Here is a 69743-nt window from a genome sequence, read left to right on the forward strand (position 1 = left end):
AATGGGTTTATAAAATTAAGAAAAAATATGATGGAGTCTAGATAGATATAAGGCTCGGTTAGTGGCAAAAGGTTTTAAACAAAGATGTGGGATTGACTATGAAGATACTTTTAGTCCTGTTGTTAAACCTGCTACTATCAGAATTATTTTGGCCCTTGCTATCTCTAGAGGATGGAGTCTTCGCCAACTAGATGTGCAGAATGCGTTTCTCCATGGCATTCTGAAAGAGCAGGTATACATGAAGCAACCCCCTGGGTATGAAGATAAGAACGTTTCAGGTTATGTGTGAGCTAGATAGGGCATTATATGGGCTGAAACAAGCACCGCGTGCGTGGTATTCTCGTTTAAGTGCAAAATTGTGCAGCATTGGGTTCACGGCGTCCAAGGCAAATGCGTCATTGTTCTTTTACAAGAAAGGGGGTGTCACGAACTTTGTTCTGATTTACGTAGATGACATTATTGTTGCAAGCTCATCTCAAGAAGCCACAACGGCCCTGATGCAAGATTTGAGGAAAGAGTTTGCACTGAAAGATTTAGGAGAGTTGCATTATTTTTGTTGGCATAGAGGTTCACAAACTGCGAGATGGAATTCTATTGACACAAGAAAAGTATGCTACCGACGTATTGAAGAGGATAGGTATGTTGAAGTGCAAACCTGTGAATACTCCCTTATCTGTTAGTGAGAAATTATCTTTGCATGATGGGTCATTGCTAGGACCTGACGTATAGAAGCATATATTGTTGGGGCTTTGCAATACTTGACATTAACTAGGCTGGATATTTCTGTTGCTGTTAATAAAGTTTGTCAGTTTCTACGTGCCCCAACTACTATACATTGGACAGCTATGAAAAGAATTTTAAGGTATTTAACATACACTCAAACTAGGACTAAGGATAACAAAGTCTCCTAGTACTCTTGTCAGTGCATATTCAGATGCTGATTGGACTGGGTGTCTAGATGATAGAAAATCAACTGGAGGCTTTGCTGTATATCTGGGTTCTAATCTTGTGTCTTGGAATGCAAGAAAACAAGCTATGGTATCTAGATCAAGTACCGAAGCTGAATACAAAGCAATTGCCAAAGCCGCGGCTGCTAAGGTAATGTGGATACAAACCCTGCTATCTGAGATTGGTATATCATGTCCAAAGGAAGCTAAATTATGGTGTGACAATATTGGAGCAAAGTATCTCTCGGCAAATCCTATGTTTCATGCAAGGACAAAACACATAGAAGTTGACTTTGATTTTGTTAGAGACAGAGTTCTACAAAAGCTGCTGGAGATTGATTACATTCCTTCAAGAGATCAAATTGCGGATGGCTTTACAAAAGCTTTGACTGGAAGACAACTTGAGATGTTCAAATACAATCTTAACCTAGACGGCTATGATTGAGAGGGTGTGTCGGAGATATCAGGTGCATCCCAACAATTGTAATCTCCTTCTGTTGTCTATCCTCACCAACTAGGATTGGCTTGGGATATCTTGGCGTAGAAGCATAGGTTTGTTGTAACAAGATTCCTAGCTGATCCAGGGTTTGTAAACAACTTTGTGTATATCCCTTCGCCAGGTATTGGTGCCTATATAACACGGAACCCGCAACCCTAAGGGGCAACGATGGTTAACCTAAATTCATCTACCGTTCTTTCAGTTTGTTTGGCTGTGGGTTTAGCTCCATTCATTGGCTGTCTCAGTGGCTCCTATTTGACTGTACCATCCCTTTTGCTAGAGGATCGGTAAAAAGGACTCTACTGACACCAAAAAGTTCCCGTGCAAATTATATATCGAGAATGTAAATTGGTATCGTACTTAAGCTATGGCTCACATAGGCTATATTTCTATTTTGTTTTAATTGCCAAAATGCTTCTAAATATGTTTTATTTTGCTTTTATGCCTTTCCTGTCATTGTTGAAAAGGACATGACCTCACTAAAAGGGAACCAATGCACCTCCATGCATGATTGGTTCTTTTTGCTCACGTTATGTATTTTGTTTGGCCACTGGACCCTAGTTGCTAAAGCTTGTCTTGGGTATGGGTACCCAACAACTACGCTATACAGATCAACCAGTGCAAGTGCACCCTGCAGATCTCTTCATATCTTACCGCTCTACCTGCATTGTATTGATTGCAGCCCCATGATCTCATTCCACCAAATAAGAGAGAGGGAGGGAGGGAGGGAGAGAGATGCATCCCCTTGCTACCTAATATTAATATCATGTAGGGAAGTTGTTGTTTTTTTGAAATGGAGAGGAAGTTATTCTTTAAACCATGGTGCATGTCATTCCATAAAGGCTTCGCACAACCTGTAAGTTTCCACATCCCTTCATTATCTATTTGCATCCAAATTCCAATTCCGTTTATCGTAAAGGAATAATCTTACCCACTACTAGCTTCCACTTCTATTATCCCATCACAGGCCTCATTGTATGACTGCAACTTAACTACGGATTTCAAATAAACCAGCATGTATTTTTGGCGGCTTCTATTACGAAGCCTTCACTGAATTTATTTTTGCTCCTTGCTAAGGAACTTGCAGGCAAAATGAAAGACTTGAAAATCAAAATATGTGTATTCAAACTCAAAATTTGTACATTCAAATAAAATTTCAAACTTTCAACTTTGATGGTGAGCTTCCAATCCGATGCTTTACATGTTATGAAGAAATTCAAACTTATTTACATTCATTTTACAAAAGAAAATCGTGACTCGGGAGCAAGGACAATAAAGTTTCACACAACAAAGTTGAAGGGCATATATCATATTACCAAAGTTCCAAAAATAAAATGTTTCTTTTGCTACATTTGTTTGAATTTTGAAACATTGAAAACTTACTGACGTAGTCAAATTGGTTGACCTTCCCTTCTGTCAACTCAATTGGTCGATCTAACCTGTGGACCTAATTGAGCAACAGAAAGAATAGATCCCAGCCTATATTATAGCTTGACATAACACATATCCTTTATGCTATTCCTTTTTATCTTAAAGCAGCTTGATCTCTTTTTCTAACCCCAAAAGAAAAAGACTGATGGAGACAGCATCATGGATCGAAAGAACTATTTTTTTTCTCACCATCATGAATTACATGTTCTTCTATCTATTCAGCTAGAGCTATTATTATATAAAAACAGAGTAGTTTTAATTACTTAAAGAAGCTACAGTTTGTGCATCTCTCGCTTCATAACCTCTGTTTTTTTAATATTCTTGCAGCTTACTGAAACATAGAACGTTTGGATCCGAAGATGCATGAGCAGAAGCATCAGCATCAAGCTAGAGATGAGCAGACCTTACAGTTAGGTGCAGTGTTTAGAGCCTTTCCGTTATTGATTCATCCGGAATTCACATCCTGTCAAGACAACCACGTAGTCAAAGCATTTTTTTTCACAGCGGCTGCAGAAAAAGCTCAGGTTTGGTTCGGGCTGCTCAGGTACCTAGGTTTTAGATGGCAAATTGGAAATGAAAAGAAATTAAATTCTAGGAATATAACTGGTTAGGATTCTCTAGCCTAGCTGTTCAATTCTCGGAGGTGCACCCCGGCCTTATTAATGAGTAAAATGCCACGTGGCAGAATTAAGGGATGGCACCAATCTGACGAAATGCACGTTTAGATGTTGTGCCAGTGAGTCTTTAGTCCAAAAATGGGAGGAAGTGGTTCAGTTAACCACTTTTACTGAGTTGGAGAACTCCATGATGTGACAATATAACTCAAATGATCTATTCCTCAATCATATACAAGAGTATCTCCAACAGCTTATGTAAAATGGATTGATATCTTGGATACCTTAAAAATAGCCAAAAAAACTGCTCCAACAGCTTTGCTAGATGGATTGCTATCCCTAAATTTTTTAGGTTATGACCTAAATTTTTCTCTCCTATATGCAAATATACCGATCCAACTCATGAATTGCTAAATTTCTTTGCTCTCCCAGGAAGCTCAACTGCCGCTTGGTGGAAACTTCCACCCACTATGCACCGCCCCCCGATCTCCATCTCCGGCGCCAGCGGTGCGCCATGTCGCCTCACCCAAACTTACCTCCCCCTCCTGGGCAGATGAAGTAAAAGCGAGGGTGAGCCCTACCGTGGAAGCCGGCTCCACCACTTGGGCGGTGCTGTCGCGCGCTAGACAACGAGCTTGAGGGATCGGCTTCTCGATTAGGCCACTGGACAACCTCGACTTTGTCTGTGACAACTCTAACTAAATTAACCTTGCTTAAGCTTGAATAGGATGGTTAGACACTAATTTAGCACTTGAAAGGTCAAAAATACCCTTTAGGAGCTTAATTTGGGGTCATTTCAAAACATGAAATTTTACATAGGAACTTGAATTTTTATCAATCTAAGAGTTGTAGGACTTTACAAACCAAACAACTTTTATTATTGGCACTTTGAGTGATTTGGAGAGGAAGAGGTTCAAAAACTAGATTTAAACTCAGTGGCAAATCAACCTCATTTCAAAAACACTAAGTGTTGAAAACAGTGCTGAGTAGGGTACTTTAGTTATGTTATTTCAAATTCTAGACCTGGACTTGAGTTGGAGCTTTTACAAAAGTTTTATAGTAAACCTTGAAGAACAAGTTTTGCAATATGAGTCTGGGCTAAATCGCACTAGAACATGCTCAACTCCTAGGCTAAAGTTAGCAGGAACTTCAGAAACAGCACAAATTGCTCTAAGTCTGAACCAGTAAAAAAAATATGCAACTTGGCATAAGGTTTTCTCACAAAACTTAAAATGAACTCGAGCCAAACCCTTTACAAAAGTTTGAGTGCTACAAGTCTATTACAACTTCAATTAATTGATCTGGGCCCAAAACTCACTAGAACCTTTCCAAAACTTGAGTCAAAGTCAGCCAAAACAGTCAACTCAGCCCAAAACATTCCACCAAACTTTGAAGCCTTGTATCTTCAAATCTAGCATGATTTTGGACCCAACCGTTTTGTAGAAGTTGAAGCCTTTGAACAACAAATCATAGAAAGGCCAAATTTCAAGTTTAGTTGAAAATTTTCAAAAAAAACCCCGCCAAAACATTACCCCTTTCGCTAGAGCACGCACCGCATGCTCCAGCACGTCGCCGCCGCGTGGCCCAGTGCCACCGGTGAGCTCCGCTTGCCCTATCACTGGCGTGATGCGACCCATCAGCGCCCCTCTCGCCCAATGCACGCACCAGCGTACCTTATCCTCTGGCCGTGATCTCCTCTACCCAACCCGCCGCCTCGCTTGACCCTCCGCGCACGCCAGCTCTCCACCACGCCGTCGCCCTCCACCGGCCAAGCTCCCTCCGCCAATCCGCCGCTTGACAGCGACAACTCATGCACCAAGCTCCGTCAATCCGCTCGCCTGACAAAGCCGCTCCTGCGCGCTTGCAATCGCGCCGAGCCAATGGCCAGGAGATCTTCTCCCCACAGCCCCGCTTCTTTCGCCAATGCTCGCCGCCGGCCAATGGCACCGCCCGACCTTCCTCCCCTGCTCACCTCCAGCCACGTCCGACGCCAGCATTCACCCCATCTCGCCCCTCCGCACCTCCCCGGGCCTATAAAAGGTAGGACTGCGCCGCCCGAGAGCTCATCCACGCCATCACCCCCTGCCCACTCCTCTACTCCGCAAGCCACCGCGCTACCCTGCCATAAAGAGCCTCTACCCATGCAGCGCCGCCGCTCGCCACCACCCCCACTAGCTTCCCAGCAGCCCCACGAATCTTTCCCCACCACCTGTTGCCCTCCAGCGACGTCGTCGCTGCTGGAACACCCAAGCTCCGCCACCGCTGCCCGTGTTTCCTTCCCCAACACCGTTCGCCCTCTCCGAGCCCTCACCACCTCCGCCGCCTTCATCAACCCTGCTCGAGGTGAGCACGCGCACGACCCCGGCTACTTATCCCCCACGATTAGGCCGTAAGTTCGTCGGATTTTAGTCGAGATCGCCGCCGGCTGTCGCAAGCACCGGTCTGCATTGCCTTCATTTTATCCAGGGGCCTCAGCATAAGATGTAAGGGCCTTTTTGCGATTGTTTAAAAGATTCAAGGGGCCACCTTTAAAGTTGTCTCGGTTAAATTGAATTAAAATGGCAGATTAATAGTGGAACTTTGAAAACGCACAGAGACTTGTAGAAAACTCAGAAAAATGTCAAACTACTTTTGTTAGATTCATTGAGCGGTGAAGTTTCACAAAAAAATTATTGTTGCACATATCACTGCTAGATGTATTTCTCTAGGTTTTATTTCTTGCTTAAGCCTTTAAATGCATAGTAAATCAAAGAAATTTGGTAAAATAGCAAAACCACTTTTGTTAGCTTTTTTTCAGTAAGCTTGTGCCAAGAAAAATGATTTGGACCCTGGCCTAGATGTTTATGGCACTGTTTTAGTTTTATCCTTGAAAGCTAGTGAAGAACCTTACTTTCTGCATAATAAATGGTTTAAGGCAGAGAAAAATGCAAAACCACTTTTGTTAGATCACAAATGAAACATACTTGCTAGGAAAAATATCAGTCACTGAACGAAACTTGATGAAACAGGCTTAAATGTTTGTGCAAGTTTAAATCATAGAAAAATATGGAAAATAGGTGTCCTTCACCAACAATCATGGAAAATTCACCAAAGCCTGTGTTGCATCTATGTAACTCACTATTAAATTTCAGCAACAAAATCTCTGTGTAAGGCAAGATAAAAATAGTTAAGTGCATACTACCTTAGGGTAATGAAACTTTTTTTAGTTATTTGTGTACTAGTCCAATGGATCCCAAATTTTTACAGTAGCTTAGTGATGACATGGCTGAGTTACTGCTAAATTATCAGTGTCATATGTTGCTATTTGAAAATGGAAACAAAATTTGAAAGATGAACTGGTTTAAATGAATAAAAGAAAACATTAAGTAATAGTAAGGTTAAAATAGTAAATTGGAAGAGGTACAGAAAAACATTCAAAAATAGGATAAATTTTCAAATAAACCTTAAGCAACCCTAGAGTGAGCCCACCTTTCTTGTGAAGTCTAAGTTGTAAAACATTATATGTGTACACAATCACCATCAAATATACTCGAGGTTTAAAACATGAAATTACTCATCTAGTATATAAGGATTAATGTTTATCTAAGTGTAGTGGTAATTGCACTTAATATGTCTTTTCAACTTGAAATGCATCTTGATCGCAAACTTGTTAAACTTGAACATTGCATATGCATCTCGTATAGAAGCAAACCTCGCAGAAGGAACCTACGAGTTGATGCCTGCTACCGAGGAAGGATCTGCAGAGCTGCACCACGTCGAGATCGAGCAGGAGATCTCAGAAGCTGCCAGCGACTCTCCCACTAACATAGTTCATGAAGGCAAGCCCCGGAGCATAACCCTGATTTCTAAAATTATGCACTACTTATGCTAGTTATGTTTGTGCATTAAGTTTATAGGAGTTGCTTGAAACCTTAGTTGTATGATCCTAGGTACCTATGTGCTAAATACTAGTATGTTAGGACGAGTAGATGCAATGCTAAATAGGATTGGGTAAAAATCGAGTGATTTCCTGTCACTCGCGAGTTACAGGAGTTGCTTGCCTGCTCTTGCTACAACTATAAGGATGACGGACGGGGTCGGGATTGGTTCCAACTTGGTGGTGTTGCCTCGTCTGTCTAGGAAAAGATGCTAAGGTCGAAATATGTTTAGAGTTGTGGTCAATTGTTTGAAAATACTAATCTCATACCTAGTATGGGATAGGGAAGCCTAGTACCTGATTGAACTGGGACGTGAGCATACTCCCCGCTCTCTCTAAAATGGAGTTTCCCTTGGTGCACCATGTGGGTACAAGTGCAGTCATGGTACGACGACATTCCGAGACCTTGGGGCATTTTATCCAAGGGAAGTGGGCCCTGGCCACGTGCCTAGGAATTGATGGGGATGGCTGACATGTGTGGACCCATCGTGGTACGCAATATCATGGGATTAGGTTCACCTTGCAAGGTTAAGAAACTCAATTCGAATCGTCTGCCTCTCACAGTTTGAGACTGCTTTCACCCACTTCTGGACTGAGTAAGAAGAGAAACAAAGTACGATGGTTAATACTGATGCTTGATTAAATTGTTTGCTCACATGCTTGCTTAGAATAGGTGCTTACCTAGAATGGTTAATTGACTAGAACCTGATGCTAAAACTTGAAAGCAAGGATCTACTTTACGTGCTTTTGGCAAAACAAACCCCCAGCCAAAAAGCCTTGCATGTCTAGGAGTTGGTGGAGTAGTTACCACCCAACGGTTAAGTCTTGCCGAGTATTAGTATACTCAGCCTTGCTTATGGCTATGTTTTCAGGTAGTGCTGATTTTAAGGATATGGTTGCCAGTTTGACTTGGCCGACTCAACTCCCTCCGGTTTGGACGGTCGAGTGGAAACCATCCACACACAGCAAGGATCGTGGGAATTGATATCATGGTCGGCTTCGCCATGGTATTATGTATCGACATTTAGCTTCCGCATGTTTTACTTCTTCATCGTTTGAAACCGTGCAAACTTTGTCTCAAGTTCTAAACCCTGGTGTAATAAATTGTTGATCTATGTTAATGATGTGGGAAAGTTGTAATCTTTGTAACCACTCACCTTCGTGTGAGCAATGCTTCTCGATAATGTATATGTGGTTTATCGGATGAAATCCGATGGACGACTAAGTTGACTTGTTTAAGGTGCATGATCGCGTGTTAGGCAACGTAAGTGCACTTTAGCCAGGTTAATTTAGGCAGTTTTGCCACACCGTCTTTCCTCACCTCTCCATCCATCATGGCCCCATGCAGTGTCACCCGTCGTGCGAACCCCCCCCCCCCCCCCGAGCCGCTGGCTGTCGTGCTGCTCGTCCGGGCGCTGGCGAGGTGCCCAGCGGTAGTGGGAAGGAGGAGGCGATGAGGTGGCAACGCTTCAAGTTGCCGATTCGTTCTCCTCCGCTTCGATTCGAGGCCACCCACCTCTGATTCATCATTGCTCGCTCCGATTTGTGGCCACTTGCCTTTGATTCATCGGGGGGGGTGATGACGGTGGCCGACGCGAGGCGGGTGAGTGGCAATCTATGCGAGATTGGGGTGCGGCAGCCGATGCGGGGCGGGGGAGCCATGGCCAATGTGGGTTGGGGGTGGAGGCATGGATTCAGTTTGGAGACGGAGGCAAATCGTGGTGGGCTGACGTAGGCGGAGCATGGGGGGCGTGACGAGGGGAGAGCGGTGGAGTGGGGAGGGGAGCGGTGGTGACCTAGCGCGAGCTAAGCAGCGACGGGCCAACATGAGGAGAGCGGTGGGCTGCACAGTGAGAGCAGCTACGCATGGAGGATTAGAGGGCGGCAATGGCTGGGAAGAAAACGACAGTGGGGTAGGAGTACAATAGGCGGCCAGGGATGGAAGAGGATAAGGAGAGAAGAAATCAATTTTGCAAATTAGCCCTAAAGAAGGTTTCATTTCTGGATTAGTCCTTCAATGAAATATAAGTATCCAATTTTACCAAAACTGTTGGAGAAGAGCACAAGAGTTATCTAAAAATCTTCTCTCTCCTATACCTAAAATAGATTTTAGGTATTCAATTTTACCAAAGCTGTTGCAGATGCTCTAAGCCAATAAACTGTAGAGGAGTGTTGCCTATCCCCATGGGTGATTGTTTTCCTGTAATACCTGCCATTTCTAGTCATCAAAGTAGCTTTGAAGAAATGGAAGCAATTCATGAAGAAAGGGAGAAGAAATTGGCTAAAAATCAAATTCGGGTCAAGTTTGACCGAAATTTGAATTTTGAATTCGAAATTCAGAAAAATTCGGCAAAAATATGGAATAGAGGTGTAAGAGTGATTAGAACTTAAAGATCAACATTTGGGACAAGACTTGGTCCTAAATACCTCAAGAAAATCAAAGAAAGAAATTGAAAATCAAAGTTACTGTTCCCTGTCCGATCAAGATTTGGGACAAGACTTGGTCCTAAATACCTCAAGAAAATCAAAGAAAGAAATTGAAAATCAAAGTTACTGTTCCCTGTCCGACAACAGCAGTTTCAGAAAAACAGCACAGAGTTCATTTTTGGAAATTGAATTCTGTTGAATTTTTCAAATAAGTGGACCAAAACAACTATACCATATTAAAGTATGGACTTTGGACAAATAGATTTGGGTGTTGTTGATCAGGAACAGTAAGGGGAACAAATTCAAATCAAAGCTCAAAGTCAGCACTTTGTCACGGTAGGCAGCATTGCTGAAATTGACTAAGTCTGAAACAGCAGTATGTGGTCAAGTTTGGAGCCAATTTCAGAAAGATCTAGTGTAAAGGATATAGGTGTTTTTGGGCAAAATGGAATCCTTGGATGCTGTAGAACACAAATGGGAAGAAGTTGGACTGCAAGGAAAGGATTTGGATCACTGAAATCATTTGCAAAGTCGGGTAAATGAGTCGGCCAACTGACTGACGAACTGAACTTTGAAGTTCAGACAGAGGAGAGAAAGAATTCCAAATTCCCAACAAATGAATGAATATCTCGGGTAAGAGTTTAAATATGAAGTGTAGATCTCAAACTTATCTACAACTTTGGTTAAGACACTTGTGAACCGTCGGATGCGAAATCGGCCGTGGTGGAGCTCTGAAATTTTCGGGCGTCAGAGATAAAGAAGGGGAGGATGACAGAGCCGAGCTCGACGTGTTGCCGCCGCCGTTCTCGGTCGCCCGCCAGCGCGGCAGCTACGCCACCTCCTTGCCACGCGAGTCCATAGGTAGGCCACGGTGTCGTTCATGCACGCGGTGAAAACTTTGAATAACTACCGCTCCCGCGCCGCCCGTTTCTACCGCTGTTCTTTTTACCGCCGCCACCCTTCTGTCCAAGCCATCGCCGCCGGCCAAATTCCTCTGTCACACCGCAGCTCCCGTCGATTCCTCTCGCCCACTCCTCCACAGATACCCCAGCTACACCCCAGTCGAGTCGTCGTCCAACATCCTTGCCGGAATACCCTACGCCGCCGTTGTTTCTGTCCGCCGTCGCCGCACCTCCTGCTCACGGTGAGCACCTTCTCGCGCTTGTTCTTTTTCTTCTTGGGTAGTCGTAGGCGGGTCCTTGGGATGCTAGGAAGCCGTAGAGGGAGTCGTCGAGGTAAGCTAAGCCATTGTCATGCTTCGCCACGACCGGCCGTAGGCGTCGCCGCCCGCCGCCGTGGAGGAAGTAGCTCCGGCCGTCTCCCGGGAAGCTGTCGCCGCGCACAGGTGCGCTAGGGCATGGGAATGCTTCCCCGGCCTAGTCCCGTCGCCGGTGGGGCGCCGGCCGGTGAGCCGCGCCGCCCCCTGTTGCGCTCAGGATTTTGGTGGGAGGAAGAAGAAGGCGCTGGAGCCGCGCCCGCGCGTCAGTGGGGAGAAGGAGAGAAAAGGAGGCAGGCCGGCTGGGCGCGGGCGTCGAGTGGGCCGAGGACCTGAGGCCCAGAAATCCAGCAGGCCAGCGTTGCGGGATAAGGAGGAAAAGAAAGATGGGCCGTCGGGCCGTCGCCGGTCGGAAAAAGAAAAAAAAAGAAGAATCGGCCCACAGAGCCCGTTTTAAGTGCGTTTCGGATAATTGCTGCGTCGGCAGCAATTAGGCGCATTTAAGCCAGTTTAAGTTGGACGGTTCCGCCACAGCTGGTATCAGAGCCGTAGGTTGGGATAATCAACAGATATTACCATTTAAATATTGAGACTCTATTTTAAACAAAGAAAATATGAGTCACAGGTGGCAGTAGTGTTAACTGGTTGTTGTTTTGCAGATGCTAACTGTTTGCTGCGTGTTGCTAGTATTCGGTAGTATATTATTAGGGAGAGATTACGATGCCACCAATTTCTCTACGAGTGTGTATATGAGTCTGTGAGTATGTAGGAGCCGTTGCATCATGTTGCATAAGCATGTTTTAAAAACTTTTGGGTTTGGTGAGTGCCGTTAGACCTAACCTCGTTTCTTTTATAGGATGTTTCAAGAAGGCTACACCGACCAGGACGGATGGACTCGAGGGCATTATCTGGACAAGCCAGGGTTTGTGCAGCTACTATGGAAAACGATGCAGGAGTTAGGCTTCCATAACCCTCCAGAGTACTATTGGAGGAAGGAGGATACGTGTCACAAGCAGTGCTGCACTGTTTATGTGCATATTCCAGATGAAGACACCAACCCCAATTGGCGTCTAGAAGAAGTGATGGAGTTGGGTTTTGAGTTTAACGACACAATTGAAAGGGCGGCTATGACTGCTCTCACAGACCTATGTGAGAAGCACAAGGTAGAGATAGGGTCGAGCTCTGCTCGATTTTATCCTATAAAGCATCAAGATGATGGAATCTGGAAGAGAAGGATTAAAGCCCTGAAGAACTCTTCTCGTGTAGAGCACGACATCTTGGTTGCTGCTGCCTCCGACTACATGACGGTCATGTATAACTTGCACCGGTCTTGCATCAGAGAGTATTATAATCAGAGGAAGAAAAATGAAGATGCCAAGATGGAGTTAATGGGTGCCAGACACGATAAGGAGCTGTACAAGAAGGCGGCATTAGCAAGGGAACACAACATGGAGAAAATCATGAGAGAGCAGTCCAGAAGAATAGATGAATATGAAGAGAAGCTCAGGGTAATGCAAGGATTCATAGAGGCCAGTAGGAGTATGGCAGACAGGGCAAGAGAAGAAGCCGAATCCAATGTTAATAGGCTCGAGGCAGAAAGATTCCAGCAGCTGGATGAAATCTTATCTCTTCGTCTGGCTTTGGAGGAAATGCAGGCCCAGGTACCTGCTCAGAACATAGTCAATGTTCCACCACCTCCACCACCAGAAGAACCCCAGCCACCGAACCCAGAAGAAGCAGATCAGTTGGTGGATGTTGTAGGAGTGGAGGGTGATATTGCTCCACCTGCAGCTCCTGAGATTGACTTATACGCTCACGAGAACTTAGAAGGGTTTGATGTTGACATGGAAGATGATCAGGGTGAAGCTCCCATGGGAAACCAACAATTTGCCTGGGCAATTGCAAACGCCGATGGGTTAGATCCACAAGGCTACGGACCAATGCAGCAGTGGGGTGAAGCGGAGCAGGAAGACGGGGAAGAAGAAGAAGACCCCGAAGAAATGGAGGGAAATTCCGGAGTCAGTACCTCTGCATCCTACACTTCCTACACTTCAAGTGATCCCGGGCCAGAGTCAGAGAGTGAGAACTCAGTAAATCAGGCCCCACCTGTCGCTCCTCCGGGACAGACGCTGATGACAGTGGACCAGGATATTCTGCAGGCTACGATGGCCCGGCTAGGATTAAATGCCGAAGAGCTAGGCATCTACCCTTATGATGGTTAAAGCAAGACCTTAACCAAGAGATGTTGTGGTGTAGTTATGTAAGATAAATGCAGTGGATGAAGTAGTACGGTGGTTTTTGTAAAAAGTAACTTCAAGTCATGTAATATAAATAACTATGTATATAAGTGTGGTTTGTGTATGGTCATGTTGTGATGTGTGAAATACTAGTGTGCGCAGAGAACTGTTGGTGGAATGTAACTTAGATATTAATATTCTGTTTGCTTTTGACAGCATGACGGATCCAAGAGGTCCACGAGCTTCAGGGTCAGGGGGCCACGAGGAGAATTTACCTAGAGCTCCAACGCTGGCAGATGCCATAGCCAGCCTCATAATTCAGGAGCCGAACAGGCTCGACTGCTTCAAATGATCATGCAAAACACCGGCAATGGTGGAAACCGACGAGACCCAGAACGGGGTGTATCCTACACCCAGTTCTTGGAAACTCGTCCTCCAATATTCTTGAAAGCTGAGCACCCATTGGAAGCTAATGAATGGCTTCAGACGATGGAGCAGAAATTTCGGGTGATTCCTCAGTGCACCACCACCCAGAAGGCAGAGTTTGCAGGACTCCAGCTCCAAGGTCCCGCTGGGACCTGGTGGACTAGCTATCTGGCTAGGCAACCAGTTGGAAGAGAGGTTACATGGGAAAACTTCAAGGAAGCCTTCCGGACACAGTTTGTACCATAAGGTATCATGCGAATGAAGCTGGAGCAATTCTTAGGGCTACAACAAGGGAACCGCAGCATTCTTGAATACACCAATGAGTTTGATCACTTAGCCCAGTATGCACCAGAACATGTCAATACAGAGTCCAGAAAAAGAGATTGTTATCTTCGTGGGCTTAATGCGCGGATGCAAGAGAAGCTGTCTACCTGCACCTTTGCTGACTATAGCTCTGCGGTAAGCACAGCCATTACTGCAGAAGAAAAGATGAGGATCTTAGATGAGACTTTAAAAAAAGAAGAATCCTTGAAGAGGAAGAATATTCCTTTTGGAACCTTCGGGAGTGCCCCACAGAGAATGAAGGTGGTATACCGAGGTCCTCCTAGACCCGCGTATCGGCCTTCTTTTCAGTAGAGGCCCTTTCAGCCCTGGAATGTCAGAGCTCCTATTAATGTTCCTCGTTCAGGAAATGCACCACCTCTTGGGTTTCGTAACCCTACTCCTCCAGGGAATCCACAGGTTTGTTTTAACTGTGGGAAACTGGGACACTTTGGCCGGGACTGCCATTTTCCCAAAGTTGGGGGAAACGCGAATTTAAGGGCTCAAACCTCTGGTCAGGGCACCGGACAGAAGTTTGTTCGTCGCAAATTTCTGAACACCAAGACAGGACAGGCTCATTATATGAATGTGGAGGAGATTCCGGAAGGAGAGCCTATTCTGGCAGGTATGTACCTTGTTAATGATTATCCTGCCATGGTTCTATTTGATTCGGGTGCATCACATACTTTTATAAGTAGAAAGTTTCTTATGCAACACCAACTAGAGGTACACACCTTAAATGTCAAATATGTTATTCAAGCTACTGGGGCTACGCAGAATACAAATCAGGTAGCTTGCAATGTGATTTTGAATTTAGAAGGAAATAAGGTGGGTGCTTATCCTTTAATTCTGGAAGATCAAGAAATAGATATTATTTTGGGGGTGAATTGGATGAAGGAACATAAAGTTCAAATCGATATGGATAATCGGGTTGTTAGTATGAGAGATGACCAAGGCCACCCTTTTGAGCTCCAATTACCCGCTCATCTCTGTTTGGACCAGATGGTCAAAAAGACTAGACCAGTGACTCTAGAATCTATTCCGGTGGTTAATGAGTTTATAGATGTGTTCCCAGAAGATCTGCCTGGACTACCGCCTGATAGAGCGGTAGAGTTTACCATTGAGTTAGAACCGGGCACTGCTCCTATCTCGAGAAGACCGTATCGGATGCCACCTAAGGAATTAGCAGAATTAAAAGTACAACTCCAAGAATTGCTAGATAAAGGTTTTGTCCGACCTAGTACTTCACCATGGGGCAGCCCTGCTCTATTTGTTAAAAAGAAAGATGGAACATTAAGGTTATGTGTGGATTACCGTCCTTTGAATGCGGTAACCATTAAAAACAAGTATCCGTTGCCACGGATTGACTTGTTATTTGATCAACTAGCTGGAGCCAAGGTCTTTTCAAAAATCAACCTTGGGTCAGGATATCATCAGATTAAGATAAAACACGAAGACATACCTAAAATAGCCTTCTCAACCTGATATGGACTGTATGAGTACTTGGTTATGTCTTTTGGACTGACAAATGCCCCAGCGCATTTTATGTACCTCATGAATTCGGTATTCATGCCAGAATTAGATAAATTTGTGGTCGTCTTTATAGATGATATCCTTGTCTTTTCCAAAAATGAAGAAGAACATGCGCAACACCTGCGTATTGTTCTAAGTAGACTCCGGGAACACCAGTTGTATGCCAAGTTCAGTAAATGTGAATTTTGGTTAAAGAAAGTTTCATTCCTTGGGCACATATTGTCCGAAAAAGGAATTGAAGTAGATCCCGGAAAAGTCAAGGACATATTGGATTGGAAATCACCAACCTCTATACATGAAGTAAGAAGTTTCTTGGGAATGGCCGGGTATTATCGTAGGTTCATCCCCAATTTCTCAAAAATTTCCAAACCAATTACAGAGTTATTAAAGAAAGAAGTGAAATTTGGGTGGACCCCCGAATGTGAAGAATCGTTTCAGACCCTAAAGAAGTTACTGACTACAGCCCTAGTGCTAACTCAACCTGATATAGAGAAGCCCTTTGACGTGTACTGTGATGCCTCAGGAACAGGGATCGGGTGTGTGCTTATGCAAGAAGGCAGAGTTATTGCTTATGCTTCTCCTCAACTGAAGCGTCATGAAGAGCATTACCCTACCCATGATTTAGAACTTGCTGCTGTAGTCCATGCATTAAAGATATGGCGACACTATCTTCTAGGTAGTGAATGTCGTATCTTCACTGACCACAAAAGCTTGAAGTACATATTCACTCAAATGGATTTGAATATGAGGCAGAGACGATGGTTGGAGTTAATTAAAGATTATAAGCTAGAAATCCACTATCATCCTGGTAAAGCCAATGTAGTGGCCGATGCTTTGAGCAGAAAGGCCCAATGCCACTGTACTACTATCCAGTCTAATCTCAAGACCCTATGCGAAGAATTGGAAAATTTAAACCTGGAAATAGTAAAACAAGGCGCCCTCCAGAACATTGTTGTGCAAGACACTCTAAAGGGGAGAATCATAACCGCCCAAAAAGAAGACCCTTGGATCAAGGTGCTTCATCAACAGAAGGCAGAAGGGAAGATTTCTGAACTCATTCAAGAAGAAGATGGAGGACTGTATTTCAAGAAAAGGATAGTAGTTCCTAAGGAGGAAAGCCTAAAAAAATTGATCTTAGATGAAGCACATCTGTCTAAGTTCGCTATTCATCCCGGAAGTAATAAAATGTACCAAGATTTAAAGCAAAGATTCTGGTGGGCCAAGATGAAACCTGAAATTGCAAGATATGTAGCCGAGTGCGATACCTGCCGGAGAGTTAAACCAATACTACAAAAGTCGGCGGGTTTGCTTCAACCTTCATAAATCCCTGTCTGGAAATGGGAGGATATTTCCATGGACTTTATAGTTGGGTTGCCTACCACTTCAAAAGGATATGATTCCATATGGGTTATTGTCGACCGACTTACTAAGTCAGCCCACTTCATCCCAGTCCAGACTACCTATCCAGTGTCGACATATGCTAAACTCTATATAGCCCGGATCGTATCCTTGCACGGAGTACCAAAGACAATTATCTCCGATCGAGGCTCCCAGTTTGTTTCCAGATTTTGGGAACAACTACAAAAAGACATGGGCACTACTCTAATCAGAAGCTCTGCCTATCATCCCCAGACCGGAGGACAGACAGAAAGAGTCAACCAAATCTTGGAAGATATGTTAAGAGCATGTGTCCTTACCTTCTCTAAGCTATGGGACGAGTGTTTGCCCCTAGCCGAGTTCTCCTATAATAATAGTTATCAAGCTAGTATCAAGATGGCACCTTTCGAAGCTTTATATGGTTGAAGATGCCAAACCCCCTTGAATTGGTCAGAAATAGGGGAAAGGACACATTTGGGATCAGATTTGGTTCTGGAAACTGAGGAAAAGGTCCGGAAAATTCGTAAACATTTGGAAATAGCCCAGTCTCCACAAAAGAGTTATTCAGATAAAAGGAGACGGTCCTTGGAATTTCATACCGGAGATTTTGTATACTTGAAGGTATCCCCGATGAAAGGAGTACAACAATTTGGAATAAAGGGTAAATTAGCCCCGAGGTATATTGGTCCTTATGAAATTCTGGAACGAAAGGGTCCGGTGGCATACAAACTGTCGTTACCAGACCAACTTACTTCTATACATGACGTATTTCATGTATCCCAGCTTAAGAAATGCTTAAGAGTTCCAGAAGAGATTCTAGAAGATCCAGAAATTGAACTCGAACCAGATCTAACCTATGAAGAAAGGCCTATTAAAATTCTGGATCAAAAGACAAGAGATACCCGAACTCGGAGTATTACGTTTTACAAGGTACAATGGAAAAATCATACTCCAGATGAAGCTACTTGGGAACAGGCTGAAGACCTAGAGTCTAAATATCCTGAACTATTTGAAACCGTCAGGATCAGATGAACAGAAGCCACCACCCCACTATCCTTGTACAGAAAAGAGAAAAATAGTTGGCCTGACGCAGTTTCCTTTCCATTCTCAAAGCCGAGGATTTAACCCCGGGAATCTCGGGACGAGATTCTGTTAAGGGGGAGAGGCTGTAATACCAGCCATTTCTAGTCATCAAAGTAGCTTTGAAGAAATGGAAGCAATTCATGAATAAAGGGAGAAGAAATTGCCTAAAAATCAAATTCGGGTCAAGTTTGACCGAAATTTGAATTTTGAATTCGAAATTCAGAAAAAATCAGCAAAAATATGGAATGGAGGTGTAAGGGTGATTAGAACTTAAAGATCAAGATTTGGGACAAGACTTGGTCCTAAATACCTCAAGAAAATCAAAGAAAGAAATTGAAAATCAAAGTTACTGTTCCCTGTCCAACAACAGCAGTTTCAGAAAAACAGCACAGAGTTCATTTTTGGAAATTGAATTCTGTTGAATTTTTCAAATAAGTGGACCAAAAAAACTATACCATATTAAAGTATGGACTTTGGACAAATAGATTTGGGTGTTGTTGATCAGGAACAGTAAGGGGAAAAAATTCAAATCAAAGCTCAAATTCAGCACTTTGTCACGGTAGGCAGCATTGCTGAAATTGACGAAGTCTGAAACAGCAGTATGTGGTCAAGTTTGGAGCCAATTTCAGAAAGATCTAGTGTAAAGGATATAGGTGTTTTTGGGCAAAATGGAATCCTTGGATGCTGTAGAACACAAATGGGAAGAAGTTGGACTGCAAGGAAAGGATTTGGATCACTGAAATCATTTGCAAAGTCGGGTAAATGAGTCGGCCAACTGACTGACGAACTGAACTTTGAAGTTCAGAGAAGTTCAGACAGAGGAGAGAAAGAATTCAAAATTCCCAACAAATGAATGAATATCTCGGGTAAGAGTTTAAATATGAAGTGTAGATCTCAAACTTATCTACAACTTTGGTTAAGAACTTGTGAACCGTCGGATGCGAAATCGGCCGTGGTGGAGCTCTGAAATTTTCGGGCGTCAGAGATAAAGAGGGGGAGGATGACAGAGCCAAGCTCGACGTGTCGCCGCCGCCGTTCTCGGTCGTCCGCCAGCGCGGCAGCTACGCCACCTCCTTGCCACGCGAGTCCATAGGTAGGCCACGGTGTCGTTCATGCGTGCGGTGAAAACCTTGAATAACTACCGCTCCCGCGCCGCCCGTTTCTACCGCTTTTCTTTTTACCGCCGCCACCCTTCTGTCCAAGCCATCGCCGCCGGCCAAATTCCTCTGTCACACCGCAGCTCCCGTCGATTCCTCTTGCCCACTCCTCCACAGATACCCCAGCTACACCCCAGTCTAGTCGTCGTCCAACATCCTTGCCGGAATACCCTACGCCGCCGTTGTTTCTGTCCGCCGTCGCCGCACCTCCTGCTCACGGTGAGCACCTTCTCACGCTTGTTCTTTTTCTTCTTGGGTAGTCGTAGGCGGGTCCTTGGGATGCTAGGAAGCCGTAGAGGGAGTCGTCGGGGTAAGCTAAGCCGTTGCCGTGCTTCGCCACGACCGGCCGTAGGCGTCGCCGCCCGCCGCCGTGGAGGAAGTAGCTCCGGCCGTCTCCCGGGAAGCTGTCGCCGTGCATAGGTGCGCTAGGGCATGGGAATGCTTCCCCGGCCTAGTCCCGTCACCGGTGGGGCACCGGCCGGCGAGCCGCGCCGCCCCCTGTTGCGCTCGGGATTTTAGAGGGAGGAAGAAGAAGGCGCTGGAGCCGGCCCGCGCATCAATGGGGAGAAGGAGAGAAAAGGAGGCAGGCCGGCCGGGCGCGGGCGTCGAGTGGGCCGAGGACTGGAGGCCCAAAAATCCAGCAGGCCAGCGTTGCGGGAGAAGGAGGAAAAGAAAGATGGGCCGTCGGGCCGTCGCCAGTCGGAAAAAGAAAAAGAAAAGAAGAATCGGCCCAGAGAGCCCGTTAGAGGAGGGGGTAGGCCGGCGGGTAAGATGAATAGGAAAAGGGGGTAGGTCCGCGCCACGGGCCCAGCGCAAGAGAGAGGGGGTAGAGTAGGGTCGCGTGAGAAAAGTTGTCGGGGGTGTTTTTCGGAAAAATTTAGATTTCCTTTATAGAATAATTAGTTTAAATCCGAATCTCACCATTTAAATCACAGAAATTTCTAGAAGTGTCCAAAATTAGTGAAACCAATTTTGTTAGGCTTGTTTTATTTTCTTTTATGCATTAAAATTTTTATACCCTAGAAAAATAATAAAAAATTAGGTATTTATTTAATGCCTTTCTTTTAAGGTATTTAAATAAATACGTAATCTTTATTAAATGCATAAAATATGGAATAACATTTTCATAATCACAAATTATTATTAACTCATAGGAAATTAGGTTTTCAAGTTAGAAAATAATTGTAACATTTTCTAAAAATAAAAGAAAAGGCCCTAAGCAAGGTTAGTTAAGGAAATAAAATTGTGGGTTAATCTTTTCGGGTTTTTGTGTGTTGGCTTGCAACTTTATCATGATAAATTGTATAGTCCTTGTTGGCTTGCAACTTTATCATGAAGGAAAGTTGTACAGTCTTGTATTCAAAGAGTTGCATTCCTAACCCCTGCATGTGTTGTGTTATAGACGCCGAAGCACCAGAAGGGGATTTCTCGGAATATTCAGAAGGATCTCCGGAGTTCGAGGAAATCTTTGAATTGGTCCCTTGCGAGGCCAACTCTTCAGACAGTGCTAACTTTTTTAGTGAACAAGGCAAGCCCCGGTGCATTACACCTATTATTTTGGAGTCAATATTTCATGTGTCCAATTATTGGTTATTTGCTATATGTATGCACTAAGTCTAGGAGTTGTTTGAAACCCATTCTTATGCATTATCATACCTTATTTAAGGACATCTTTGCCACTTGTTCAAACCTTTAGTAGATAACCCAAATCTAGAATTGCTTATTTGCTTTAATGCTTGGTTTACCAACCTTAAGGTGAAAATTGTGAGTCATGCATGTTAACTATGGAAAGATAACTTGGAAATTAAGAGGCGGACAGAAGCTAAGGATGTAGTTCTGTCTGCTAGATTAATCTGGTTAAGGCCCGATTCGTTGTCTTAACCTTTGATCAAGTGATAATCATCTGATCACTTACTGGGTATGGGACCAGTAAAGCCCAGTAGGTTAGTAAACTTTCTGATCGGGAATACTTCGTACCCGCGCTTGACGTGCTGGAGATTGGCAGGGGCGTAGCCTAAAACTCACATGGTGATCGGGCCAGACGTGGGGTCCCATGTGGGGGTGCGTCCCTGGGTCCGGGTAGTCTTATTCCCAATCATTGATTTTGCTAATCGAAAAGTCGTTACGTACGACCTGGACAGTCGTATATAGCTGGTGATCAAGGTACTCTCCTGCAGGATGTAATATGATTCGGATCGCCGCAATTCTCGGTTATGAATGCACTTGATCACTGTTGAGCATCGTAGCATAAATTCATGAATGTCATAACTTTCTAATAATGTTTGGTGTATAACTTAATACCTTGTTGTTTGCAAATAATCTTTTATCATCACCTAGAATGGTTAGGTAAAAACTTAACCCAAGTAAAAAAAATAAAACTAAGGTCTCACTTGTAGTAAGCTTTCTGGCAAAAATGTATCAGCCAAGTACACTGAAAAAGCTATCATGTACTTCCAAGAAAAACTATTATAATGGTTAGTCGGGTAAGACTTGCTGAGTACCCCGTACTCAGGGTTATCCCTTGTGGCTATTTTTAGAAGCACCGTAGGAGTCCACCGAGGAGGAAGCCCCAAAACCCTAGGGTATTGTTATGAGTCTCACAATACCCTTAGAAGAAGTTTTATAATGCTCCTCTCCACCGAACCGTTTATGTTTTAAATCCTAGAACTCTGTCTAACACTGCACTGTTAAGTTTGCTTCAAACTACGTCTTGTATTAACTCGTACCTCATATATGTATGTAAAAATGTAATATTTGCTGATGCTATCCTATAACGGATACAATCCTGATGTATGGCTATGAGACACGACGTGGATCTTTCGAGGAGTCCTAGGGACACTCGACGGACGACCGGACTTATACTGTTTTAAGTGCGTTTCGGATAATTGCTGCGTCGGCAGCGATTAGGCGCATTTAAGCCAGTTTAAGTTGGACGGTTCCACCACATTTCCTTTGGTTATTGTCTAATTAATAACAAATTATTACTTACTAGAGATAGTAATAACCTAGGAAAAAGGAAGAAAACTGATGATAACATATGCCTGCTCTTTTGTGAAAATGCAAGTATTTACACCATCTGTTTTTTTATTTGTGTTGTTGCTTGAAGGGTATCGAGAACAAAAATAGCTTGAATCCATAGTCGGCATGTGTATGAGCAACAAGAAACACGCATTGTTTAACACATTTAGTAGTACGTGCTGCCCAGCCTGTGGGGTTTATGGATCAGAAACTAAGAAGTTCTTTATGTTTTCAATGTGAGAACTGGGAACTGTAAATACTTTTGTCATCCTCTAGGGCCAGGTGACATCGTGACAGCAATGATGAAAAACTCGTCGTTGCTTTATCCAACCCATTTGCCTAGATAGGTACAAGTACAACTTACTGGTCCCACCGGTGGGAGCATGACCGGAGAGGCTGCTGGCAGAGTTGTGGTGTACACTATGATGAACTTGCTCAACACGAGAAGAGGATTTGGTAGGATTAGAAGGGGATTTGGGGATTTGGAAGTAGCACGGGAGGGAGGAACCATGAGAAAGAAGAGGGTTCAGATATTCAGTTCAAAGCATTTGTTCATGGATGATGTTTCAGAGTTAGGCTTCTACCTTTATACAGGCAACGCTCGGCCACACGCACACATACAGGCCACTTGGGCCGGATGAAGACTTCTCACTGCCCCTCTCTTTACTCCTCATCAGCGTTCTTCAGAGCACAGTGTGCCTTCTTCTTGAGCTACCACCGGGTCATGACATTGCCGCCCCCTTGCAAAGCAGTTTGCCCCCAAGCTACTACTGTTGGGAAGCATATCTTCAAATCAGCTTCGTCTTCCCAAGTGGACATGTGCACGGGGAGGTCACCCCACTACACGCGAATGCGTGCTGTTGTTGCTCCAGCTTTGGGCACGAACTTGCGGTCTAAAATGGCCATCGGCAGCAAAGGTTGTTCAGGGTCAGTGCAAACAGAGGCTCACCTCTGTCATAGTTGGTACATGCTTCTTCAATTGTGCTACATGAATCACTGGATGGATTTGAGCTTGTGGTGGCAATTCAAGTTTGTAAGCAACAGCACCAACTCACTTGAGCACTTTTTAAGGAACAAAACCTGAAGGACAGCTTGTTGTTACCTCAAGGAGCTACTGATGATTGTAGGTGCGGTTGGAGCTTTAGATAAACCATGTCACCTTCTTGAAATTCCCTTTCAGATCTCTGAGAGTCAGCCAGAGCCTTCATCCTCTGTTGTGCTCTCAGAAGTTGTTGTTGAATTAATTGTGTTAACAGGTTCCTTTCTTTAAGCCAACTCTCCAAGTCTAGAACTGTACATTCTTGCAGATTGGTAATGCCAAAATGGTGTGGTGTCTGACCATAAAGGACTTCAAAATGAGTATGACCCATGGTAGTTTGGTAGGATGTGTTATACCAATATTCCGCAAGAGCAAGCCACTTACTCCATTGTCGTGGACAGGAATGCATTGTACAGCGAAGGAATGCTTCCAGGCATTGATTCAAGCGTTCAATTTGGCCGTCAGTCTGTGGGCGGTATGATGAGGTCATCAACAGTTGGGTATCAGTAAGCTTGAACAGTTCCTGCCAAACATTGCTTGTGAACACTCGATCTCTGTCAGAAATAATAGCTTGATGTAAGCCATGTAGTTTGTACACATGATCAAGATATAATTGGGCCACTTGCAATGCTGTATAAGGGTGTGACATGGGAATGAAATGTCCATATATTGAGAAATTGTCCACAACAACTAGAATCACATCAAATTTCCTAGATTTAGGCAGTCCTTCTATGAAATATAGACTCACTGTGGCCCAAGCTTGTTCTGGAATTGGCAGAGGCTGTAGAAGCCTTGGAAGCTTAACATACTCAACTTTAGCTTGTTGACAGACTTGGCAAGCTTGCACAAAGGAAGAAACTGCAGCTTTCAATTTGGGCCAAGCAAACATATATTTAATTTTGTGGTAGGTGGCATAAATCCCTGAGTGACCCCCAATACCACTACTATGAAGGGACTGCAGCATGTGAGTCTGTGCAACTTATTGTTGTCGATCCAGACTCTACCCTTGCATCTGATTAAGCCATTTTGAAGAGAAAACACTTTTTCATTGGGTGACATAATAGCAAGCTCAGTGAGCAACTGTTTGTCTTCAGGATAATCCAAATAGCCTTCCTGCAAATTATGCATCCAAGAAGGGTTACTCACAAATACAGCATGTAAGATAGAATGATTTGGGCACCTATAGAGAGCATCAGTTGCTGCATTGGAAGACCCCTTCTTGTACTGTATTTTGAAGTTCAAGTCCATAAGCTTGAGAAGTGTCTTTTTCTATAACTTAGTGGTGGCCCTTTGTTCAGTCAGAAATCGTAGACTTCTATAATCAGTTCCAATGAGAAATTTCTATCCAAGAAGGTATGATCCAAGAAGGTACGATCTCCATTTCTCAACAGCTAGTAGGACTGCCATGCATCTTTTTTTATAAGTGGAGAACCTTTGTTTTTATCACATAGTGTTTGGCTCAAATAAGAAATTGGGTGGCAATCTTGCATTACAACAGCTCCAATTCCTAATTGACTTGCACCTATTTCAACTATGAACTGCTTGTTGAAGTTTGGAATGGCCAACACCAGAGCTTGAACTAAGGCTTGCTTCAGAAGTTCAAAAGCATTTTGAGCCAAACTGGTCCACCGAAAATGAACCCCTTTCTTCAACATGTTGGTTAGAGGTTTACTTGACATGTTGTAGTGCTTAATGAATCATCTGTAATAACCTGTTAACCCCAAGAATCCTCTTTAGTTATTTGATTGATTTGGGAACTGGCCAATAGGTGACAGCTTGTATCTTTGATGGTTCAGTTGATACACCATCAGCAGAAATCAGATGGCCTAAATATTCAAGTTGTTGTTGAGTAAACACACACTTTGATTTCTTAATGCAAAATTGATGTTCTTGAATAATTTGCAGAACTTGGTCTAGGTGTTGGACATGCTCTTCTAGAGATGAACTATACACTAATATGTCATCCATGAAAACCAGAACATGTTTCCTGAGTAGAGGGGCAAAAATTTTATTCATATCACCTTGAAAAGTTGCAGGAGCATTGGTAAGCCCAAAAGGCATTACTCTGAATTCATATGCACCACTATGTGTTTTAAATGCCATTTTGAACTCTTCCCCTGGGGACACCCCGATTTGATGATAACCCGATCTGAAGTCAATTTTGTAAACCACTTGGCTCCAGATAGTTCATCTAGAAGCTCATCCAAAACTGGTAGGGGATGTTTATTCTTCACTGTGAGAGCATTGAGGTGTCTATAGTCAATACAGAATCTCCAAGAACCATCCTTCTTTTTCACCAAAAGCATAGGTGAGGCAAAAAGGCTACTACTATGAGATATTACTCCAGATTTCAACATTGAACTAATCTGTTGTTCAATTTCATTTTTCTGTTGAGGGGAGTATCTGTAAGGTCTAACATTTACTGGCTGAGCACCCGGCAGAAAAGGTATAGAATGATCACAATCTCTTGTTGGAGGTAGATCCGTAGGCTCCTTGAATAAGAACTCATATTTAATCAATAGATCTTGAACAGGAGGAGGAACCATTGTATTGTCAGAGAGAGTGAATAGGGGCTCCGCTGGTGCAATAGCAGATTGTTGGGCAACTGCAGTCGTTGTAACTTATGGAGTAGCTGATGGGCACATTGCATTCACTAGGACACAATTTGTTACTACTTTTCTTCTTAACAGTCCCTTAAGCTTTCTAGGGATAATGTTAGTGCAAGGCAGCTTTGTGTTCCTGATTCCCTTCAACTGAATTTGTCTGCTGAATGAGGAAACCTCATGATTTTCTTCTTCCAATGGGTCCAAGTGGGGTTGTGGTCCTTCAACCAATTTGCACCGATGATCATGTCAAAACACTTGAGTGGTAGTACTCTGGCATCATAAGAGAATGTATGCCCCTGAATGAACAACTGCATGTTTCGAATGAACTTGTCAGAGTTCATTGGACTACCATCGGCAGTGATGAACTGGAGTTGTTCACAAGATTTGCTTTGCAGTGCAAGAGAGGAGACCAGCTTGTCACTAACAAATGTTCCCACGCTTCCTGAATCGAGCAAAATAAGAATTTCTTGCTTGCCAATGAAGCCTTTAAATCAAATTTTTCTTCTCTTTTTTGCTTTGCCTGATCAGGTTGATCTTCTTTCACAGTCATGATAACTTCATCAGTTTGGTTAGAGCTATCCTCCTCACCATCCGAGCAGTCATCCAACTGAAACATTTCCATAAGCTCTTGAATCATATGAATGGGAACCTGATCAGGGCATTTGTGATTTCGCCCAGTCCATTTCTCTCCACAGGTATAGCACAAGTCATTAGCCTTTCTGGAAGCCTTGATCGCTGCCCACTTTTCTTGGGTTGGTGCTCTATCTCCTTTCTTCACATCTTCTTTCTTGTAAGGAGATTTGGCTTTGTCACTGGTAGTGAAACCCCTGCTACCAGATTTGCCAAACTCCTTATTCTTAGTTTTGAATTAGTGCTTCTGACGAGACATTTCCACTTCTTCTTCCTGCAATAATGCCAAGGCACTAGCAGTATCCAAGTTTTTGGGTCGATGTAAAGCAATCGGGGCTCTAATTTCTTCTTTAAGACCACCAAGGAAACGAGTAACAGAATAGACATCATCATAAGCACTATTGTATAGCAGAATGTTATGGGCTAACTACTCAAATTTTGCATGGTATTCTTCTACCGACCCAATTTGTTTCAGGTTATCTAAATGTTTCCTTTGAAGCTGGTACTGGTCGTGATCGAACCGATCACAAACCACAGTGTGGAGAGCCTCCTAACTCTGAACACGGCCTCTGACCTTGAATGTTTGAAGCCAAGCAGCTGTTGGCCCATCAAAATTGAGAGCAACAAAGTGGGGTTTCAAGGCATCACTAACACTGCACACATCAAAGTATAGCTCGCACCTATCCTTCCAGAACCTGGGATTCTCACCATTAAACTTGGGGAATTCTAGTTTGGGTACATGAGCAAAATGAATAGGACTCTGTCTAGCATCGCAAGAAGGATCGGGTGGTCGAGGAGGGAGAGTGTGTGACATACCCGTGACTGGACGTGGCGGGGGAGATCCAAGGATCCCACCGCCAACATCCCGGTGGCTGTTATCGATGCGGTGCCCGCTGGGCCGCTCCAAGGTCGCCGCAGGTGGGCGTGACGCCGATGGTGGAGCAAGGTTGAGGTCGATGGGATTCACCCACGATGGTGGCGGTAGCGGTGGTTGCAGTAGTGGCTGCTGTGGTGGTGGTGGTGCGGTCTCAAGTCGGTGCAGGCATGACGCCGTGTCGTCCGCCTTGGATAGCAACGTACCCATCGATTTGTCCGCCGTCGTCTTCCATGACTCAAGTCCAATGACCTTGTCAAGGATCTGCTGCATCACCAAATTGAACCCCTCGAACTTCTTCGCGAGATCCTTTAGCGAATTCGCCATCTGAATTTCAACCTTCATCGGCTTGCGCACGGGTGGTAGGATGAAGAACTCAAACTATTTGGGGAAAAAATTGGGGTTAAGTGGCTTTGGATACCAATTGTGATGAACTTGCTCAACGAGAAGAGGATTTGGTAGGATTAGCAAGGGGATTTGGGGATTTGGAAGCAGCATAGGAGGAACCATGGGGAAGAACACGGTTTAGATATTCAGTTCAGAGCATTAGTTCATCGTTGATGTTTCAGAGTTAGGCTTCTGCCTTTATACAGGCCACGCTCGACCACACGCACACATACATGCCACTTGGGCTGGACTCATCGTAGGCCAGTTGAGCCGGATGAAGACTTCTCGCTGCCCTCTCTTTACTCCTCATCAACGTTCTTCAGAGCACGGCGTGCCTTCTTCCTGAGCTGCCGCCAGGTCATGGCAAGTGTTCTTATGCACAAGTTGGTTCTGTCGCCAGGAAGTGCATTGCAGGAGCAGGAAGCTGAGGATAATCACGAATTGGTGCCTGGTGCAAGAAACTCTCTGAGCTGAGCTCCGGCAAACGGAAGAATGAGGTTGCTAGAGCGTTGTGCCCATTTTGGCGTTTTTGCAATGCAAATCTAGTGCAAATCTAGATTTTAGGGTGCCCTCTCTGTAGAAGCGGCGCATCTCACTGTGCTTGCCGTTTTACTAGCAGCTCATCGCTGTCGTTACTCTTGCCAGATGTCGAAGCAGCCGGCCACTATTATGTTGCTTCGTTTTTAGGCTTTGTTTCTTTAGTAGCTCATAAAATTCATATCATATCGAATGTTTAGATACAAATTAGAAGTATTAAATATAGACTAATTACAAAACCAATTGCACAGATGGAGACTAATTTGCGAGACGAATCTATTAGGCCTAATTAATTCATGATTTGATAATATGGTGCTACAATAAATATGTGCTAATGATGGATTAATTAGGCTTAATAGCTTCGTCTCGGGAATTAACTTCCATCTGTGTAATTAGTTTTATAATTAGCTCATGTTTAGTTCTCCTAATTAGCCTATACTCAATGTGACATGAATTTTAGTCTGAAGTAAAAATTCAAACACCCCCTTGCTCTTAAATCGAATGTAGAGATGACTGATGAAGCTGCACCATCATCATGTGCGAATGTGCCTAAACCTCAACCAATCAAATTCCGTATGCCTACCGATTAATTACTATCTGGTTGCGACCCTGGGCCAGGCAGATGACGCCAGGCGCTAAAAATCAACGGCTTGGTCAATGCAAGCTGCCGGTCGGTCCCAGGGTCTCTAGGCAGCCAAAAACCGGAGGTCATAACGATGAATGATGTGGACGGGGAAGCCTCAGGGCTCTGAATCGGGTTCTAGGATGTTCGTTTTGTAGGCTGTATGGACCTAGACAACTTGACAGGCTATAAGGCTTATGTTTGGTAGCCTCGTTCGAGTTTTGACTGCAAGTTTTTTATGTTGCATGGTTATCAGTATTTGAGATCCGTAGTACGGCGGATGAATAGCTAAAATAAGGTTAGGGAGCAATCTAACTATAAATAAATACATATTCCCTCAAGCCAACCATAAATAAATACCCGACCCTCATGTTGAATTAGCCTACTTGAAATGTTGAATCAGGTTCACGGATTGTTGAATCAGCTATAAGAAAATGTTGAAGCATATGTCACACATGGAAATATCTGTTGAAGCATGTGTCACACATGGAAATATCTGTGTAAGGTGGAGGGAGCAAGTCAAAAATAATATCGGATCTCGTGTTAAGTTAATCTATTTGAAATGTTAACATAGAGTTAATAGATTGTTAACTCAAGTGTAGAAAATGTTAAATAGTATTCGTGGAGGAAGATTGATGAGCTGCAATGATCGTGTTAAATGAGTTTAATAATTTTTAAAGTTATACTCCCTCCATCCCGAATTGTAGGTCATTTTGGTTTTTCTAAGTACATAGTAAAACTATGCACCTAGATATAGTGTAGGTCTAGATACATAATAATATCTATAAATCTACAAAAGTCAAAACGACCTACAATTTGAAATGGAAGGAGTAGGCCTTACAGCGCGTTTTCTTCATTTGCTCATTCCTGTGTCGCCTTGATGAGTGAGGCTACTGATGCAAGCGCCCCCGCCTGGTTTCCTTGCTTGAGTGCTCTGGGGTCTGTGTGGACAAGATTTGGCTTGCTCCCGTGGAGAGCCAAATGGGCTCGCCTGCCTAGCAAGCTTCTCGTTGCTTGTGCCTGCGAGGTAAAGCAAGGCTAAGCATGCACAAGAATCAAACGCGCCCTTAGTTAGCTCGGGCAAGCTACATAGAAGCTTCTTGGATCTAGCCTAAGGATGCAAAATGCATCGCATGGGACAAAAATTAAGTTAAATACATCATTAGTACATAAACGTGGGTGTGCTTAGGTACATTATCTCTCAAATTGTTCATTCGGGAACAATAACTTGGCAGGTGGGCGCGGATAGGTCACCGGGACAACACATGGGCAAAAAAAAATGCCACGTAAGCAACTTATGCGTACAATTGGCGCTTCGTGTAAATAAAACTGGGTAGTACTGTTGCAAATTAGCCCCTTGTTTATTTTTTAATTGGAATGTGTGTAGATCCACGTAGGTAACTTATATTGCTGAAGAAGTTTTGACGGAGCACAGGGGGAGGTGCCAGTAACAGCTAGGATGAGGGGCGGCAAGCAGCAATGGGCAGAGGCCGGAGCATAGCACCAGGGGCCGTTGGCCACCATTAGCAACAGAGTGAGAATAACGATGTGTGTCATGGATAAACAGAAAAAATGGAAGAGCTGAAGAGGGGTGGAATCATTCCCCTTCTAGTATGTTCTGTCAAGCGTCAGGAGAGAGGATTTCTGCTGACTATACTTTATGTAACTACAAGTGAGAAGTTAAACGGAATGGATTAGAGGAGCTGCTACAGTTCCGACCGTTTATTTGAGCAACGACTTAAAAGATCAATATTTTGCGCTTATGATGCCCGTGGTCAATAAGAAACATATTCCTTATTCTTTACAATACCCACCTCGCAAAAATTGACTATTTATCATAAAATATATGATTTTTGAAAGATTTTACAACATTTTGAGACTAAAAGAAAGCGTATGACAAAATCTGGAAAGGAACCTAACTCAAATAAATGATTAGTAAGGATATTTTTAAAAAATATTGGCTAACACGTAAGCTGCTTACAAGGACTTTTTTTTGCCCACGTGCCATCGGGTGACCCATCCGCACCCACTTGCCAAGTTATTATTCACAAATGAATAATTAGAGAGAAGCACACCCACTCGCTACTAATGACGCAATTAACTTAAAAAATATAAGATGTTCCGTGCAGTACCTTTCCTCTCAATTTGGAAAAACGGAATTCCTAAATGGCTGGTACTGTAAAATAGCAAAAAATTCGGCGCGATGCTAGCGGACTCCCGGCGGCCCGGCCCATTCCCATGCTGTGCTGCTCGCTATCCCAAAAAAAGTTCCATGCTGCTCGCTGCTTTCCTCTCCACAGAGAGTCGGAGACAGAGGAGAGGAGAGCAGAGGCCAAAATTTTCGAAACACGCCTGAATAACCACGCGGTGCCGCCACTCCCCACCACCGCCTCCCGAAATCCTCCAATTGCCTCTCCCTTTACGCCTCCTCGCCGTCGCCGCCCGCCCTACCCGACGCTGGAGACCTAGCTCCGGGGACCCCAGAGGCTCGCGGCGGCGTCCTCCCTCGACACCCACCCACCGCCGCCGACGCTCGATAGCCTGGCGCGCCTCTCCGTTTGGGACACGCACACGTCTCCTCCGCCGCGGGCGCACGCGCGCGCGCGCACCAGGTAACGCCCCTCACCCGATTGCTCTCGGCGGCGCCTCAACGAATGCGGGGTCTCGCGTGCTGTTGCGGCCGTATTGGTTACACCCTTTTTGTGTACACATTTCTGTGGATTTCGTTGCGATTATAGCCTTTTCTGAGGACGATTGGATAGTATATCAAGTGGTTAGGGTTTCGCGATTACATGACCTATGCTCACCAGGGCTTCCGTTTGATCATACCATAGGGAAATTGGCCTGGATTTAGCATGATTACTGCAGCTATTGCTGCCTATTTTGGTAGTTTTTTTTTCTTATGTCAATTTCTGGGTGGATATGCCATTTAGTGTAGAAATGCTCACTTCCTGAGGTTTTTTTATGTCAATTATTTGGAGAGGGGAAATGTCGAAAGTTTAATTGCAGGTTACTGATATTGCTTTGGTATTTTCCAAGACAAGCTTTGTAAGGTGGTGGGATATGTCTGTGTGTGGAGTTTTAATATTTTATCCTGCATCACTCTGCACTACCTTCAATTCCTGCATACATGTGGTATTTAGCAGTTGTTCCGAACAAGTAATTCATGCTAGTGAACGACTGCTTGGACCTGCGTTTTCTATTTTGTTGACAGATCGCATCGTGTTTTTCTTTTGACCAAAGCTGTGGCATTTTGTGTTTTTTGTCTTTGGTTCTTGGTAGTGTGAGAGGAAAAGGATATGTGATGTTTTCGGTTATCGCCTTGTCAGGCTAGTAGTCTTGTAACTCCAGGTGCCACAGGGCCAATGCTTGTGTATCCCCCAGCTAGAACTTATGCTAAGCTTCCAATAAAAATTGGACCATATGCACATTTTATCAGCTTTGCTATATGCATAACTCCCCCCCCCCCCCCCCCCCCCCCAAGCAAGTTTGCACCTATTCTTTTTGCTGCCATGGATGTTGGGGTTATACTGCGTGGTCCATCTGGCTAAATGGTTCATGTGATTTAAATCTGCTCATCAGTTCAGTTTGGCTCCAACATGACACCTTTTTCTTTTCTGATACTAACCAAGTGTCCTGCAACAGTTAATTACAAATTTATGTAATGCAACTTCCTATGGAGTTGCACTTAAGGATATTTATGAGTTTTCCAGCATCGTGGATATTTATGAGTTTTCCCAGCATCATCTCTATATTTTTTCCATAATGGTTGTTGCTATTCTAGCAGCTTCTAACATTTTGCCATAACAATCAGTTAGACAAATCAACTCAATTGTACAACTCAGATTGGTTTGAATAAAATTCAGCAAACAACTTATATTTGTGGCAGTAATTTAACTTTTAAGTAGCAAAAGCGATGATTGAGTCGCCATCCCTCCTTGTAGCTCAACTGTAATATGAATCCTTGAAAGTGGTTTGACAATAAGGCTATAGATGTTGTGAACTATTGTAGGTATTGATTGAATTTTGCAATGGAGAACATAACAAAGCAAATCTTGTAGTCCAACATGAAGTAGAAGCTATGCATATTAGTACTGAGATCATTTGATCTTGGATAATGACCAACATATGGGTGAAGAAACAAGAAAGTACAAACCAGCTACTCAACATTATATTTGCCATTTGACACCAGTAAAGTCGTCTAGTGACAAAATCTTTAGTGCACCATAAAAAAATTTGTTGAGTAATATATCAAATGGATTTCACCTAGCTTGCATTTGATTCCTTGCTTTTTGGATGCATAATATAATCATCAGTATGCCTTTTCAGCAAAACTGGTGATGTATGTGCAATTGTGAATGAACATGTGCTTTGCTGAACCTATAGTTTAATTACAGTTTGTATGCAGTGTTAGGTTTATAGATATACAGAGTACAATAGCTTGTGCAATGCCAAAGTGAGTTCTTTTTTCCCTTTTATTTTTAGTTAGTGTAGCTGATTTGGAGTGATGCTCGTCAGGATTACCATGGCAACTGTTTGGAGCAGAAACAGTCATAAGTTGTCTGTTGACTTCTCAAATGCCAAGTATCAATTACATGTTCCTAGAGGTTTTTTAGGATGTAAAATACAATTTTGATGGTTGTTATGAACTTCAGTTGAACTGGACTTTTTTCATGTGCAATTTGAGATTCTGTACCTTGTTTGGTTTACTGAAATACATATATGTTCATCTTTAGGTTTATACAATTCTGTGTTGCCATCTTAACTGAGTTAAATTACTGTGATCGTCATCCGTTGTAGCTGTTTTAGTTTCTGTTACGTATGCTTTTGTTTTCATGTGTGTATGACTTAAATGTGTTTCACTTTTAACATATGTAGGTTTGGATAAATCTGTATTGCGATCTTTAACTTACCAAAATGAAGTGCAATGCTTGCTGGCGGGAATTGGAAGGGCAAGCTATAACCACCACTTGCGGTCATCTTTTATGTATCCTTCAGCACCCTGCAATCTTATTTATGTTGAGCAAGAATGTGTCGTCTGCAGCTTTTCAGAGAATGAATACCGTCAATTTGATTGGTCACTGTCAACCTGTTGAACAGGTACTGAGGATGCCAAGAAAATATTGAGTAATGATGGTGCATGTCCAATATGTGATCAAGTTCTGTCGAAAAGGTCAGTACTGTGCACTTGGGTCAATATTTATCAATTTATACTTGATGTAGTGATTGTCCTTTTGACTTGTATCATACACCTCTTTGATATCCCTGTTTTACCATATCATGGAACTCCTAATGGCATAATGAAACAGGATTTGGTTCTGACTATGTTCTATATAGGCCTAGTCCTGTTTGTATCTCTACTGATTGATAAGATAATCTGAATATCGTTAACCTTTTTTTGCTCAGCCATATGAAACCAATGGATGTAGATCCCAGTGATGATTGGACAAATGTAAGTGGTTTTTTGACATACTAGATGCAAAATTAATTTGATTTTATCATGTGCTCCATGCTTCTGACTGTTGGGCCCATTTCAGATGGCAATGGCTGGGATTTCTCCACAAATACGTATCCTTAAAACTGAGACTACCACAGGTTTTAGTTTAGCATCTATCTTGTTTTGCCTTCTCTGCATAATAACACTCCAGGCAATCCACTAATTTGGGATTAACAAAATTATTGTCATTTAACATGTTATGGTGAGCAAAGTTCTACTAGCCTGAGAAAGTTACATAGCAGAAACACACTGAAGCACAAACACTGCTTATATGAAAAAGTGGCAGTCAAAAAGGTTGTATTTTGTGGATATTATGATAATCATCATAATTTTTCCTTAACATGATGTTGACCAGTCATGAAAAGTGCATACAGAAGTGTCATGTTTTACATTGGACAAAAGGAACTGGAGATGCAGTACAAGATGAACCATATTGTTGGTCAATGCAGACAGAAGATTGAACTTATGCAGGGAAAGTTTACGGAGAAGCTAGAAGAACTGCACGCTGCATACCAAAAGATGGGTAAAAAGTGCCAGTTGATGGAACAGGAAATTGAAAGCCTCACCAAGGATAAGCAAGAGCTTCAAGAGAAATTTGCAGAGAAATCCAGGTCAGTGTAATATAGCTGAAAGTGTTTTGGATCACATGAGTACAGTATCAGAATATTCCTTCTTTTCCAGGCAGAAGAGGAAGCTCGATGAGATGTATGATAAACTAAGGACTGAGTATGACTCTCTGAAACGTTCGGCCATCCAGCCTGCCAATAACCTCTTCCCAAGGGCTCAGCAAGACTTGTTTTCGGGCATGCCAAATATGATGGATAACAGTAATCCTCTCAGGCAAGGTAATCTAAGCAAACCATTGCGCAATCTGTCTTCATTTACTGTTTGGCTCTGTTATGCAGTCTGTAGCATATTAACTGCATGTCTCTCTTGCTGGAAGCTAATAGAAGCTTCACTAGTTCTCGACAAATACAGCTGATTTACTTATTGCAGGTTTGGTTTATACCCCTGACACTCCAGGGCAAAGAAAGGAGATGTGGGCTCCCGCACCACGGCAGCGACTCTCTAACCCTGATACATTTGAAATTTCTGGGGGATCTGCTCACTTGGGAGCTCCTCCTGTTGATGCTAGACCCCGCAGACCAGCTGGGCCTGTCTTTGGAGCTGGCACGAACAATCCTTCTGCAGCCTTGCGGAATATGCTAATCTCACCGGTGAAGCGTCCTCAGCAGTCTCGAAACCGTCAACACATGTTCACGTAATAATCTAATTTGCTAGTTCACTTAGTGGCATTGGTGATCGAATTGCTAGACTTTGCGTGCTGTATTTGACCTTATACTGTGCAAGCTGACTGATCAAACTGATGTTTTCAGGCTGTAGAATTGGACTGCGAGATCTCAGCGGGCACCTGTACATGATGTAAATCTCTCTGAGCTTTGTTTTGATAGAAGATGTTCCTGTGCATCCCTGGGACACGGTTTCCTCATTTCTCAGAAAGCCAGAAGTACGATAGCAAACAGAGCTGCACATTATTTCCTTGCCTGATTACAGTGGGATGTACAGTATCCATGTGATCCTCATCCAACCTTTTCTGGCCTGCTCTATAGGAAGGTTGATCTATACCCATGTGCATGAAAATATAGTAATGGAATGCAGTTACACTATTTACTTTTTTTTTCCTGTCAGCTCTGTTTTATGTTAGTAAATCACGATATCTGATCAATTGTTCTAGCTTCTAGCGGCCTCTGAAAATCTATCTGGTTGCTGGGTTTTCGTCACGCTTGACAGTTCATGTACCAGAGCGACTTAAATGGATTCTGTGAAGCAGCTTTGGTCTTCTCTATTTGATGTTCAGGCCAACGTTTGTTATTCAAAGACAGCTTGCACAAGATGTCGTTGATGTGTATTGCTACATAGCTACTCTAGCAACGAGTTGAAGGGTTCTGACATTTGAGAGCTCCACAACCACAAATAATGCTGGATTGTGGCCGTACCGGATGTGCCTTTCAGGCTTTCAGCTATACAGGTGAAGTCGAATCTTTTCTAAAGATTATATAGACTAGCTATTGGTGTGTTAGATAGCGTTTGACAAGTGATCACTACAGATTGAGGACGACTAATGTCCGAGACATCGTAATAGAAATATCATTGTTTTTCATTGCTCACATGGCGGCCAACTATTACAGGTATCGTGACAGTGTGGGGACAGATATGTGGATATCAAGTGCTTTCCAGAGAAACGATTCACATTCACGTGTGCTATGCAACCTTGACCAATCAACCACAGTGGTTCGCACTAGCACACAGTATTGAAAACTGACCATGTCGATTGAGTTCATTCAACTCCAATGAAGAATTGGGAAGGAAGCAGACTAAGCTCGGGCGATTTTCCAACTATAAACTTGCAATATTAGTTACAGGACGTTCTATTAGAATGATTATAGCATAGATTATATATCTAAAAATGTTAAAACGATCTACAATTTGATACATAGAGAGCATTACACAAATCAATATAGGATACTTTCAAATTTCCAGCATCAAATCTACAAGAGATTGAAACATCTAGTGCAGCTGCACTCTGTGGACATGCCACTACAATAAACATGCATGTACAACATCAAACCTACCCTTTCAGGTAACGTTCACGGTCACACTCCACAAGTAGTACCCTTATTTAGCCTGGATGGTCTCGACACTGCAGTCACCCCAGCCCATAAACTCAGAATATCAGATCCACCAAAAGCTTCAAATGGACATCCATGGAACATGGTTGAAATATTTATCATCCGTTGGCTCATACGCCCCTCCCAATAGTTCGAGTCCTTGAGTTCCATCTGCCGGCTGCCGCCGCTCCAAGGCGTTCCAAGCGGCAGCCACGCAGTGGCAAGAAATCGGCAGAACAGGGGCGCCAAGCGGCCGGCGCGCGCATGTCAGCACGACACTCAGTACCCTGTGTCGACGCCGAACGCGAACGAGCAGCCGCCGCCGCCGGATCCGGCGGCCGCATCCACGGCCACGTTGCCGCCGAACGCGCCGCCGCTGCTGTAGAACCCGGCGAAGTCGATGGCGTCGGGGCCGAACGAGCCCACGCCGTCCCCGTCGAGCAGCAGCCTGGCCCGCTTCTCGCCGCCCTCCGCGGCGGCCGGCTCGCCGCCGCCGGGCGCGAGCTCGCCGTCCGGCGCGTGGCCGTCGCCGACGAGGCGGTGCAGCCTGTCGCGGTCGCCGACGACCTTGAGGAGGAAGGCGAGCATCTGCTTGGGCCGGAGCTCGGTCTCCTGCACGCGGCGCCACATGGAGGCCACCCGGTCGTCGATGGCGCGCTGCTCCTGCTTGAGGCGCACCACCTCCGTCGCCACCATGGCCATGTCTTCCGCGGAGAGCTCGGCGGAGCCGGCGAGCGCGGCGGCGTCCTTCCTCTTGCCGCCGCCGCCGCCTCCCGCGGCGCTGCTGCCGCGGCGGACGATGTTGCGCAGGAGGTGGGTCTGGCCGCGCAGGAACGACGCGTGCGCGAACTCCCACCGGTCCGGATCAACCTTGCGGAAGCCCTGTCGTGTTTGAGCAAGCGGAAACATCACAATCAGGGCAGGAATCCAACACAGTTCTTGCATCCTATCCTATCCTATCAATATCGATTCTTGCAGCAAAACCGTAGGAGAAAAGAAGGCGAAACAAATTTCACAAAATTCTGCGTGCAGATTCACGGCCAGTCGAAAATAAATGGGCCAGGAGTTTGGTTATGATTTTCGCCACGATCTATGCTCGTCATGTTTCTTGAGGAATTTCATCCGTCAATCGACACCACCACTCAAAACACACTACTGAAATAAAGAACTTTTTCTCGAAAAATTCGTTGATGCAGCTAAGGAGATGTGTTACAATCTGCTTTTCTCTCCACCAAAAAACATTTACAAAGCTCTGTTGTTGGTACAGCACAGAGTGACAAATAATTTTCATTTTCCTCTCAAAAAACACAGGCGCACACGAACTGAAGGTGTATGTACAGTACAGATCCATCAGCTGTACCCTCTCCCCACGGATGAGGAACAAAAAATGTTGGTATGCACAAGAAGCAATCAATTTATAGCTTGGAGTGATTTCACTGACATAGGTGTTGAGCTGGCGCACGAAGCTGGAGAAGTTGTTGTGCTTGAAGTGCGCGGGGAGCAGCGTCTGCGAGAAGACGAAGGGGTCGGCGACGATGAAGCTGTTGTTCCCCCGTCCCCATCCGATGACCCCGTCCGTCCCGGGGTCCTCCACCATCATGTACGTCTTCCACACGAACGGCGCCGCCGCGCCGCCGCCCGCCGTCATCCCCGCTTCCTCCGGCTGCTTATATAGATATAGATAGTATATATATATATATCTCCGCTAATATCTCGGCAGCTAAAGGAGAAACTATCTTGGGTCTGGGGAGCAAGCTAAAACAAACAGGAGGGCAGCTTCGAAATGCGGAAATGGTGGAGGCAAATCGCCGCACGGCACGGAAAGCGGTGGCGGCCTGCGTGGCCGAAGAAGGTAAGGGGTCGTTGGGTGTGCCGTGTGCGGGGGAGCGGTGGCGACGTGGTCGCCGGTGACGCGAGGGGGGAGGGAGCAAGTTATAGGCGTGGCGCGGCCAGTGGCGGCGCGACGCGTGCCGCGGGCTCGGGAGGGTTCGGCGCCCTGGCCTCACACGTGCCCCCTGGCCCCAGCCATGGGTCCCCCTCTGGCGAGACGATGACGACGACGGGTGCTTGCTCGGCGCGGGTGGGTGGGGAAAAAGCGCGCTGCCCCGGGCGCGCTTTTGCTGGATCGGCCCCGTGCTTTTGCACTTTTTCTCCCGGCTGGGTGCGCCGGAGATCCCCTCGTGCAGCGTCTGGTAGGCGCGGCTGCGGCCTGGGTTTCCCGTGTTCGCCTGTTCGGCCTCGACCGAAAACGACGAGAGGTCGACAGGGCGTCCCGTCCCCGTTCTGCCGTTGCCGATGATGCACTGCTGTTTGTGTTCGCCACTTCGCCGATCAGCAACACTTTTGTGCTTTCTCCAGAGTGTACGTGGAGGAACGGAGGCCGCACGTTCAGCGGCATGGCTTAGTATGCGGCAACTATAAACAAACAAACATCCCGGTGTGCTCCACGGCTACAGTTGCAAGATGGCGACCACCGCTCAGCGGCTCAGCTTGACCACCGGTTACCGGAGCAAGAGCGGCGCTCCCGCAGCCGCTTTGGGCAAGTACCGCTCCCACGCTTCCGGCACCCCCTGCTTCGGTAGCGACGGGTAGGGATGGCCGATGCGATGGCCAGCCCGGCGCGGGCTCCGCGATCGCTGGCGTCCGGACAACGCACGGGCGCCGCGAGCCCGAGCTGGCGTGCCGCGGCGCGGTTGGTCCACGCGCGCGTACAGGGACGGGCACGGGCGCGCCCACTCGCGTCGCGGGACGTGGACGCCGCCGACTGGGACGTGCGGTGCCGCTCGGCTGGGACGTCAGGAGCGAGAGGGAGGTCCCCCGCGGCCGGCGCGGCGCCCGGTCGACAGGTGGCCTTTGGAGCTCGCGCTGCGCCCCTGGCGCGTCGCAGGCGGTGGCTGGGCGCCACCTGTCGTGTTGCTTTCTTCCCTCTGTCCGTCCGGCATTATTGACCGCGGTGGGGCTAGACTACGTTATCTTATCCCGTTATCCCTGTATCAGAATCCTCCTCGCCCATAAAAGCCTGCGCGCAACATTCAAATCTCCAGCTAGATAGAAACTTGTGCCTACTGCCTACATGCTACAATATCGGCATAGTACTGCACACCATTTTCCTTTTTTTTTCCTTTGACAAATGACAACTATAGTACAGTAGTTGGTATTTCAGTACCTTAAACAACTCTCATGTTCAGACAATTATAAAAAAGAAACTCTCATGTTCAGTCTAAAAGAACTCGCACCGCAGTTTGGCGCATTTTGTCGAACATCAGAGGTGTTCTGTTATTCATTTTCACAAAGTTGGCTCTACGTATGTTTATGAAATAGTTTCTCTCAGTTATATTCATGAGATTATTTACATAAAAAAGAGACAGTGTCAAGGTCAATAACTACTGCTTCCACAGTTTCCACTAATAGTTTCTCTCCTCTATTGTTTAGGACCACAGTTTCCACTAATAGTTTCTCTCCTGTTTAGGACAAGTATATTGGTATTGTCCAATAGATGGTCTTACATTGATACGTAATTCTGAGACGATTTAAAAATAATCTTTATAATGGGTTGTCTTTTTAAGTTGTCTTATAGTAATTCTGTTTCCTTAATTTGTGTATAGAAAAAAGAACAACCACAAAGTAGTCATTTCATAGTTCTAAAATCTAGCCTATGAGGTGATTGTTTCGTGAAATAACGATATATTTCTCTCTCCTCACCATCTCACCTCCACATCAACTAAAATCCTACGTAATAGTGCATGAGATGACTAATAAAACTGCTGAGGTGTGTAATGGTGTCGCAATGTATTTACTTTTAGCTCGGATCATTGGTGGGTGGAGGCTTTTGTACTTCGGTGGGTTGGGTTTGAACGAATCTCCTCTATTAGCAGCAGTTGTTTTTTCTAAAAAAAAAAAAGCAGCAGTTGATGTGTCGGGGTCATGCTCGATGTAATGCGTCGCTTGAGCTCCTGGGCCTCTCTGCTGTTGGGTGGCCTTATGGCCTGCATCGATTGGGTCGAGAATTTCGGAGGCCTGTCTACTGAGTTATGGGGTGTGTTTGAGAGTGGGTGTGTGCGTCGGCCAATTGTGTCACAGCTTTGGGCTCGTCTAGTAGAAGCGCCGTTCTCTTATTAAACAAAGGGAAAAGAGTAGAGAAGTACTCCATTCAAATTGTAGATTGTTTTAATTTTTTTATAAATTATTTTAACTATATATCTAGATATTATGTATATCTTGATGCATAGTATGTATCTAGATAAAACGACCTACAATTTGGAACGAAGAGAGTAGAATGGGTGTGCCATCTTTGCTAACATATTTGAATGTCAGTTAAAGAAAATGATTTTGAATGTGCAAGGAAAAAATTGTTACAAGATTAAAAGATGTTATCACATAAGGCCAAGTGAATATTAAAGAAAATCAGGCCATAGAAGCTCCCACATAAATGTTTCTTCTAATGTAACACTAAGCAATTAATATATGAGTTGGCTCTTAGTACAAGTTAGTATAAAGTAGTATAACTTATCTCCTTCTTTTCCTCGACAGCTAATGTTTGACATTATAATTGCGGGCATCAACGTGGATTGCAAGGTGGAATTTTAATTAGTACTTTTATATAAACATGTTAAATATTAAATAAAATAATTTTCGGTGGATCTACTAATATCCGTATGTTATCAATCGGTCCAGTTATTCATACATATTGATTTTCATGTTCAAAATAACTTGATATATATGCAAGAATCTGTTAATTGTGGTACCTTTTCATCATTAAAAAAAAGAAGTATAATAAATTTTGGGAAAAGCTAGACATCACTTTGTTTCCGGCAGCTTCATTACTCAATTTTTGCACTATTTGATCTGATCAGTTTTGTTTGATGCCCATCTGTTGTTGGTCTGCCAGTCTGCTGTTTGATTTTTTTATTTGTTTCTCTGACAATATGGTCCCGCTTGTTAGCATATTTTGTTGACTTTTTCAGCTAGAGGCCGACATCGACGCATCATTTCTTCCTCCTCTTTTCCCATTCGCTTCCCCCCGCTCTTCTCTGGCGAGTGACGAGCCCCCAAGGTGAGGTGATTTTCCCTTTCGATTCACGCCAGTGCTTGTTTCTTTGGTTTGCGCACCGATGTTGATTTGTTGCTCTAAGTTGATTAATTTGGGTGTCTCCCTGTGATTTGAAATATGTGATGCCTTCTAAATTTGTGATTTCTATCAGTTTCAATTCTCCGTTTCGTATTTGTGCGTAAGTTTAGGCATAATCCTCTGAAAATTGCTTTAGCTAGTTATGCGCTTTTTGATTATCCCTTGATTTATCGACCTCCAAATCATTTTCACGGGCCGAATTTCATTCTAGGGTTTGATGTTTGGGTATTGTTCGTATACTATTTAGTTTTGTTTTTGTTGATGATATTGATCCCTCATCTCGAACTGCTTAGTTCATCTACTATTTAGTTTGTTCCATGTGTTATTTATAGCTTCATTCCTCCTTTTACTCATGTCATTGGACTAAGGAATTTGCAGGATAATGTTTCTTCTGCAGCAATATGCATCTGTTCTGTAAATTGTTATTTCGTAATAATCATTTGCAGCATCCTTGTAAATTATCTAAATATGTGTCCTAAATCCTTAATTTCCATCTATTTCAATCCTTCTGGTTCAATCAGCGTCTAATTTTAGCTTAATTCTATAAAATTTGCATCAGCTGGGAATGTACTTTCTATGATATCTTCTTGTCATTAGCTCCAATTCTAATTTACTGGCTAAAAATTCTCTTCTAGGGTTTGCTATTTTTTTAATTTCCATAGATTAATTAAATTTTTGTTGTACTTGATAATGTCATACCTATCTGGAACTGTTTAGTATGTAAATTTTTTATTACATCTTCATTCATCTATTTGATTATACTTCTTAGTTGGAATAAGGATTTTGCAGTGTTCTGTCTCATCTGAACTGTGATGCATCTGTATATGAAAAAAATGTGATTTTGTAATGATAATTTTTCTACATATAATGAATTAACTGTCTTGTATGTTTGATTAGGTACCCTTAGTAAAGTAATGCTTAGTTGTTTTTGATTATGGTTAATTGCTTAGTTTCCATTGCCTGAGTATGGTGAATAGTAATTGAAATAGTATTCCAAATCTAACTGGTGTTGAATACCTACATATCTTTTACGCTCTCCTTATATGTGGTAAAACATTTTCTGTCATTTAGATGGCTCGTAAGAGGCGTCACGAAGTATGTGATTTTACCGACAGTGACTCTGAATAAGATGTTGAGACTCATTCTATTGAGGAATATTCAATTCCAAATGTTTATCATATCATCTTGATTCGTTCTCTTGATCCTGGTTCATCATATCATCTTCACTTGGCAAGCTATGCATGGTGATCTTCATTCCAAATGTTTGTCATGGTGAGTTCTAATAATAAAATTTATTTCCAGTATATTTTTTCTATAGTATCAAATTTTCTTACCTCAGCTCCTTTATGTTCCTCATTCACTGGAATCTGTTCATATTCTTCTGGCATTGCATGATGGAGTTTGATTTCATGCAATTTAGAAGAATAAAAATAACTATGGTATGTATTGCCCTCTATTTTTAATAATGTCATATTTATCTAAGTTCATATATATTCGTACCTCAAATCCATATCTTTTAGTAAGTATGTCCATGTAAGTTGCTGGTTCATTCTGTAAAATTTTAAGAACTTCTTTGTTTAAATTATCATGAAACCATTTGTATACTATTATGTTACCATGGCTCATAAAGTTTACCATTTCAAAATTAGCTTCAGGTACATCCAAATATGTCTCCTTCTCCTGTGAATTTGTTATCTGTTCCATTAACAACCCAGTTCCTGTACCCTGCAAGTTCAATGCAATTCAATCAGTATTTAGAATCATCATGTTTTCCATTTATTCTCAGTCACGAATATATACCTGTTGACTGGTTTAGATAGTCATGTAGACTATGTGTTTCAACATGCCCACGAATTTCTAAGTTCACCCCCTGTGTATTGAATTGCATCATTTTAAAAATTTATTATGAATTAGTTTAAAACATTTTATTTGGAAAGGTGTAAATTTTAAACATTTACTTGGATGAATCTTATATACAAGCATCTACCTGTATTGTCTGATACATGCCTGACATTCCTTTGTTTTGTAATTCAAATTCATCCTTCTATTTGATTCCAACAAGCTACTGCTTTGTTTGTGTTGTTCCTAAAATATTTTGCAATACATCTAACTGACAGTTCATATGTACTCGATATTAATAAGCAATACCACTAGCATTCGAGATCTATGCATATATGAATAACTATTTTTCATACAGGAGTTTAATATCATATCTAGTCAACCTTTGCATCTATACCTTTTTCTGTTTTCGGATCATGCCAAGCTCTATATTCCCCTAATGAATATGTTATTTTCTAAATCCCTATGAAGCTAATCATAGTGTCATTTTAATGCAGTTGACCCCAAGCTAACTATTTTCGACATTCTTTAATTCTATAATATGAGCATGAGATATGTTGTTAGATATAATTTGTGTTCTATACTATTTACAGTTCTAACATTAGTCATTTACAGTAGTTTAGAAACTGTAAATATATCATTTAGTCCTGTAAATAAAGATATTTTAGTTGGGCTTGCTAACTCAATGTTGGAAAATAATTCTGGTCTGCTTGGGGTTGCTACATCAATGTAAGTAAACACTATTGAATTTAGATTTTCATCTGAGAGGTTTCCACTTTACTAAAATAATTTTATTATTTGACTGACCATAGAAAAAAATCTGTTAAGCTGTTTAATTTAGATTTTTATCATATTTTAGATCTGGATTTTTGAATAAGGTTAGAGTTTTTACTCAAACAAAGTAGTATCTAGTTTTCCTCTTCACTATTTTCTGGTTATGTTTTGTACTTTCAATTTGGATGTGTTCCAATTATTGATAAGTATAGGTAAATTTCAATGTAGCTTTCATTATCAGATATAATTTTTATCCTATGCTATTTACAATGTTAACTTTATTCATTTACAGTGCTTTAGAAACTTTAAATTGTATTTTTAAGTCCTATAAATAAGATGATATTTTTAAAGATTAAAGATAATTTGATTGCATTTGCTCACTTGTAAAAAATAATCTGGAGGGTTTGCTATCTCGATGTAGGAAAGGTTGGGTTTTGCATTTTAGTGGGCCACTGGAGCCTAAAATTTGTTAATCTGGTGGTTAGCTTGTGTTTGTATCTGAGGGGTTACCCACTTCCAAAAATTATTTGTTATTTGACTGACTATAGAAAAAATATGTTAAGCTGTTTGACTTTTGGGTTTCACTATTAATCTAATCATGTTTTTTTTGCGCCATACTTAGCTTTTAGGTTAGATTCTTGTTTGTTGCTCTGTTATTTAAGCTGGTTTTTCTTTACTGTTTTGTTTGAAGCATTGTTTGTACTAGGATGTGGATACATATCATTTCATTCATACTTGTCCTAATTAAGCTTTCTATCCCTTTTCTAGGTGTATTGCACAAATGTTTTCTTAATTTTGAGTTTGCATTAGAGGTATTACTCAGTGTAGGATAATTAAATTTGTAAATGACCTGTTGTTCCTAAATTAGATACTAAATTGGTGCGCTTAAGCATTTACAGTTTTTAGATCACTAAGTGACAGTGATGGCGTTACTATTAATTCCATTATTATGCCTATAATTGAAATTTGTGGGTTTTATCTTATTTCTGTTGGCTGGGTTTTCATCTGAGGGGGTTTCCACTTTTCAAAAATTATTTGTTATTTGACTGACCATTTAAAAATCTGGTAAGCTGTTTAATTTGGGTTTTTCTATCAAACTAATATTGCTATTTGCATCATATTTTCAGCTTATATCTGAAATTTCTATTCTGTTCATTAGGGATAGCTTCATATGGCTTGACTGCTTTTATTTTCAATTTGCTAGATACTTGTCGTAATCTAGATCCTAATTCTTTTTCTATTTGCATTGCAACAACATCGTCTTGGTGAAAACGCTTTTGCTAGGAAAGATGTTCCGATCACTCGTGACAACATGACCTATCTAGGTATAAAAGACGGTGGTCCTCAAGACTGCCTGGTTCTAGCTTGGTCTGCTACCGATGAAAACAACATGTTCATGACCACAGTTCATGCTTTGGAGAAGTTGGTTGGTTCTGTAGAGGTTGCGTTGTTCAGGATTGCATTAGACCCAGGGCGCAAGTTTGGTTTCATTCTTTGTCCTGATGATGAGATGGCAAAGTCACTTCATGCACACTACGTTACAATTGGTATGGAGAAGATCTTTGATGTGGTCAGGAGTGTGAAGTATTTGCCCTTTTTATGATGATGTCAATCAGCACCCAAGGGCACTAAAGTGGATCTGAATCAAGTCTTCTCAACATCAAACTAGGCAGAATTCAGATATGTCTTGTCTCTGAATTATCCAAATATCTGTATGTAGTATTCAGATGTCTCTTATCTGAATCTTATATATGAACAACTTTTAAGTATGGTAAATTTGGAAGCATCTAGCTATCTTTTGTATGTGTAATATGCAATTAGCAAGATATATGCTTCATCCATGTGTCTGATGGCAGATTATATATGAACAACTATAAGTATTGTAATATTACTGGTGTAGCTAATTTGGATGATGTCTTGAGGCTTTTGTTCTACATATATTTTCGTTTTGCTGGAAGATATGTGAAGCTTCAATTATTTTTCATTTGATAAAGATGCAGACATGCAGTCATATCACTTAGATAGTGTTTGGTTCGTGCTAAGGTAATGTAAACGTAAAGGGAATCAGATTACAGTGTATTTAAAGGTGGAATAGGTGATTGCCCTCTTTGTTTGGTTGCACTCTGGTAACGAAATCAGATTACTGTGTGGGTGCTATATTTGATTACGGTGGGGGAGGAGGGGTAACAAGCTTGTATATATATTATTTAGGTAAGGGATTCGATTACAGTATCAATTGATTACAAACCACCGCAACCAAACATATGTAATGGAATTCATTACCTTCAGTAATCATATTACGTTACATTTAAGCCAACCAAACACTACCTAATATTTTCTAGGCTGTGTTTCATATGTATGGTCATCATATTGGTTTTGCCTTGTTTTGCTATTTTATTACCTCCACCGTTTGATTCAAATCTGATGGTATAGAAATTCGAGTGACAGATCCTCTTTCAGCACACGATTTTTTTCTTGACCAAAACTGAGTGTTCTAGCCAATCAAATTGCCCGAGTGATGGCTGACAGAGGAATACCCGAGCAACAGGTAGACAGTCCCTAAATTTTGACAAGCAAAAGCAAAAGCATGCACATGGAAATAAGGAAATCTTTTTTTTTTGCGAGAGGAAATAAGGAAATCCTGACGTGGATTACATCCCATGTACACGATTACATCCCAACCACCAGTGCTGACACTGACAGAAACAAGCTAGCGCGAGTACACATGCAGTTCGTAAGAACAACCACCGTTATGTTTCACTACCAACCAACTCATCTTATTTCTCACATCAGCAACAACGACAATAAGGGAAGCATCACTATACTGAAGAACGAAGCAGACAACGAGACGGCACGGCATCATGCATCATCATGGCCATGTGAAGACGACGCGCAGAAACTAATATAAGGCCCCTCGATCCGGGGAGACACGTCTGGACCTGCATCCATCATCATGCACACACGGACTTATTTAACAAGCACGACGACTACGCTGACGATGGAAGCTTCATCATCATAAGTAGTGGCAGGCGAAGTTGGCCTTCTTGAACATGGCGGCCTGCGCGGCGGCGGCGACCTCGGAGGTGAGCGCGACGGCGATGCAGTCCTTGACCTGCTGCGTGGAGTAGGCGTACTTCTTGGCGGCGATGGAGTTGAGGTAGGCGGCGGCGCCCTCGCGGAGGAGGTCGCCGTAGCAGTCGGTGCGGGTGTTGCACAGCGCGTCCTGCAGCGTCTGCAGCTTGCTCCCGAAGAAGGCGCTGCACACGTCGCCGAAGGAGCCCAGGATGCTCCCCAGCGACCCGATGCACGAGATGATCGCGTCCGGGTGGCTCTTCCAGTAGCTGCATGCAAATAATCTTTTAGTAACCGGCCGGGAAATGTCTCGATGCATATGCACTGCGGCTTATATTGCGCGCGGGTCTTAGCTTGCTTCTTACTCGCAGGTTCCGGTGCCGGAGTAGCCGGGCGTGTAGCCGCCACCGCCGCCTCCGTACCCACCGCCACCGCCACCGCCGCCGCCGCCGCCGCCACCGTACCCACCGCCACCGCCTCCCCCGCCGTACCCGCCGCCGCCTCCTCCGTACCCACCGCCACCGTCTGTTCGGACGAGAATGATAGACACAGCATGGCACATGATCAGCTCATCAGCAGATAACAAATACGTGCACACGTTTGCTAGACTAATAAGGTAGGCAGGTTACGGTACACAGCACGTACACTTCTGCTCAGCGACGTGATCTCCCTGCAGGCCCCTGCTGGCAGAGCACCGAGAGGCGACGCCCACCAGGAGCACGGCGACAAGGAGAGCCTTGCCGCTCATCATTTTGCTCTCTCTCTCTCTTCCTCTCTCCCCTCTTCTCCTGTGTTTCCGAAGAAGACTACCAGCGCAAAGAGAAGAGAGCGCCGCCGGCAGATGAGATGCTTGTGCTCGAGCGAGCGTGCCCTGGGACACTGCACCTGCAGGGGTTTATATAGGATAGAGGCGCCGGCTGGGCACGCTACCTGCCGTTGAGCCGCGCCGCAGTTGCACGGACCGTGCGATCCTGGGTCCTCGCACCCTGCCACGGCTTGCAGCCTTGCAGGGTAGTTGGCTGCCATTGAATGCCCACTATACCACCCATCCAGCTCAATGCGACTAGCGCGATCAACTGACCATCCGTTCCCCTGGATCCACGCTCGAATGATTTGGGCCATGTTTAGTTACCCCAAATTCCCAACTTTAGCACTATGCAAAAAGAAGATTCCCCATCACATCAAACTTGCGGTACATGCATGGAATACTACATGTAGACGAAATCAAAAACTAATTACACAGTTTTGTTGTACTTTGCGAGACGAATCTTTTGAGCCTAATTAGTCAATGTTTGGACAATAATTCACAAATACAAACGAAATGCTACAGTTGCGCATTTATGGCAAAATGCCAATTTTACCACTCCCAAATTGGGAACTAAACAAGGCCTTGGTTGCACTTGTTGGAATTAAAACGTTCTGTATGTAATTACGCGTCTGAAGCTGTCAGTGTTCCGATTCAGACATTCAGTAACAGTACTGCAGTCAGATTACAGATTGAAGTGGCATGTGCAGCGTGACATCCTTGGGGAATCGAAATGCATAAAAATTTCAGGCAACTTTGTTCCTGGACTATAGTGGAGTACAAGCTGGAGGTCTGCAGGTGCCTACATGCTGGAGAGTGGAGAGCAAACAAAAGGGCCATGGCCAATGGCGTGTTCATGTTAACTTGAGCACCATAAACGGGTGTGCCATTCCAACACAGACTGCTTTCATGGCGAGAGACGACGGGCCTCCATCAGCTCTAAACCGGGTGTCGCTCCAACGGGGTTGCTGGTCGATTAAATTGCATTCGGCGCTCGCCACCTACTCGATCGTTCGACCAGTCTACTTCATTAGATGCGTGCGCACGGCCTCGGCTCGCTAGCAGCTTGTCCTTCGCCAAGGGGCCTCTAGTTAGCTCCTTCTGTGCATTTCGTGCAGGCTGTGTTTTTCTCGTCCCAGAATATGCACTGTGCAGGAATGGAGTGAAACGGTTGCGTGTGCATGCCTCGAAAGTAGAAACCCTAGCCAAACACGTCCTCTATCATTTGTAAACAAAACAAAGAACCCAAAAGTCATCTGAAAAAGAAGGGAAGAAATAGTAGTATATAGCCGAGTGCAGAAGCATACATCATCACAGGTCACTGAAAATGGTAGAGCACATTGCTCTCACCGTCAGGTGATCACTCTACCAGAGCATCGATCTCTGTCAGGCCAAACCGATCCACCGAGGTCGTCGTCGTCGTACAGAGTTTCTGACAGCACGACGAACAGGGACTAGCCATCATCACCGTTGTCACGAGGCAGCGACGGCTAACAGCAAGCCAATCAGGGCGGCGACGCATAAATACCAGCGTTTAATGGCTTTCAAATACATGACAAAGAAGAAACGTGGCGGTCTGGCCCGTTGACGCTGACTCGCAATCTACTCCTATCTTGGTCGGTCAAAAGGAGGGTCTTGATCTTGATTTTTATATATAGAATATAGATCCATATAGTACTTCATCAGTAACACTAGTGCAGTAACGAAATCGTTGGATCGAGAGATCTCACCATGCATCAGTGATGAAATGGCACAAAAAAAAAAAGAACTCATGTCAGGTGTGTGAGATGTATATATATTGCTGAAGAGAATATAGTAGCGCGACCATCTGGTGGATTAATGGAGTAGTACTAGAATGCATGGAAGGTGGGTGGAAAGAATGTGCCGATTTGTACTTGCGCGCGCAGGCAACGGATTTGCTTGGGACAGGGCGCCATGTGAGCTCCAAAGCATTGGTAGACCAAACAGTTAGGAAAGGCCAGCTAGCTAACGACCAGGAGATGTTCTGCGGCTACAGTGATCACGATAATGCTGCTCCCCACGAGTAGGATTGGGCATCCGGCTCATGCAGATACTTTAATTAGATTCCTTCAATGATATAGTATCTTCGTTTTTAAAAATTACCTTGAGAAATATGAGTATGCAAACAAAACTAGTTAACGTGTTTATTTTGGTTCGGTTATTTCAGATTTTAGTTTTATAAAAAAACATTGAAGCAGAGGAGTGAAGGGTTGACCGTGGCCAAACCGGCCGACAAGGAGTAAGGCTGCCCGCACTCATCGTACTCTATTTCCATACTCTAAAAGGAATATTCTATCCTAGTTATCAAGATTCTCTCCTCTATGCTAATTTCTCCCGCACCTGTGTTACTCTATATTACATACTCTATACCAACTACCCCATATTTTATTTAACCATCTCCAACTACCATCTCATTTTAACAAACACATTTCTTCATAACATGGTCATTTAGAATGGTTATCCTAAATCATGAAATGTGAATAATGAATAATACAACTTTTTCATTAAGTAGTAATTGTTAGTAGTACTATTTAATTAATGATATGTAATTAAAAAATATGCTCACCTGCCTTGACGTACTACAAGAGTTGTACTTCACGCATGGACAAAGTAGCATGGTGCAGCTTTGCAAAAGCAGCATGTATGGTCACATGCAAACGATTCTTGCGAGGATTGTGCACTTGTGAAGCACTACAATATGATTGCATGGCAATGACAGGTGCCCTTGCTAGCTACAACTTACATGCCTCCATCTAGTGGCCAAGCACCATGGACAACTTCACTTCGTCGTGTTTTACCAACGTCATAGACGGCTACCCAGGCTCCTTGCGAAGATACTGGATGATGGAGGAGGAAGACGATGATACTCATTTCTTGGTTGATGATGATGAAGCGGAGGCCGCGACATACAACCACCTAGTGCAAGCAGAGAGCTCTCACACGCGCCGTCGATTTGATGCGCCACGAAAGGTCATTCAGCCAAGGGACCTTCCTTCTGGTCACAAGAGGATCAAAGCCGACTACTTTGCTCCAAACCCTGTTTACAATGATAAGCAGTTCCGTAGAAGGTAAAGTTGAGCATATTTCAAAGATCGATCAACCCATGTCTCTAGTACCTCATATCAGAAGTGTTCTTGCAGGTTTCGGATGCGTTGGCATTTATTCAAGCACATTAAAGAGGCTGTTAAACATCAAGATAACTACTTCAAAAAGAAGTATGATGCCACTAGCAAGGAAGGACTATCAGCTCTTCAGAAGTGCGTCGCCGCTATGCGCATTCTCGCTTATGGTGTCCCAGCGGATGCCGTTCACGAGTATGTGCGTATTGGTGAGTCAACTGCTCGAAAAGCTTTGCATCATTTCTGTCGGGCTGTCATTGATGTTTTCGGCGAGTATTACCTACAGGCACCCAATGCTGCCGATGTAGCTAGGCTTCTTCAAGAGGGTGAGGATCGTGGGTTCCTAGGGATGCTAGGCAGCATTGACTGCATGCATTGGGAGTGGAGGAACTGCCCCACATCATGGAAGGGTCAGTTCATGGGCAGAGGGAAGCATCCCTCTATGATCTTAGAGGCGGTTGCATCGCATGATCTATGGATATGGCATGCTTACTTCGGCATGCCTGGAAGTAACAATGATATTAACGTGCTTCATAGATCCCCAGTATTCTCTGCTTACCTCAGGGGTCATTCAACCCCCGTGTCGTTTGCGGTCAATGGAAGGACCTATAACATAGGGTACTACCTTGCCGATGGGATTTACCCCGAGTGGGCAACCTTTGTTAATACTATTCGTTACCCCATAGAGCAAAAGACCCAACACTTTGCCACTGCATAGGAAAGTGCACGCAAGGATATAGAGTGTGCATTTGGTGTCCTGCAAACTCGGTTTGCGATAATCCGAGGACCCACGTATGGTTGGGACCGTAACCAGATTAATGATATAATGGTGACTTGCATTATTTTGCATAACATGATAGTGGAGGATGAACAAGACAATACTCGTGATACTGATTTCTTGAACATTGGAGAACTAGCGGTTCGGTACCGCAACAATCCGGATAGGGAGGCATTTGTTGCCGCACACCATAGGCTTTATGACCAAAAACACGCACTTTCAGCTACAATATGATCTCATCGAGCACCAGTGGATGAGGCTGGGATCTCATCATCAGTAGATGAATTAGTGGTCATGTAATATTTTTTAAGACTTGTAATATTCGGTGGTCATGTAATATTTATTAAGACTTGTAATATTCGGTGGTCATGTAATATTTATTAAGACTTGTAATATTCAGTGACCATGTAATATTTATTAAGACTTCTAATATTTCGTGATCATCACACACAGCATCTAATTCAGCAAATATTCACTAGACATAGGGCAACATCAGATAAATAACAGTTCCAATTAATTCCGCATGGGCTCAACATCATATAAAATTGTGTCATGATGATAGAACAAATAACAGTTACAATTAGTTCCCTGAAATAAAATCAAGAAAACATAAATAAGGTTGCCTCTCCCATCCATGGTTCAAGGCCCCTGTCTTTTCCCATCTCTTCCCGCGCCTAGCTGCAATCTTCTTAAAAATTTCTTCCTGAAGAGCTTCGTAATACATTCGCTGAGCTGGTGTGCAGGCATTAAGATCAATCCCAAGGATCCTTTCATCCTCTTGCTTCTCCTTCTCTTGCTTGTCCATGTCATGCTTCTCACACATGATCCGAATCTTCTCTTGCTCAATGTCTAATAGTGATTGATTGTGGCTTCGCATTTCCTCAAACCGCTTCTCATCTATGCATGCAAGCTGCTGGAAACGATCAGTTTTACGCATGGATTCTTCTTGCAGGATAGAAATTTTTTGCAATGATAGATCTTGCATCCTCGAAGCATACTTCGAAGATGATGTTGAACCCGCAGAGGAATTTGCTTTCTTCTTGGCTGCTTTAGCTGAATCCCTGCCCATAGGCCTCCTCCTAGCTGATCCAGTAGGGCTAGAATTGTCATCTCCAAGGTCGCTGGTGTCAGGTTCATGGCTACTATCCTCTCCAAAACCATCACCTCCAGTTGATTTTCCAAATCCTCTAGGCTTTGGATCTTGCCATTTGGGCTCATCCTTCATAATCTCCCAACAATGCATGTACGCAAAGTTGTGTTTGAGGATACCAGCAAAATTAGCTGTTGCATGAGTGGTCTGCAATAGGAAATAATTGTTGTTAAATTTACAACAAAATACATAGAAAATAAAATGGGTCAACAAACTGCAAACCTTATCGGCATCCGACATCCTGCTAGGATTCTCTCGAATGGCATCAGCATAGAAGGATGAAAACTTCCCCACTTCAGCCTTGATTATGTCCCAATGGCTCTGTAAAGACCTCAAACTCCTTTCTGGGTAGGATCCCCTCCTCAAATTGTACTGCTGAACAATCCTATCCCACATGCGATCTTTTTTTTTTGCAGTACTTGTAATTGGATCACAGCTTATTTCAAGCCATGACTTCACAATGTTTACATCTTCGTCTAGGTTGAAGTTGCCTAACTTGGTCCTATTGACCATTTTTTTCCTCCTTCCTTTTCCTGTAGGATCTGGCGCTGGTGGGACAGGTACTTCCTCCACATCTACCTTATCATTTTGCGCAGATGCATCTGCCATTTCAGCCGGATGAAACACTTGTGGACCATCGGTACTTGGATGCATTATTGGGACATTGGGTGGAAGTTGCTGGAATCCTTGGGGAAACCAGGATGGAGGACCTTGGTAGCCATTCATGTATGGGTTCCAAGCAGCTTGGTAGGGAGAACTGTTGCCACTAGGAAAAACTCCCTGTGATCCATTAGGAACTTTGGACTGGTTAGGATCCATCCTGCCTGAAATCACAGGCAAACAAGATATCAATGGTTATATCTAAGCATGATTTAAGCATGATATGTGAGTATGCAAAGTTCTCATGAGCCACCAAATTTAGATTAAATGTAGGGCACAATTTACTTTTTTCAAGTAACTGGTTATATCTAAAAAGATGCATTGTGAACATAATAATGATATGTTACTTTTGAAACAGCAAGTTTTCAATCAGAACAAACTAGTTCCAGGAATTTTTTCAGATACTGCAGGTATGCTGAAATTGAGAACCATTAATAAAAACCCTTTGGATTTTTTTTCCAGATCAAAGCTATGCTCATATCCAGGCTTTGGAACAGCAAGCAAAACCTAAGCACTAACTGTGAAATGCATAAACTTAATTCAAGTCATAGCAAATAGTCAGAGCCAAGCTTTCACTTACTAAAATGTAATGAGAGAAAAGGTACCAGCTTTCTGCTAGTTATAAATCCACACTGCCAGCCTCATAAGATTGCGATCAAAACTTCATGAAGACAGGTCACCATACTTCGCTATATTCTGAACGAATTTTCAGTTTCCCCTTAAAAAAGGAAGAGACAACCTAAGCTTTTTTGTTTCACATGGGCAGCCCGAATGGTCTTATGGAAATGGCATTTGGGGAGCTGATAGTCTAAATTTACACAAAAATATTATCTCTTACTAGCTCCTGTAAGAGACCATTATGAAAACTTCAACAGAAAGATAATTGATAAGCTGGACAGTTTGGTACATGAATTAACTTGCTGGATGAAACAATGCAAAATATTAACCATCTGACAAAAAGGAAATGACAAATTTTTGCAGGCTAAATGAAAGGCAAACAACAAGCACAAGTATGCCCTCTCAAAACAAACAAAGCTGCAAATCCAATCAAAATAATATTGGTTTCATCCCTCAAAGATTAAATCTCCATGAACCTATTGAGGCTCTGATCTGAAACGATAACATGAAAAAAACCTGTTGCATTTTGACAGTGAATCGGTTTGACCGATTCAGTTCACGGCAATAGATAAAAAGCAAACACTACAACTTGTCCATGTTGTCTTCCTCGAGGAGCTGAAGGAACTTGTCCACATCAGGGACGAGGCCTTCTGGCGGCGGATGCTTCCTGGCCACCCTGGCTAGGAACGCAACCCCCAGGTCCGCAAGCGGGTGCTTCTTGGAGGAACTGTATTCGCGCGCGGCTGTTGTGGGCATCTGCAGCTAGATCTTGGACAAATGTAGGGGGTACCAAGGGAGGACATACCTGAGTTGGGCAGGATGCTGGCTGGAGCGCGCGGTGGAGCTCTCCTCGGATGTGCCCGCCTGAACCGGTGAACCTCGCCGCCGCCGCTTGCGTGGATGTCCACCCTCTCGCCGAACCTCTCCGCGCCTGTTTCCGCCTGCCATGCTACTCCGGCCGCCGGAACGGGCATCCTCCTTTGCTCCCCCACCTCTGAGGCCCTCGGATCTAGGGGGAGAACCTGCCTTCTCTAGGATGGTGTCCTTCTCTTGCGCCGAACAAATCGGCCGGAGCGACCGCACTCGGTCTCTTCACTGTGACGCCGCTCGTCGGCACCCTCCTTCGGCAAGCGACGACACAGCCTCTCAGTTCCGAGCACGGGCGCGAGGGTGGGGTGGTTAGGGCTGGCGGGGGCGGGAAGCCAAGATGGCGTATACTGGGAGTCCGCTGGAAATAGAGGGAGGGGACCGTTCCTCTTCTTTAGCGTGACCCTCCCAGTACCGCAGTGCAGTCCATTTTACGCTACCGCGGTACTGGAGGAACGCGTAGCATTCACCGGTGCGGGCAGCCTAAGAAAGTAGTGACCTCGTGGTTGAGAGGCGTACAGGGGCAAGGGCAGTACACTAGCCGCTAGGGGTTGTGGTGTGTGTGGTTGCAAACAATCAATTATATGCCATAGTTGTTGGGTTGGTTTAATTGGCGTATTCTTGGAGTGTAGTACACATCAATTTGCTTAATTAAGTTAGTTTGGTTATTTGAACTTCAAGACTGAATAGTGTCATTATAGAAAACTGAACGAATAGAAACAAAAGACGAAAGAAATTGCAAACGTTGTTATGGTTTCTTTTGGACAGCAGTGTTTGGTTTTCGGGTTATTTGCCCTACCTTTGAAAGGAACCTATCCCTAAGTATTTCAGGCCCCCAAAGGAACCATTCTGCCATCAGTCCTTTTGTAGCCCACGAAACGTTTGGGATATATTTAGAGTGCATGTGCGTATTAATTAAAGGAATTTCATATAATATAGTATATCTCTCCTGTAGGAGTCCTTGTGAAATCTGGTGTTTAAAAAATGCTTTCTCAGGCTAGGTACATTATTAAATCTTCACACGCATCAGTTCTTTTGCACACTTTCAATCTAAGAGTATAATTCGAATAAATGCTTAGTATCATAGTATGGCCCATAACAATCTATAATTCGAAGCCTAGAACGTTCCATACTTCCATGCAGGGTTCAAATTTTCGGCTGAAGTTTCACAAAAATTTCGATCTTTTCGATGGTGACCGAAATGATCACTGTTTGTCCGAAATTTCGTTCTCTTTGTCGAAAGACTCACTTTTTAGTCCAAATTTTGGTTGAAATTTCACAAAATTCGGTGTTTTCACTGGGATCGGAAAAAATCAAAAAAAATGAAATCCTAATCCCTGCTTCCATGAGACCATTGCTTGTCATAAATCTGCATTCAAGATTCTTTAAAGATTTCTGTAGCAAAAATGAATAATCAATTAATTGGCTTGATCTCCCATAAGTTGATAACAGTGTATTTAGGTGCACCAGACAAAGGGCTTGTTTGGTTCAGTCGTGTAGCAGCTCCCCCGGATGTTTTTCGAGCAACTGGGATCTCGAAGCACCTGCCTTCACAAGGACTGTAATAAGACCCTAAGAGTATGCGTGGTTGATAACTAAGTTTACCATGCATTCTTGCCTAAAATTATTATGGTTAGTTTTCTATCATGACCTAAATGTTAAAAACAAGATTAACATGTAATCACAAGCATCATGAGCATCATTTGGGCATAATTGAGCATCACGGCCATGCATTTGTTTAAGTTCATATAATTGTTGTTTATTATTTAAATCTAACTTTGTGAAGGAACTCAAATTTCTGCTATGCAGCTGCAGTCCCTATTATTTTATTTAAATACTAGGTGCAATGTGATAAATTTACAGTATTTTTACTTAATTTTTTAGTGATGTTTGGTTACGTTAAAAATTCACTTAAGCTTCAGTTTTAGCTGTTTCCCTTTTCCAATTGTGTGCAAACCTGATCAGTTCTGGTGGTGATTCAAATTCCATTATCTTCTTTGCGATTTTATCTTTCAAATGAGTATTTTTGGCACCACTAGCTGGTTCGTTTGAAGTGAAGAAAGTTGAACGGTTTGAAATCGTACAGGTCCACCTATCATCCCCTTCCTCCGCCTGTTCTGCTCCTCCTCGCATGTCCGTTGGGCAGTGCTGGCAGCGCCTGTCAGGCTGCCCTCGGCGGACTGGCCACCGTGGCTTTGCCCACGCAAAATCCCGGCCATGCCCTCGCTGCCCCTCGCCTTTATAAGCCCGAATGCCGGTGCTCCCCAAACCCTAGCCCCTTTTCCACCATTGCCACCGCCACCTTCTCCCAGGCAGCCACCGCTGCCGTCAAAATTCGTCGCCGGTGGTAAGCTGCTGCTCGATTCCTTGCAGCTGTTGCTTCCCCATGACACTGCAAACCCATTCCGCTGCTCACCGGCCGCTCTCCTCGCTTGTGCAGAGTGCTCACCGACGAGCTCCATCGTCCGCTGTTCGGCTGCCGTCCCTGGAGCTCCACCGTGCCACCTCCTCCGTGTTGCGGGGCTGCTGCTGGTGAGCCCCCGTAGCCTCAAGGCACCGCGCCCTCGCCTCCTAGCTGCGCCGCGCGGCACTTCCCCTACGCCGGCCGAGGCCACGGCCAACCTTGCATCGCCGGTCCCGTGGTTTGTGTGCACGGGTGTGTTTTGTGGGAGAGAGAAGAAAGAGAAGGAGAGGGAGGTATAAAGGAAGATCTAGGGACCCACGTGCAGAAGAAATAATAGATCTAAGGGTCTAGATGCAAAATGACCTCAGTTTTCTTTGTTTCCTAGACTTAAATGGCTGCAAAGTTTGAAAATGCATAGAAATATGTAGAAAACTGATAAAAATACAAAATTTGTTTTGTTAGGTTCTTGTTGATATATAGTTTTATTAAAAAATTATCGTGTGCATGTTCCTATTGTATATCTAGTTCTATAATTTATTTTGTTCTAGACATGTTAAATGCCTAATAAATTATGTGATGCTCCAAAAATTGTGAAACCACTTTTTTTTTTAACTTTTATTTATCATGTATACTCCAGATCTACAACTTGTATAAGTGGAATATATGATTTTCATACTTTTTTAGATCTATTTATTATTTGCTATCTTAATCTTGTTATTTGCATAATAAATAGCAGAAAAATGATAAAATGTTTAAACCATTTTTAAGCTCTGATTTATGTATATATTCTATGAAAATGATATTCGTATTTTTCTGGATTTTTTACATGTATTTTATGATTTAATGTGTTTAATGGTAGTCTATCTTGTTTATTTTATATCTAATTGTTGAAAATTGATTTTGATGTGAATCCAACTCTTATGGTTTTGTATTGATGCCTTCTATCAGTGAAATTTATTTTATAATTGTTACTTAATCAATGATTCTAATCTTGCAACTTCGTGCTTGCTAGTGGCTTATTGATTGCCTTATCTCTCTTATTATCCTTGTATGATTATCTATTGTTCTTAGCTAGATTTTTCAGTTAGTAATTAGTTCTGAATGTTTCTATCTTTTGCTCATGCATTTCATAAGTTTTTGCACTCATAGCATTATCTCTAATGCATGCACGCATTTTATTCATTTTAGAGAGCAAGTTGTCGAGAATGAGTCGGTTGAGCCCAAAGCTGAGGCCGACGTAGAAGTGGTTGTTGAGCCCGAGGAAACCCAAGGCAAGCAGCTAAGCATATTTGTCTCCTACTTTTCAAAATGAAATTGTTACTATGTATGCTATGGGTTGCATGTGGGTTATCTATTGCATTATTAGATCCTATGCCTTAATATTATTGCCACCCTTGTTTTATACCATTTTCCATGTTGCTCGAGTAGTATGGGTAATGTTGAATTAATCTTGTTAATTGCTTAGCCATGCTTAGACATAGAATGGTCACTTTGGTAAGGTAACAGGTTAATCAACACTGTTTCTAGTATGGATCTTTAATATTGTTGAATAATTGAACATGATGGTTAAATGGATACGAGATTTGAGCGGTGTGTAGGGTCACGAGAATGGAGTCTCGGTGGCATAGACCGCTTGAGTCGATTAAGGACCGTCCGTTGTTGACGTAGGTTTGAGCACCTTTTTCGTGCTACCACACATCCCCTAATGGGAAGGATAAGCCTAATACCTTACTTGACTCGTTCTTTGAGGCATGGACCTAGATGTGTGGTCTTCGGACTATGTAGAGGAGCCTAGGGGTGTTCCCGGTGGACCTAGGTCGTCCTCCACATAGGATAGACATGTTACACTCAACTTTCGAGGCGGTTTGCCCTCTTGTGCACCATTGATCGGGTGTACGAGCTGCAAGGTCCTCGAGTCATGTGGGTAAAGAGTACACCCTTGTAAGGATAAATAAATTCGAATTGCCACGCTCTCGGTTATGAGTAAGCTCAGGTCCCATAAATTCATCGTAGAGTCACCGGATGCTTACGTATACTTGTTCACATGAATATACTCTATGTTACCATGTTGATGTAATTGTTTAAATTAAAAATTTGAAGTGGGTTTTGAGCAAGATTAATAAAATTTGCTAGCTATCCATAGGGTGTTTTTCACATGCTTATGGTAAAAAATTAAGGATATGATGAGTTAGACTTTTGCAAATTTACTTAACCTTAATTCCTTATTCCTTGTTCAACCCTATGCGTGTTCGTTGTTATATATTTGCGTAAGATTTGCGAGTACCTTTTTTACTCATGTTGCTATCACTCACTAAAGTTGCATGTGAACTGGAGGCCATATTTGGTCACTTTTACCCCGCCGATCTGAGGGTGGTGATGAGTGACTAGAGCGGTCATTGTTGCTTCGGTGGTGTTCTTGGGCAATGACACCATCGTTTCTTTTGTGTTTATCTATGTATCTGCTGCGTAGTTGTGCTCTTTTTCATGAATTAGATGTTGGGAAACTTGAACCTTAATATTTAATCTCATGCTGATGTTTTCATGAGTCCAAGACTTGTATTTTGGAGCTCATTTATTTAAATTTTAGATTTGAACCATGAACTTGTAATCTTAATTGTTGAACTTGTGTAATGCTTAAAATTACTCTTTGTGGTTCATATAGTGATGTGCGATTTGCACGGTTGGTGTTGCTCGATCATGGGCATGTTGTGACACACTTACCGGGACTACTGGATTTGTCTCTTGTTATGTTGAATTGCACTAAGTCTTGTATCTCTAGGTATGAGTTGTCACTTGACACGTCGTAAGACGAGTAAGTGTTAGCTCTCATCCTATTAGCATGACTGTCAATTCAGTTCAAATTGGGCGGTTCTTACATTTCCCCCACAACTTTGGGACAAGAAAATTGACCACATATTATTTTTTTACCACATAATCTTAGATAAAGTTATGTAACAAAACTAGTCTAAGACAAATGAGCCATATAGCTAAATAGCTAATAAGTTAGGTAAACTACCGACAGCAACTAAACTCTAACTAGAAAAACTATGGCGGTCTAAATTGTTGCGGCAAGCTAACCCAAACGGACCCTAAGACAACGGTTCTCGCTTGATCTCGCTTCATCGTAGACACGTTTTCTTGGACTTTGCTGACCCAGGCGCTTATTTGCTCGGAGCCTTTTTTCTGCCTTTTCCAAAGAAACATGGCACGGTCGAAGGCCCATATATATGGCGGGTGATGCTTCTGCTTTTTTCTGCTTTGCTGGGAGCCTTTTTTTTTCTCCTTTTTTCAATTAAGCCCTGTTCACAGGCCCATATTGAACCAGAACGGCAGATATTTTGGGCTGGGCTGCTTCTGCTTAATTTCAACAACGCCAGGAGGCAAACAGCGAAGTTCATTCAAGTTGTTCTGGTGGGATACAGAAGTCTGTCTGTTGTGCCCACCTGAGCTTTTGGAGCTGTGAATCGTCTTAGACCGGGACAAAATCAGTTAGATACGTACATAGACAAGTAGTGGAATGGTTGTCTGTTGTATTAATATGATGATTGATTACATATATATATATATATATATATAATAGATGAAATCACAATAAGAGACTTATCTATGATAAATGATGATATGATATTAGGATTAAGATTTTTACAGTTTTTCTTACAAACAATGATTATACATGAGCAAGGAATTACCTTCATTCCTTATCAAGATAATATTCCATACATAACAGAGGTGTGAAAAAACTATAAATTTTAATGTAGGAAAATCTAAACTAGAACTTCAAGAATTTGATGATAATAAGACCATTGATAACTACGTGGGGTATCCCACAGAGCACTTCCGAGGTGGTGGTGATCTTCATAACTTTGCATATAATGGTCCAGCTAGTTTTGCTAAATTTTCTATGTAATTTCTAGCACAATTTACTATTCCTAAAAATTGCTGCAAGGTTTTCTTATCATTCATAGCATCAGGAAATTGCAAAATTTTCTTTGCTATATGATCTTGTAAATAAATTTTCCCTCATCTATTTCATGGCCTAGAAAATTTATCTTTTCTTTGCATATTTTCTTCTTTTTAGAAAGTATTAACCTATTCTGTTCTACCTTTCTAAAGAATGTTTCTAGATGAGCTATATGTTCTTTATATAATTTTGAAAAAACTAATAAATCATCTATATGCTCAAGGGAGACTCTCCTTAAATTCTAATATATCCAAACATCATATTGTACTCTTTTACCTGTATGAGTTTTTTCTTATAAAGATTTCTCATAAAAGGTTTTAATGAGGCAATATCAATACAAGATATATGTCATATCAACTATGTTCCCCACCAGGTTTTTTTTAAGGTGGTATTCAAGATATATTATAAGTCATATCTTCTGTTCAAAAGTTTTTAAGAAGGTATAAAAGACATACAATTCTTTCTCATATTTTCCCATTAGATTTTGGGGAAGGTGATTTGAATATGATCCTCAGATCATTATTGATCTCCACACTTACTTATGAGTTTTTCTTTTCAAGATTTTTCTTATATGAGTTTGCAATGGGACAATAATATAAATATGCCATATCATTTTCTCCTTATATTTTCCCATTGGATTTTAAAGGAGTTTTAATGGCATATATGGATATACAAATTGGTTTCTTCTCAATATTTTTTTCATAGGATTTTTGGAGGAGTTTTTCCATATGATATTCAAAGATGATTAAACAAGAATTACATGAAGCTCATAAGGAGCTAATTGATCAAGGGGACTGTTGTGAAATACATTATTAGTGATCAATTAATATTATAGATAATTGTTGAGAAGAAAAGGGTACGATCTTGAAGGGGCCAACTCTCAAGGGACATGAAGCCCATTGAGCATGTCCTTTCCCCTTTATAAATAAGTAACCAGACCGATCATTCAATCAATAAAAAGAATCCTCATATTCATTCGTTCTATCTCTCTTTCAACCCTTAACAAGTTGTAACCAGGCAGAGGTGATTTCTTCCGTGGACAAGGACGACGCCCATGCCAACTCAGACAACACCTGGGTTTCATGCGTGTAGGATGGACGTGACCCGGCAGACGTTTGACGCGTGTGGACGCATGCTCACCGTGCAATTAAAATTAACGGTAACAGTAAAACGATGCCTGAGAGGCCTCTGTTTTCTTCAGGCCTATGGGGTTAGATATGTATGGTTTTGGTTAGAATATACACCGGGGTGGAGCGATGAACTAGGATAAAATTGATAATGATGCCTAATAGTATTGCAATAGCCCATCTACTCCTGCATGGTCTAGCAATTTAAGAGACATTCGTGTTACAAAATTATGTAAAGTGAAATATTCCTTTTTCACATCTATATGGAATTGAGGGGGTATTTGGTAGCACTCTGCTCTAGAAAAAATAGGTCCACTCCACCAACTCTATAAAACTTCATGGCAAACACGTCCAACTCTACAAACTCCAGCTGTGGAGCTGGGCCATATTTTTCCTAGTGTACCTCGTGGGGTGCTCCAAAAACATCAGTTTCAGACCTCCTCATGGAGTTAGTGGTTATTTGCCCACCATTACCACTGGTTGCACAAGTTACCTGTTCATTTCTATTTTGTCAAGACCCACTCCCGTTGCGCTGCATAGAGAAAAAGGTCGTAGAGGCCGAACAGCTGCAGGGAGGGTGCCACTGTTAGCCATGGACGGCGCCAGAGGACCTCCGCCGGGCTGCCACCCCCAAAAATCGAATCCAATCATGCAATTCAATCCATTGCGGGTCCAATTTTCTCCTTCCCTCTTCTTTGATCCACTCCCGTGCAACTTTTCCGCCCGCCGAGGTTGCGTCGCAGGGCCACGGGGGCTCCTGGCCATGCCGCTCACTGCAAGTGTCCTGAACCATGGGCATCCCAAGTTGAAGAACAACTCGCAATGGATACTGATGGGTGGGTTCCACAACACAAGGGTATTATAGACAATTCGTACAAAAACATCCTATTCTAGAGCTGGAGCCATCTCATTAGCCAAACAGGTGGAGCAACTCCATATTTTTTCTAGATTTGGTGGAGTGGAGCTGGAGGAAGGTGGAGTTGGTGGAGTGGAACTGTGTTTTTAGGTGGAGTGCTGCCAAACAACCCCTTAACATCCCTCTACACCCACCCCCTCCATATGGGCGCTCCAAGTAGCCAACGACTCATGAAGACAACAGATATATAGCACAATACCATGTTTATGCAATTATGCTCCTAGTTTTTTTTGAACAATTCATTATCTAAAAAAGCTTTTTTTTGAACAATTATATGTACGCGTTAAACAAATATTTGTACTTCTCTAACATTATAAATTTGAAAAATAAGCAATCATACTTCTCTGCTCATCTATTGCGTGTAGATATTTTTTTTTCTCTACATGGAACATTTAATTTCTCCTTCAGACCATTTTTTCCTTATACCAGAATAACAAAGAGAGCAGTTTGAAATTTGGAGGGGAAATGAAATAAGAAAAGTTGGACAGGATGGGTGTGGAAGCTTAACCTAAATGGAGTCAAGCCTGACTCTAATTTTATGGCTAGCAACTAATCAGAATTAATTGATTCTCTTAAATACTCTATAACCTTTATATGGTTGAGAAAATCGATATGCTCATCGCTTGTATATTCACGTATATTTTAGGTTAAAATCAATACATTTGAGGAATCGAGGATGACATCTTTCATGAGTACTAAATTATTAAAGATTAATATGTTCATCACTCGTTGTGCATGCATTACGTATACTTTGAGTTAGTTTTTTTCTCATATATTAACAATGACAAGTGAATAATTAAGAATCATGTACAGAAGGGCTGTGTTTTTTTCCTGACGATAGAGGCATGTAATTTTAATACAGGGTTCGGCTGACTTATAAGCCGACTGATAAGCTGAAACGAACAAAACCATATATTTAAGAGTTACCTTAGGCCCGTTTGTTCCCTAGAATTGAAACTTATTCCATGAATCTTATTCTAGCTATTAGATTCCATAGGAAATGGATTACGTAGAATTTGATTCAATTGTTTGGATGTACCTAGAAAGTTTTTCTTAGAATTAAATTCCAAATACTGTTTGGATGCATTACCGTGAACAGCAGCAACAGCCTCTGCAGCACCCTGTACTTCTCCAAGACTGCCCTGACCCTCGACATGGGCCACTCGCCGCGGCGCGCCGTGGCCTTCTCTTCCTCCATGAGCTCATCTCTGGTGCCGCCGCCGGGCAGGAGGCCCACGCGGACGTGGCGCTAGATGAGGGAGTAGAGCGTGAAGGTGCCGCCCTCCCCGCCATCGTCGGCGTAGAGCACGATGAGCATGTGAGGAGCGTGATGAGGGTCAGCGTCCAGAAGACGAAGGAAAAGATGCCGTAGATCTCCTCGTTGCCTGCCGAGTGCTGGATGTCGTTGCCGTTGAAGGCGCTCTTGTAGACGTAGAGCGGCGACGTGGCCACATCGCTGTACACTACCCCGAGGCTCTGGTACACGAGTAGCAGCGTCACGTGCCATGACTCCCCGCGCCACCTCTGCGGGAGGAGAAGAAGCAATCAAGCAAGCAATCAGGAAATGGAGGAGCCAAGCCCCACAACCCAAAATAGACCAGCTCTCCAAATCCAAGTACCCTAGGCCACGAGCTGGCTGCCTCACCTTCCCGTGCGTCGCCGCCGTGCCGCCCGCGACCTCCAAATCCATGTGCCCAGCTCTGGCCCCGACCCCCGCACGCACGCCTCAATGCGTCACGCCTGCTGCCTCCATGGTGGCAAACCTCATCGAATCGCTGCAAGGGAACAAGGAAGAGGGGCGGCGGCGGAGGGAGCCGTGGCGCGGGAGGTGGCGGCGCAGCGCTCAGGGAGTCCGACAGGGGTGGCGGGTCGGGGGGTTGACAGCAAGGGGGTCAGAAGGAGTCGGGGGAGGTGACTCATGGGGAGGCCATCGCGTGATAACTCTACCTTAATTAGGTATAGTTAAACTTAAGCAAGTCATTAGTCACTAAGTAAAACAGGTGAAATGTCCAAATTACCCTTAAAAAGCTCTTTTTGGAGTTAAATAGAAAACTTGAGTTTTTATATACGAACATAAAATTTTGCCAAATAGGAGTTGTAAAAATTTTAATTTCAAACAACTTTTATTAATAACACTTGGGCTAATTCGGAGTGGGAGAAGGTCAAAAACAAGATTTAAATCAGGAGTACATCAAAACCGTACACATGACCGAAGTCCTAGAATTCATGTTTTTCCTCAACTTTGCAACCAGTTATCTCACGATTCTATATATAACCTCAAGTCCGACCTTGAATAGAAGTTGTAGTTCCTTGAGTGTGTTACAACTTTGTTACACTGACCCAGGTCCAAATCACAACCAAACTTGCTCAAAAACTTGGTCAAAATTGTGTAAAATAGTCAACTCAGCCTTTTTACATTCCAGCGCAAGTCTGGAAAGTATCCAGAGCGCGCATCTTGGTGAGCCTGTTCCTCCAAAAATCTGAACTGAACTGAAGAAAAGTCCTCAATAGAAGTTGGAGTCCTAAGACTGAAGAACGTTTCCTTCAATTATACTTTGGCATGATTCAAATGGAAAACTACTCAAAATCTGAGTCAAAGTTGGCTAAAATGCTGAAAAACAGCAAAACCAAGATATGCCTAAGTCCCCGGAGGCCGGCGTTCTGCCGAACTTGACAACTCCATAGTCTCAAATTCATCTCATTTTCAAGCAAACTCCTTTTGTAAAGTTTGAAGCCGGATGTTAGGTCTACAAGTTTTACTTTTGGAGTTTCACGAGTTCTTTTGAAAAGTTTGGAGAAAAAGACCCCAAAACTGGCCCTGTTTGACTGCCCCGAGGAGCACCCCGCCCTGCGCGCGCCCCCGGAGCGTGCCCGCACGTTCGCCCGTGCGCCGCCCACTGCGTGGCTGCCGTCCACCGGCAAGCTCGCCGTCGCCCAACCGGCCGCCGTCCACCGGCGAGCTCGCCGTCGCCCAACCGGCCGCCGCGACAAGACCGCTCATGCGCCCGGCTGCCCAGTAGGCGAGCGTGCTTATCCCGCCCCTGGCGTCACGCATCTCTTCGCTCCGTCCCGAGCAAGCTCCGCCCGCTGGAGGATGCCATGTGGCTGCCTCGGACCGGCCAAGCTCCGACCGCCTATCGCCGCCCGGACAGCGACCGCACGCGCGCCTCGCTCCGCCAACCCCCGGCTGCGGCAAAGCCACGCTTGCACGACTCATTTTCCGCAAGGCCAATGATCGAGAGATCCTATCCCACGGTCTCAACGTCCCGGCCAATGGTGCCGCCACCAATGGAGCTCCGGCTCGCAGCCCACCGAGCCCTCCGATCCTATCCGCCCGTGCCTGAAGCTCCGCCTCACTTCCCTGCACCCCCTGGTCCTATATAAGGGCTTATGGCGCCGCCTACACTGCCCTCCGCAACTTCTAGCGCCGCTGCTCCCCTGTTTTCCAGCGCCTCCGCACGGGTCTCCCATGGAGCCCCCACCTCCGCGCCACCCCGCACCTCGCTGACACCACCGCTCGCTCCGCCGCACCACCGCGCACGTCTCCGAGCGACTTGTTGCTCTCCCGGAGCCCCGCCGTTGCTGGAACTTCACCAGGACCCCGCCGCCAAAGCCGTTTCCGTCCCCAAGCCATTCCGCCGTCGCTGAGTCTACTCCGCCACCCTAACCGCTGCCAATCGACCCTAGGTGAGCCCGCGCTCCTTCCCGGTAACTTGTTGCCCTGGCCCGAGCCTCACCTCGCCGGAATCGGGCGACGATCGCCGTCGGCCGCCGCGAGGACCTACCTGTGTCATTTACCTTCTTCCAGGGGCCTTAGCGCAAGAACTAGGGACCCCTACGTAATTAAACTGTAGATCCGAGGGCTAGTTTGTAAGTTGTTTTCGGTTTATTGTTTTAAATTGGCAGAAAATGGGGTAAATTTTTTAAATGCACCATAAATCATACAAAAATCAGAAAAATGCCAAACCACTTTTGTTGAACTCAGTGAACTATCTAGTTTCCTACAAAAATAAGCTTGCCCATGTTACTGTTGGAAATCATACCCTATGGTTTTATTTCTTGCTTAGGCCTTTTAAATCATAGTAAATCGAAGAAAAATGCTAAAAAGGTGAATCCAACTCTGTGGTGTTTGTTTTGGTAAGTTGAAGCTTAGAAAAATACTTAGGTCTCTGGAGTAGAACTTTAAATCACTGTTTTAACCTTATATTTGAAATCAAGGGTTAATTCTTTCTTTTTGCATAAGTTTTAATCCAGAGTTGGAGTAGCTTAGTTTTGAAGTGTAGTTCACAGGAAAAATATGGAACCTGGTCAGAAACAGAAAGAAACCCACCTTCCTTTTTAGGGCAAGTTAAATAGGAGAAAAATATGGGGAATAGATGTCCTTCTCCAAAAATCATGAAAAATTCACCAAAGTCTCTGTAACACACCTTCAATCTACTGTTAAATTTTCACCCTCAGAATCACTGTAGGTTTTGAGATAAAATGTTTTAGTGCATGCTACCCTTGGTGGTAAAATACTTGTAATTCTTTTTGTGGTAATCCAATGGATCCCAAATTTTTTTTACAATAACTCAGTGATGACATAAGTAAGGTGCTATCTTTTTCTCAGTGCCATATGTTACTGTTCGCTTTTGGAACCAAATTTTGGATAAGAAATCAGTTTAAGCGAATAAAGAAACGTAAGTCCTAATAAGCCTTATGGGAAATCTTTGGAAGAGATAAAAAAACATTCAGAAGTGAATAACTCTCCAAATAAACCCCGAGCAATCCTAAAAGCCACTCCACCTTCCTTATGCAACTCTAAGTTGTAAGAATCTTATATATGTACACAATCACCATCAAAGTCAACCTCGAGTTTAAACCACAACCCACCTCGAGTTTAGGTGAATGTGGCCAAAATGCAACTTTCTTTCCAGCAATAAGTCATGTCTTACATCCTTCACGCAAAGCATGGAAAAATCTAAACTCTTTGCATGTGCATGTCGTGTAGAAGCTAATATCGCCGACGGAACCTATGACCTCCACCCTACGTTGGAAGAAGAAACCGTAGCGGAGCTACATCACGCGGAAGTTGAGCCTGAGCTAGATCAAGACCTCGAGGAACCACTAACTTTTCCTGAAGGCAAGCCCCAGTGCATGCTTCCCTGATTTTAAATTATGCAATATGTTGATGCTTATGATTGTGGATTTACGTTTATAAGAGTTGAATGACACCTTAGATGCATGAACTTAGTACCCTTTTGATATGAACACTAGCATGATAAGTCGCGTAGATGCAATGCTTAATAGGACACGGTAAAAGTCGAGTGATTTCCTGTCACTCGCGAGTTATAGGAGTTGTTTGTTTACTTATGTTATAACCATAAGGACGACGGCTAGAGCAGGGCCTCGTGAACTATTTTGGTGGTTGGTGGATTGCCCCGTCTGTCTAAATGAAATTG

At 43.4% G+C, this 69743-nt stretch overlaps 6 protein-coding genes and 1 long non-coding RNA gene across 14 annotated transcripts; 3 read left to right on the plus strand and 4 right to left on the minus strand.

The window, feature by feature from the left end:
* Nucleotides 1-2731: 2731 nt before the first annotated feature.
* LOC101757694 lies at nucleotides 2732-28215 on the minus strand. Of its 4 annotated transcripts, none has more exons than XM_004965530.2 (2): nucleotides 27294-28215; nucleotides 2732-3340 (listed from the first exon to the last, which is right to left on the minus strand). In XM_004965530.2, exons 1-2 carry the CDS (start codon nucleotides 27694-27696, stop codon nucleotides 3315-3317), a joined length of 429 nt encoding a protein of 142 aa, XP_004965587.1. In that variant the 5' UTR covers nucleotides 27697-28215; the 3' UTR covers nucleotides 2732-3314. The 4 variants fall into 4 exon arrangements, 2 of the variants coding, with proteins under 2 accessions (XP_004965587.1, XP_022681604.1); XR_002677366.1 differs by lacking the exon at nucleotides 2732-3340 and adding an exon at nucleotides 22713-23795 and having other exon boundaries at nucleotides 25263-28206; XR_002677365.1 differs by lacking the exon at nucleotides 2732-3340 and adding an exon at nucleotides 22713-23795 and having other exon boundaries at nucleotides 23990-28203.
* A 2976-nt stretch (nucleotides 28216-31191) lies between these two features.
* LOC101758105 (E3 ubiquitin-protein ligase CCNB1IP1 homolog) lies at nucleotides 31192-36240 on the plus strand. 4 transcript variants are annotated; one of them, XM_004965533.3, is made up of 9 exons: nucleotides 31194-31509; nucleotides 33776-33884; nucleotides 33998-34070; nucleotides 34304-34349; nucleotides 34435-34465; nucleotides 34750-35005; nucleotides 35076-35239; nucleotides 35418-35655; nucleotides 35771-36240. In XM_004965533.3, the coding sequence occupies exons 2-9, from the start codon at nucleotides 33815-33817 to the stop codon at nucleotides 35775-35777; spliced, it is 885 nt and encodes a 294-aa protein (XP_004965590.1). In that variant the 5' UTR covers nucleotides 31194-31509; nucleotides 33776-33814; the 3' UTR covers nucleotides 35778-36240. The 4 variants fall into 4 exon arrangements, with proteins under 4 accessions (XP_004965591.1, XP_004965590.1, XP_004965589.1 ...); XM_004965531.3 differs by having other exon boundaries at nucleotides 31195-31509; nucleotides 35391-35655; XM_004965534.3 differs by lacking the exon at nucleotides 35771-36240 and having other exon boundaries at nucleotides 31192-31509; nucleotides 35418-35659.
* Nucleotides 36241-36898: 658 nt separating this feature from the next.
* On the minus strand, nucleotides 36899-38964 carry LOC101759317 (heat stress transcription factor C-2b). Its single transcript, XM_004965535.3, has 2 exons — nucleotides 38505-38964; nucleotides 36899-37945 (listed from the first exon to the last, which is right to left on the minus strand). The coding sequence occupies exons 1-2, from the start codon at nucleotides 38709-38711 to the stop codon at nucleotides 37343-37345; spliced, it is 810 nt and encodes a 269-aa protein (XP_004965592.1). The 5' UTR covers nucleotides 38712-38964; the 3' UTR covers nucleotides 36899-37342.
* A 3075-nt stretch (nucleotides 38965-42039) lies between these two features.
* Nucleotides 42040-46763, plus strand: LOC101759726. Of its 2 annotated transcripts, none has more exons than XR_001163754.2 (3): nucleotides 42040-42116; nucleotides 43263-43630; nucleotides 46089-46763. It is a non-coding gene; the product is annotated as an uncharacterized LOC101759726 (long non-coding RNA). The 2 variants fall into 2 exon arrangements; XR_001163755.2 differs by having other exon boundaries at nucleotides 42042-42121.
* Nucleotides 46764-47404: 641 nt separating this feature from the next.
* On the minus strand, nucleotides 47405-48759 carry LOC101760002 (keratin-3, type I cytoskeletal 51 kDa-like). Its single transcript, XM_004965536.3, has 3 exons — nucleotides 48522-48759; nucleotides 48242-48401; nucleotides 47405-48145 (listed from the first exon to the last, which is right to left on the minus strand). The coding sequence occupies exons 1-3, from the start codon at nucleotides 48625-48627 to the stop codon at nucleotides 47818-47820; spliced, it is 594 nt and encodes a 197-aa protein (XP_004965593.1). The 5' UTR covers nucleotides 48628-48759; the 3' UTR covers nucleotides 47405-47817.
* A 2712-nt stretch (nucleotides 48760-51471) lies between these two features.
* Nucleotides 51472-52539, plus strand: LOC101766101. The gene is made up of 2 exons (XM_012845277.1): nucleotides 51472-51770; nucleotides 51843-52539. The coding sequence occupies exons 1-2, from the start codon at nucleotides 51472-51474 to the stop codon at nucleotides 52537-52539; spliced, it is 996 nt and encodes a 331-aa protein (XP_012700731.1).
* Nucleotides 52540-53179: 640 nt separating this feature from the next.
* LOC101766508 lies at nucleotides 53180-54145 on the minus strand. The gene is made up of 2 exons (XM_004967040.2): nucleotides 53972-54145; nucleotides 53180-53896 (listed from the first exon to the last, which is right to left on the minus strand). The coding sequence occupies exons 1-2, from the start codon at nucleotides 54143-54145 to the stop codon at nucleotides 53180-53182; spliced, it is 891 nt and encodes a 296-aa protein (XP_004967097.2).
* Nucleotides 54146-69743: the final 15598 nt, after the last annotated feature.

Source organism: Setaria italica, chromosome IV (assembly GCF_000263155.2).
Source record: "Setaria italica strain Yugu1 chromosome IV, Setaria_italica_v2.0, whole genome shotgun sequence".
In the NCBI taxonomy this organism is placed as follows: Eukaryota; Viridiplantae; Streptophyta; class Magnoliopsida; order Poales; family Poaceae; genus Setaria; species Setaria italica.

What these genes read in the sequence shown, in the direction of transcription:
- LOC101760002 (XM_004965536.3), bottom strand. Translation starts at nt 48,627, where the DNA reads ATGATGAGCGGCAAGGCTCTCCTTGTCGCCGTGCTCCTGGTGGGCGTC. An exon ending in TCACGTCGCTGAGCAGAAGT is followed by an intron (nt 48,402 to 48,521) that starts GTACGTGCTGTG and finishes TCGTCCGAACAG; the next exon opens with ACGGTGGCGGTGGGTACGGA. An exon ending in TCCGGCACCGGAACCTGCGA is followed by an intron (nt 48,146 to 48,241) that starts GTAAGAAGCAAG and finishes ATTTGCATGCAG; the next exon opens with CTACTGGAAGAGCCACCCGG.
- LOC101766101 (XM_012845277.1), top strand. Translation starts at nt 51,472, where the DNA reads ATGGACAACTTCACTTCGTCGTGTTTTACCAACGTCATAGACGGCTAC. An exon ending in GATAAGCAGTTCCGTAGAAG is followed by an intron (nt 51,771 to 51,842) that starts GTAAAGTTGAGC and finishes GTGTTCTTGCAG; the next exon opens with GTTTCGGATGCGTTGGCATT.
- LOC101766508 (XM_004967040.2), bottom strand. Translation starts at nt 54,145, where the DNA reads ATGTGGGATAGGATTGTTCAGCAGTACAATTTGAGGAGGGGATCCTAC. An exon ending in GGATGTCGGATGCCGATAAG is followed by an intron (nt 53,897 to 53,971) that starts GTTTGCAGTTTG and finishes TTCCTATTGCAG; the next exon opens with ACCACTCATGCAACAGCTAA.
- LOC101759317 (XM_004965535.3), bottom strand. Translation starts at nt 38,711, where the DNA reads ATGACGGCGGGCGGCGGCGCGGCGGCGCCGTTCGTGTGGAAGACGTAC. An exon ending in TGCGCCAGCTCAACACCTAT is followed by an intron (nt 37,946 to 38,504) that starts GTCAGTGAAATC and finishes CAAACACGACAG; the next exon opens with GGCTTCCGCAAGGTTGATCC.
- LOC101758105 (XM_004965531.3), top strand. Translation starts at nt 33,815, where the DNA reads ATGAAGTGCAATGCTTGCTGGCGGGAATTGGAAGGGCAAGCTATAACC. An exon ending in GATCAAGTTCTGTCGAAAAG is followed by an intron (nt 34,071 to 34,303) that starts GTCAGTACTGTG and finishes TTTTTTGCTCAG; the next exon opens with CCATATGAAACCAATGGATG. An exon ending in CCAGTGATGATTGGACAAAT is followed by an intron (nt 34,350 to 34,434) that starts GTAAGTGGTTTT and finishes GGCCCATTTCAG; the next exon opens with ATGGCAATGGCTGGGATTTC.
- LOC101757694 (XM_022825869.1), bottom strand. Translation starts at nt 27,696, where the DNA reads ATGAAGGTTGAAATTCAGATGGCGAATTCGCTAAAGGATCTCGCGAAG. An exon ending in CCCGCCACGTCCAGTCACGG is followed by an intron (nt 23,796 to 27,293) that starts GTATGTCACACA and finishes TATTTCTGACAG; the next exon opens with AGATCGAGTGTTCACAAGCA.